The sequence below is a fragment of the Anser cygnoides genome, chromosome 2, assembly GCF_040182565.1.
Source record: "Anser cygnoides isolate HZ-2024a breed goose chromosome 2, Taihu_goose_T2T_genome, whole genome shotgun sequence".
NCBI classification, from domain to species: Eukaryota; Metazoa; Chordata; class Aves; order Anseriformes; family Anatidae; genus Anser; species Anser cygnoides.
In genome coordinates this window covers 155,835,169-155,907,257 of record NC_089874.1, presented here as the reverse complement: position 1 = coordinate 155,907,257, position 72,089 = coordinate 155,835,169, and the positions used below count along the sequence as shown (strand labels likewise).

At 41.7% G+C, this 72,089-nt stretch overlaps 1 long non-coding RNA gene across 1 annotated transcript; it reads left to right on the top strand.

The window, feature by feature from the left end:
- Positions 1-37,798: 37,798 nt before the first annotated feature.
- On the top strand, positions 37,799-50,077 carry LOC136789806 (uncharacterized). The gene is made up of 3 exons (XR_010828823.1): positions 37,799-37,990; positions 40,382-40,493; positions 49,091-50,077. It is a non-coding gene; the product is annotated as an uncharacterized lncRNA (long non-coding RNA).
- The last annotated feature ends 22,012 nt before the right edge of the window (positions 50,078-72,089 follow it).

Genomic DNA, 72,089 nt, shown 5'->3' with positions numbered 1-72,089 from the left:
TTTTGTTTAGCTTGAGCTGTCTAAAATCTTTGGTTTACCAGTTTGATGCTCACTAATCATTACAGCATAATCCTACAAGAGGAAAGAGCGTGTTTGCTGCCTTTTCCACCTGTGTGAAGTCTTGCAAAAAGGCTCCAAAGCCTTCTTGTTACAGCAGTTACAGCTTAACTTCCATAGTATTTACAGCAACGTGAATTTGTTCATCTCCATGTTTCAGGCTGCCTAGACTATAATTTTATTTCCTGGAAGGATTCTGTCACATAACTTGCAAATCTTCTCCCAGAGAAAGCGGAGAAAAGGATAAAATAGGAAAAGCTAGCCTTCCAATAGCCCAGCAACCCATCAGCAGTACAGCACCTGGACTACAGTCAATTATCAGCAATAACTGGAAAAAAATTGAATGTAGTCTGCTTTTTATTTAAGTTATAGATTAGTTTTTTGCATTTTACCTCAACTCACACAGTAATTCAATCATTCTTTTGATTTCAGCGAGCCCTGGTAAAAATTTCTTACATTTAATTTCCGGTGCTAACTTTAAAAATTAAATCAATAAAGCTTTGTTCAACAACAAACTTTTAAATGCAGGCATAGCTGTAAACCTGGGAACAGTCTAATTGACTTCAAAGGAACTAAAAGGTGCTTAAACACCTTGCTGAATTAATAAGTAATTGCATTATAACTTCAGGAATAAACTTAGTTTCATTTGCAAGTTCAGTATAATTTATTCAAACTTTCAATTACAGATGGAATGCTCAGATCTGTATGAATAAACTCAGTGGCATATCTGAAATTGCAAGTTAAAGCTTGTATGAGGAAAGGAAAACTAGCTCTAGATAACAGGAAGAAACTAGCCTAATATGATTTCAAAAGTTCATCCACAAAATTGATGCTGCTGCCTTTATTCTTGCAAGCTGAAAGATTATAAGAACTGACAGTATAAAATTACAAAGATAGGAGGAATGAATGAACTCCTGGAAAAGAATGAAGGGTCTATTCAGACAACAGTTTCTTTAGCTTTTTTCTGTTGAAAAGGTTTCTGTTACTTCTCATATACAGAAAATGCTGTGTTTTTTGTTGTTTTTGTGTTTTTTTTTTTCTTATGTACAGAAGAAACAACAAAAAAAGTTTTGATGGTACTTGAGTAGATTTCCAGAAGTATTGCAGTGTGCTACAAATAGAAAATACATTTGTTAACAGAGGGACACTAACAAGACATGTTTTCTTTACCAAATCCAGATAAAATGTAACCAAATGGCTGAACTTGTCAGGTGATATCCTCTCCTTCTTCACTGTTCCCAGGGACAATGGAAACTTTTCTTCCAGTGCAAAAGCTTTTTTTTTTTTTTTTTTTGGCTCAAATCTTTGTGAAAGATTTCATTATCTTGAAAATATATTGAAAAGGGAAATTTTAATAAAAAACTTTGAACTAAAAAGATACAATAGGCTCATGCTGTTCATTTAACATGAATGCTTAGGGAATTGCCCTGTAATAGTCGTTTGAATAACCATTTGCAGAACCATGTCCTTAGTTCACAAAATAATTCCATACCTTACATATCAGGGACCTCTAATGCTCCTTGTATGCTTGTTTTGATAAAGATATATTTAAAACCATGTAAGGTAATTCAGCTAATTTCACCTGGCTCATAAGAACAGGGCAGTAAAGCTTGGGCTAATTCAATTTTGATGAGTTTACATCCAAGATGAATATGGTTTATAAGAAAGAGTAAAGCTGAGTTTCTAACCACCATGTTGACTAAAATTCCCCACATTATTAATCACTGTTGCAAATACACCACATCCTTCCTGTGCTGTTGCAGTCACCTGCTGTCTGAATGCGGTTATCAAAGTTATGTGTTATTATGATGCATGGTGCGGTAAGCTGGGAGGAGATTTTCCACATAAATCAAAATAGCTGGAGGTTTGCAAGTTAGCCTAATTTACATCAGGGTCCCGACCTGCCAGAAATAAAATGATAAAAACATCTTTTCAGCTTTTTCAGTTATTTTAAATGTTGCCATAAGCAACTAGAGAAAATTGCTTTTCCATTACTGAAGACAAAGCATGGGGACTGCTGACTGTGGGTGGCAGAAGGCATTTGGAGAAGGGGCAAAAGTCACTTACAGCATCACCACTTTGTCCTGAACAAAACCTATCTTGGTAGCCCACGAAAATCAGATAAGAAAGGCCTATCAGACGTCTCCTGTCACTGTGGGATCTCTTTGCGAAGTCTCTCATCTTGTTTCTTAACTATCTCACCTGCTGCAGACTACCTTATATATGTTTCTTTCCTGCAGAATAGGATCCCAGTGGTTTTGCTCAGATGAGATAGGTTGCTGCCAGCTGAATGAAAAGCAGGTCTATTATCAGGTGCCATTGATGCAGTTGATAGTGTCTGTGATGTAGCAACTTCTCTTCCTTCTCTCTCAGAGGCAAGTACATTACAGTACGAGACTTAACAAACAAGTGATCTCGTTACAGTATTTATAGGGTTCTGATTAAGCTAGGTTTCTCATGAAGGAACTTGAATCACAACGCTACAAGGAAGGAAATCCCCTAAGCAGTGGAGAGGCGCTGAGGCACAGAGAGTAAATCATCCTACATGTCTGCAGCACTGCCTTCAGCTCCCTGAGCCACTCTGAAGCATCCATGTCCTGGGTGGCACAGGGCAGGTAGGGCTAGGAGGCAGGCTAGTGTTTTATTACACCCTGCCACTCATCCTGTGTTCTCGTTATGCTGGCTGGACCTGGCCACAGAGCTCCACGGCTCCTGTCTGTCCTTGTTTCTTTATTCATACAACCAGGGCATGAGTTTAAATAAACCTGTTTTTCACCCTGTATTGGGCTTACTTGGCAAGGCTTTGGCAGTGGGGAGCTGCAGGGGTTGCCTCTGTGAGCAGAGCCCAGCAGCTGCCCCATGTCAGATCAGAGCCAGCTCCAGCTGCTCCAAAGGGACCCACCAATGGCCAAGAGCAGATTTAAGAAAGGAGAGAAAAAAATAAATAAATACTGTGCCACAGCAGCTGGGAGAGAGACCAGTGAGAAAACTCAGAAAGAACCATCCCTGCAGCCCCCAAGGTGAGTGCAGCAGGAGGGCAGGAGGTGCTCCAGGCAGGCAGCAGCAGTTCCCCTGCGGCCTGTGGAGAGGCCCCTGGTGGAGCAGGCTGTCCCCCTGCAGCCCACGGGTCCCACACGGAGCAGATCTCCACGCTGCAGCCCGTGGAGGAGCCCCCGGTGGAGCAGGTGGATGTGGCCTGGAGGAGGCTGCGGCCCATGGAGAGCCCCCGCAGGAGCAGGCCCCGGGCCGGAGCTGCAGCCCGTGGAGAGGAGCCCACGCAGGAGCAGGGGGGCTGGGGGGAGCTGCCGCCCGTGGGGGACCCGTGCTGGAGCAGTTTGCTCCTGGGGGATGGACCCCGTGGGACGGAGCCGTGTGGGAGCAGTTCCTGAAGAGCTGCTGCCTGTGGGCAGCCCCCGCAGGCTCAGTTCGGGAAGGACGGCATCCCGTGGGAGGGACCCCATGGAGCAGGGGCAGGGAGGGACCGTGGAGGAGCGGTGGAGACGAAGCGTCAGGGACTGACCGCAGCCCCCAGTCCCTGTTCCCCTGAGCTCAGGGGGAGGAAGTGAAAGAGGGTGGATGGGGGGAAGGTGTTTTTAGTTTGCTGTTAGTTTCTCACTGCTCTAGTCTGCTAGTAATAGGCAATACATTATATTAATCTCCCAATATTGAGTCTGTTTTGCCCATGACAGCAACAAGTGAATGATTTCCCTGTCCTTATCTCAACGCTTGAGTCCTTTTTCATTCTATTTGCTTCCCCTCTTCCTGTGAGGATGGGGAGTGAGAGAGGTGTGGTGGTGTTTAGCTGGCCATCAGCATGACAGCACCACAGTCCTTTCCTGCTCCAGCGTGGGGACCCTCCCAAGGTGGAGCAATGGGGCTGCAAGGTATAACTAAACTGAGTTCCTGGGAGGGCTGCAGACAGAGACTGAAAAATGAATCAGTAGCAAGTACTTAACACTCATTGCAATCTGCATGAACCCAGATATTGCCTGAGGATCTGGGCTGCACTGGTGCACACAGAGGAGAAGTCTTGGGGAAATGAGGACTGGCAGACAGACTGGTCTTCTGACTCAGATACCAGCATCTATCTGGAGGGACATCCCATTGCCTTGACAATATGGCTCCCAGGTCTCCCATGTAATTCCTGTCAGAACTCAGAGAACCTGGGCAAATGACAAAAGAGATACATTAAGGATGCGACCCTACTCATGAGGCAAAGTACTTGCAGAAAGTGGCACGGGGATAAACCCAACTCCTTCTATTAGAGGATGTACTTGCAAGGCTTGTTAGGAGCTCTCGGTTTGAAAGCTAATCTGTTTCCCCTGAACATTATTAACCTCATACACTGTGGGCTATAGTTCTAACTGAACCCTTCCTGAGACCCTGCAAATGGTATGCCAAAAGTTTCCATTTCAGGCCTGTTGCATGGACAGCACTCATGCTTCTTCTATTGCAAAACAAACCGCTAAGACCTGATACTGAGGCCTGAAGGTACAAGTTAAAGGCTGTTTTCAGAGAGCTACTGGGGCCTTCAGCCTCTGTAAAAACTCTGTTGAGTACCAAATAGGGGTCAGAGGTCTTCAGTACATGGCAGAATAGGAGGAGAGGCTCAGCAGAGAGACCAAATGTCAAATCATGTTTTCAGCTCCAGAGCTCAGTGAGCCCACTGGCAAATTTGCAAGCCCACTGTCAAATCTTAATCTCTCCTTGGGGAAGTTGAAATTATTTTCCTCCCAATATTTTGATTTTTTGGTTTTTGTCCACAGGCGTCTTTCATTAAATATCTGAAAAAAAAAAAGTTTAGGACTATTCCTAGTTTCTGAAAATATCTTTCCATTAAACACCGAAAATATTTAGAAAGGAACAAAAATATTCTGCAAATATCCTTTGGAAACAAAGCTGTGCAATATGTTTTATGTATTTCTTTCAAAAAGAATTGAATGAAAGTGTGGATGGACTTTTAACTCCCTTCAGGACTGGGACACGTTGATGAAGCAGCATGTAAAATCTATTCAGTTGCATATCTATGGATAAATGGAAGACTTAAGTTTCTGAGGCTTCTTTTTCTTAACACTAAATTCCATTTCACAAGTCATACATACATGCATCTCTGAAGTATTACCCGAAAAATCCTCTTAACACTTACAACAGCTTTCATCTCTCTGCTTTCTGCAAGGACTAATCCATACCTAGAGAAACAAGGGACCTTTTGTTCAGCTCCAATCTTAGCACATTTTTTGTTAAATTTTTCCTCTGTAGGAGCAGAGCAGTCTAAGGGATAATATGGACCCAGAGAAGCAAATACAAAGGCAGGCTTAACCTGAATGCAAGAATCTGAATTTCTCTCAGCTCTAAGGAGGACTGGATAGGCACAAGGGTATTTTCTATCAGCAGTTGATACAGATCTTTATATGATAATTAGTTGTGTCTCTGATTACCTGTTTTGGCTGGCCCTAGAACCACAATGATGGAATGAATTCAATCCTGAGTAATAGTGCTGTCTAAGCTACATCTATTCCAGTAAATTGAATATTTTCAGGACCAATCTCTGGTACTGAGGTGATCTGGAATGGGTTGACTCCTAGGTGGACTCCTGGACTCCTTTCACCTTAAGAACACTGTGCACTTGCATCCATATTACTTCCTGGGAGCATTTCCTAGCCCTACGGAATGCCAATCTGCACCAGGATTTGTGTTGGTGCCACTTAACACAGGACTAAACCATCCAGAGACAACCCTAAAAAGCTCAAGAGAAGAAATGTCAAAATGCAGCATCAGAGGATACTCTTGAACCAGTGTCATTTATTACATAGACAGTGTGCACATCCCTGGGAAAGGCGCTGAGAAAAAAACTCCCATTTGTTCATGTATGACACAGATTTATTGTGCAAGGCTGGGCAGCATTGCTCATGGACTGTTTTTCCCCTTCTCACTGCTGTTTCTTTCAGTGCAACATGTCTTATCTCGCAGGAATCACGACTCTGACTAGTGTTAAGAATAAAGTGAGCCAGGAAAGATTGAGGAGAGTGTGGGGCTGTTGGTGTTCAGATTAAAATACGTAAATTATGTATTCCTACAAAAGGATTTTTGGTGCATGTTTCCTGTAAGCTTCAACACCCCTCCAGACAAATGGGGATTTTCAACGGCTCATTTAATGGCATGTATAATTCACTGGTGAGTTACACACTGCCCCATCTGTGCCAGCCCGCAGAGCATTAGGGTTGGGATAGGCTCCTGCTACAGAGCCTGACTCACAGCACAACCTCATTCATCTCCTTCCCTAGCTCTCTGGTTCAGACGCTTTCCCTGCCAGCCAGCACAGCAGCTTGCACACATGCAACTATTAAAACCAGAATAAACTGGGTATTTCCTTCTTATTATAACTTTACTGCATATGTTTGCGTTTGTTTTATTATGGCTGATTTCTGTTGTAGATCCAGGATCTTTTAGTGGTTAGTGTTGACAAATCAGCTAGCACCGTCCCCAAAAGAGTTGTCCATCTCTAGGTGTGGAAATGCTTTTCTATCAGCTTCAAAACTTTCAGATACTTCATCTGCCTTATTCATGGTTGTCCTCTTCTTCTCCTCTGAAATACAGCTGGAATACTCCCTGCTTGGGGATGTCTTTTTGTTCCTTTTTCATGTGCTAGCTCCTGCAGTGGTGCCCTGAGCCCAACCGAGCTTCTTGCTGAAATCACAAGATAAATAATACATATTTTACCATCTTAGGCTTTAGTCCTTTGGTCTTTGTGACAGATTATATATTCAACCCTGGTTTGAATATGTCAACATTTTAAAATTAATAAAACTTTGGGGAGGAAATGGCTTTGTGCATACTGTATGTGTCATAGTCTCATAGATCAAAGTAAATTATTTTTATTAAAGTTTAACCTTGTCTTAAATATGTCTGGAATAACGGCTGTCTCAGAAGCATGTATTATTTCCGTACAGCAATGGCAGGGACACTGATCATTCTTTCCTTTCAAGTCACTCCCTGTTGGCTTTGACCTCAAGTATCTCCTTTTACTGACACTTCTTGCTGCCAACTGGAGAAATGTTGGATTAAATCTGACCTCAGTGATTCATCCAAGGCCATACAATGAATAGGTTTCTTTGTGAAGAACTAAAGATGAGGTTGAGACACATCTCTGTCCCAGCCAGATGGGTGCAGCTCTCCTCCTACATTCTCTGTGGCTGACCAGCAGCAAACTTTGGTCCAATGCATGCTTACACACAAGTCACAAATCTCACACGCACACACGTGTACACTCCTTTACGGTTATTCCCATTTACTGGCTTGCTGTGGCTTCTTTCAGGCTCATGTTGATGTGGAACCAAAATGTGCAAACTGGAGCAGCAGAAAACATTCCTGTTGTTTAAATCCTGGTAAATGATGGATGAGTTCAAAGTGCAGTTGCAGTTGCAAAGGCAAGGGGCAAGGTAAGGATGGTAAAGTCCTTGAATGCAGTTTCAATGATTGTTCTTTCCTCCTTTGTTGCCTGATAAAAGATCAAAAAGGAAGGCCAGACCTTCCCTCTGCTCTTTTCCTACAGGGTTCTCTTCCAAAATAATACTTGTTTAAAGCTTTGTTTGGTTTTAGTGCTACATACATTGTATTTGTCCAAAACGTAAAAGAGATAAAAAAAAAGATCAGAAATACAGTTAGGTGTTAACACTGAGAGTATAGGAATAGGAAAGGCAGTGATTAAAAAAAAAACAACTAATAATAACTCAGTAAAAGGTTGATACCCATGTCAGACTGCAGACCGCTGCAAGATTCTGCCCAAGTTAATAGTGCAGAAGTTACATAGGCACAGAGACCGAAGCAATCCTGGCTTCAAGAGGAGATTTGAAACACTCCAAAAAGAGAGTAGCTCACCTAAAAGGTGCGGTTTGAAAAAAATAATAATTTATCACGCATTGGAGATAAAACAAAACCTTATGCTTTTGGCCAAGGCATCTAATAACCAGCAGGTCTGGAGGAAGTGGGAGGGTAAAATAGCGCTGCGGTGGGTGGCTTACTGTATCTGTGAATGTATTGATCTTGCACTTAGGATGTCTTTCAGCCATTATAGGAAAATGTGATTCATCACTGGGAAGCAGAGTGACACTTCAATCTGAGAAATTTTAAAAAGCAAGATTTGAAAACCTTCATTTAAAAAAAAAAATGACAGGGATGGGTGGTGGGGAGGTTCCTAAGAAAACTTTGTAAGAGATTTTGCTTTCTAATGTAAGTCTCTATTAAATTAAATGAGCATGAACTTTGCAGAGAAATGAGGTATTATATCCTGTGAGATTACATCTACCTGTCATTAAAGCCAATGAAAGAACTTCCATTAATCAAAAAAAGAGAAATATTTTCATCTAATCACTGAAGGAACCTAAGGACCCATCATCTTTTTCAAGTTTGGTTTAATTCATATGCTTTTCTTTTCATCAGTCTTTCCATTACCTGTATGCCTCACAAATACAAAGCAAAATGTTTCTGTAAAAGAGCTGGTAAAAATTAAAGGTTTCCAGCTTGCTGGAAATATTAGGTTGCAAAATTTAATTTCAATACAGTGCTTGCTATTGTGTTTTCCTCATATTCTCCATGGCTAACTCAGGCACTGCAGATCTACTTAGCAAAAATGCCCACTATATTCAGTTGTATCTTAACCAACAGCAAGCTGTGCTTCTCGCACAGGGAGTTGTATTACTGGTAGTGCTCAGAAAAGCTAAGATTTAACACTTTGTAAGTGAATGATTGTATATGTCAGATTTTAATCTCAGTCCTTTACCTCTAAATAAAGTTTTTGAAAAAGCAATTTGCTTTTTTTTTTTTAGTGTGTATGTGTCTGTTTACGTGTAGTGATAAATGCCACAGAAGAGCAAAAAATTAGACGTGTGATCACTAACCAAAAACTTAGAAACACTTTTTTTTTAATTTTTTTTTTTTTGCTCATTTATTCAATGCTTTATAAAGTCCCTAAAGAAATTTGCTCCAAATTAAAAATAGCATAATAATTTGTTATTGAGGACTGAGCCCGTGTGTGCACAATTGAGGAGGATGGATGAAAAGTGAAAAGGAGAATTAACCTGAACACTATCTAAATTTTAAGTGCCCGACTTTTCAATCTTAATGCTCATTTAGTGTGCATTTTTTGCATGTGAGAGTTCTTGAGCATTAAACCAATGGTATTAAATGTAGCTTAACACCTAGACTGCAATGCTCTTTTCCTCAAATGACAATAGAAAATGCGAGTCACAGGAAATCACATAAGAAGATCTGTATAAAACAAGTATTGTTAATATAACATTTAACTTTCTCAAATATTGGCATCTGACCTGTGTGTTTGTCATGAACAATGTCCTGGAATTGCTCTGGAGACCTCCAGAAAACAAAAGCTGTTACAAAATGAATTTAAACATTTTAGCAAAGGAAGAGGCCACTAATCTCAAATTATGCTAAAGCACAAAAAATTAATGTATTATTTGTATAGCAGTTTGAACAATGGAGCCTCTGTCTTGTTAATGAGATACTATCATAATAAAAATAATGAATGGTTAGTTTCCAACAGGCGAGCTTTGCATATGCACTGCCTTTCAAAGGTAAAGGTAGGGGAGCAGACACTTTACTACAAGATACTCATAAACCTCATAAACCACTGATGAAGGTGGTTGGACTCTCAGAATTGGACCTGATTTGGCAACTCCCTGGAGAAAAAATGTCTCACTCTTTCCTATCTAGCAAACACAATTTGATGACAGTGTCTGTCCTGGTTCCAGTTAGGACAGAGTTAAGTAGCTCATAGTAGCTGGTAGGGTGCTATGTTTTGGATTAGGATGAGAAGAGCGCTGATAACATGCTGATGTTTTAATTGTTGCAGAGCAGTGTTTACACCAGGCCAAGGACTTTTCGGCTTCTTGCTCTGTCCTGCCAGCGAGCAGGCTGGGGGTGCAGCAGGAGCTGGGAGGGGACAGACCCAGGACAGCTGACCCAAACTGGCCAAAGGGGTATTCCATACCATCTGACGTCATGCTAAACAATATATAGGGGTGGCTGGCCGGGGTGGGGGGGCCGGCTGCTCGGGAATAGGCTGGGCATCGGTCAGCGGGTGGTGAGCAATTGCATTGTGCATCACTTGTTTTCTTACACATTATTATTGTTAATACTATTATCATTATCACTATTATTATTATTATTGTTATTATTATATTCCTTATATTCCTGTCTTAATAAACTGTCTTTATCTCAACTGACCGGCTTCACTTTCCTGTTTCTCTCCCCCATCCCAGAGAGGGAGGGGGGAGGGTGAGCGAACGGCTGTGTGGTGTTTAGCTGCCAGCCGGGTTAAACCACAACAGTCCTAAATAAAAGCCAGCTCTGAATCACCACCTCCTTTGTATCTACTGTTTTTTCAATGGAAATGTTGTAAAGTTTGACTTTTTTTTCCCCTCCTCTTCTAAGGCTATTCCAGACCTGTTCTGCTCAGTTACTCTGAGCAGCTCTGAATCTGAATTACTCAGCTCAGCAGCTGGGAGCATGTTTGGCATTTGTATAGATTTATGTCATATTCCTTTCAAGTAAAACCACAGGAATGTAGGCATGAGGATGATGCCTAAAAAAAAAAAAAAAAAAAAAGGGGGAAAGAAAAAAAAGCTGACCAGGAGCTGTTATTAGACTGTAACTTGCCAAGCTGCTGTAGAAGAAACACAACACATTGACTCTTTGGGGATATCACCTTTCAGCCTTCCACCCTCTCCTGAAACACTTGTACTAATAGGCATTAGCTTGTGGAGATGAGTGAAACAGCTAACATCCACCTGTGACTTCCCCAGGCTTTCCAATATACTTCCAAGTTGAACTTCTTTGCACTGGAGAAACGGGGGCAGGAATGACATCTATACCTTTGAGAGGCTGCAAGGGGCAACTTCACCCAAGGAAAGTACTGAGCAAAGCCAAACAAATTTTTTAGAGTAACAGATGTTATTACTTAGAAAGCCACAGCTATGGCAATGAATTAGAATCACCTCAAAACAAGAAGATGCTTATGCTTTTGAGACTTTCCTCCCCTTCCAGCAGGAATTTCTGAGTGAAGGACCATGCAGGAAACCAGACTGGAGGACCTTAGTTTTCCGTTTTTTTCTCCAAAACTACAGATTGTCAGCAGTTGGTCTTATCTTAACATTTCCTGTGGAAATAGTTTGCAGTCATACTTACAGTGCGATGGAGTAACAACTATCCTTATAAAAGTATGCTCACAAACATCATTCCTAGAGGTCCACCTAACCTGCTATCTACTGAACTGTGGCCTGCAGGGCAAAAACAGATGCACAGGGAAAACTGAAAACAGAATCACAGAATCACTGAATTGTCTAGGTTGGAAGAGACCTCCAAGATCATCTAGTCCAACCTCTGTCCTAACACTAACAAGTCCTACACTAAACCATATCACTAAGGGCTACATCTAAACGTCTTTTAAAGACCTCCAGGGATGGCGACTCCACCACCTCCCTGGGCAGTCCATTCCAACGCCTAACAACCCTTTCAGTAAAGAAGTTCTTCCTAACATCCAACCTAAACCTCCCCTGGCACAACTTTAGCCCATTCCCCCTCGTCCTGTCACCAGGCAAGTGGGAGAATAGACCAACCCCCACCTCTCTACAGCCTCCTTTAAGGTACCTATAGAGAGCGATGAGGTCTCCCCTGAGCCTCCTCTTCTCCAGGCTAAACAACCCCAGCTCCCTCAGCCGCTCCTCATACGACTTGTTCTCCAGACCCCTCACCAGCTTCGTTGCCCTTCTCTGGACTCTCTCAAGCACCTCCATGTCCTTCTTGTAGCGAGGGGCCCAAAACTGAACACAGTACTCGAGGTGCGGCCTCACCAGAGCCGAGTACAGGGGGACAATCACCTCCTTAGACCTGCTGGCCACACTGTTTCTTATGCAAGCCAGGATGCTGTTGGCCTTCTTGGCCACCCGAGCACACTGCTGGCTCATATTCAGCCAACTATCAACCAGTACTCCCAGGTCCTTCTCTGCCAGGCAGCTTTCCAGCCACTCATCTCCCAGCCTGTAGCTCTGCTTGGGGTTGTTGCGCCCCAGGTGCAGGACCCGGCACTTGGCCTTGTTGAACTTCATGCAGTTGACCTCAGCCCGTCAGTCCAGCCTATCCAGATCCTCCTGCAGAGCCTTCCTTCCCTCGAGCAGATCGACACACGCACCTAACTTGGTGTCATCTGCAAACTTACTGAGGGTGCACTCGATCCCCTCATCCAGGTCATCGATAAAGATGTTAAAGAGGACCGACCCCAGCACTGAGCCCTGGGGGACTCCACTAGTGACCGGCCTCCAACTGGATTTGGCTCCATTCACCACAACTCTCTGAGCCCGGCCATCCAGCCAGTTTCTAACCCAACAAAGCGTACGCCAGTCCAAGCCACGAGCAGCCAGTTTCTTGAGGAGAATGTTGTGGGAAATGGTGTCAAAAGCCTTACTGAAGTCAAGGTAGATCACATCCACAGCCTTCCCCTCATCCACCAAGCGCGTCACTTTGTCATAGAAGGAGATCAGGTTCGTCAAACAGGACCTACCTTTCATAAACCCATGCTGACTGGGCCTGATCGCCTGGTTGCCCTGCAAGTGATGACATTCAAGATAATCTGCTCCATGAGCTTCCCTGGCACTGAGGTCAAACTAACAGGCCTATAGTTTCCTGGGTCTACCCTCCGGCCCTTCTTGTAGATGGGCGTCACATTTGCTAGCCGCCAGTCGACTGGGACCTCCCCTGATAGCCAGGACTGCCGATAAATAATGGAAACATTAACAGGGCAAGTATGTATAAGTCTCACCAAACACTTCCTCAGCCTTCGGATATTTCAAGGAGTCTAAGCCCAGTGTGGTTTGTTACTGAAGGATCTCTCTTCCATGTTCTTGCCATGTCTCCCCTTAAGCCCATCTACCCTATCTCACCCTATGTTCCAAGCTGTTTTCCTCACTGTGATGGTTTTTCACATTTTACTTTAGAGCAGTAGATGGAGGATGGGAGTTGTGTCCTCTTGTGACTGGGATCATGTGCTTCACTGAATACTGTTTATAGATCATACGGAGAATTTCTCCCTCCCTCCTTTTCTCCTGTTCTGTTTACAGTCAGCATACTTCAGTCTGTAGGAGAAAACTGAAAGAGACAGTTTCTTACCACGAAAGTGACTCCTGAGCAATCTGGGTTGTGGTTAAACTGCCTCCCACACACTAATGAGCAGCAAATCAAAGAAAACAAGCAAAACTTTTCCCTAAAACTGTAGACAGCAGACAAGCTATAATGCTGCCAGACACAGGACTGTAGAGCTGGACCAGACTGGAGGTACCCCTATTACTGTGTATGGAGAGTCCTGCATTCCTGGTATGAAATTAATAGTCAAATGTAGGATTATCCGCTGTCCTTCTCTGCATTTTCTGCAGTTTTCACACTAATCTTAGTTTGTCATAGTGATCCCATCTCTGACACGCGCACTGTGATATCCTCTTGAAAACCATTATTAACAGAAGCTGTTCATTTACTTTGTCAAGTTCTTCTGATGGTCTTGATTCCCTTCTGCTGCGACACACAATGGGTGCAAACCAAGCAGTGTGGCTACCTCACCTCCTTCATTGTGTGCCCTGATTGAGCATGAGAAAACCATAAAACAGGAGACCACCAGGAAGGAAGTTGTGAAGAAACCTTCTGTGCTTGATCTGAAATGCCCTTGGTAACTAGCAAGGGGAGCTGAAGAGGAAAGAAGTCTTTCTGCTGGCCTCCCTCCTCCTGAGCAAGGCTTCAGCCAGAAGACAGACAGCTAGCATGGCTATTAGGTAGCTGTCAGTCCTTGTGAGTGACTTGACAGGTTGGGGAGGCCTGTCTTCAAAACTGACGGCTTCTGAAGGCACGACATGTTGAAGGAGATAAAACACCGCAGGGAGCAGCTGAAAGGCATTTGCAGGCTCTCCAAACAACATGACAGCACCTAGTCCCTCCCAGCAGTAGAGCTGGCTGCAGTTTCTATCACAAAGTGACTTAATGGCTGAAGAAATCATGGCTTCCAGCTCACTTTGAGGCTGACACAAAGGCAGCATGGTGTGGGCATATCCAGAAATATCCATACACTGTCAGCCTACAAGAAGTCCAATCCAAACCCATAAGAAGGCCTGAACACCAATCTTTCATGGCTGCATTTGCACATGGTCCAGTATCAGGCGGCTCCAACAGCCCCATGGCAGGGCCCAGCTGAGCCCAGCACCAAGCTGGCGGAGTCTCAGGGAAAACAGATTTCGGAAAGGGCAGAGCGGGCACAGGCCGAGGAGGAGGCCCAGGGCGAGGGAGAAGCAGCAGAGGGCCCAGGCCCCAGGAGGAGGAGGGCAGGAGGGGCTCCAGGCCCACAGGCAGCAGGGATTCCCCGGCAGCCCTGCAGAGCCCCCGCTGGAGCAGATCTCCACCCTGCAGCCCGGGGAGGGCCCACGCCGCAGCAGGGGGACATTTCCTGAGGGAGCTGCGGCCGTGGGGAGCCCCCGCGGGAGCAGGGTGTTCCTGAAGGGCTGCAGCCCGGGGCAGGGCCCCCGCTGGAGCAGGGCCACGGGTGAGGAGGAAGGGGCGGCCGAGAGGGGCTGGGGGCGTTGAGCGCAGCCCCCATCCCATCCCATCCCATCCCATCCCATCCCATCCCATCCCATCCCATCCCATCCCATCCCATCCCATCCCATCCCATCCCATCCCATCCCATCCCATCCCATCCCATCCCCCCCTGTGTTGCTGGGGCAGAGGGGTCAGGATGAAGGGGAAACATTGAACATTCAGGGGTTGGACTTGATGATCCTTGTGAGTCCCTTCCAACTCGGATATTCTATGATTCTATGAGGAAAAGGGGATGTGTTTAAATTGTCCTTGTTTCTCACTATCCAAACCTATCTTAACTGACAATTATATATAAATTACTGTACCCCAAATCCAATCTGTTTTGCCCTTGATGGTAATTGTTAAGCAATCTTCCTGTCTTTATCTTGACCCATGAGTTTTTTCATCCTGTTTTCTCCCCTGTCCTTTTCAGGATGGGTGGGTGAAAAAATGGCTGAGGGGAAGTTTGGCCCTTAACCAAGGTTAACCCAGCATAAGCCCATAGGTTTTAGTGAACCATTTCAAAGTCCATGAAAGATAATAGCATCCCAAAAAGACCTCTCCAACTCAGGACCTTGCACAGGTTAGGAAAGTCAACACTTAAGTCACTGAAGTCAGCAAAGTTACATTTGATTGACCACAATATGCATTCTAAATCATCCCCCTAGATTTTATCTTCAACAGGAAGCACACAAGTACGAAATGAAAATAAAAGGACCAGATTGCTAACAAACTGCAACTGTGACAGGAACAGCTCAGAAAAGATTTACTGAGAAGTCTTTTAGTCTGAAAATAATTGGGTGATGGGTCAGATCAGCGATTTCTAAAAAAGAGGCAAATGAAAGGCTGTGAAAAAAAGTATTTGGGGGTATAATTGCTGGAAAGTAAACGTGGAGTTTCTAGTTTTCTAGGTCTTTCCTCTTAATTAGTTTCTGGTTTCTTTTCTCATCCACATTTTATGGTCAAAGATTTTTAGCATAGGAATGATGCAACACTAGTATATTTCCTGTTACCCTTTCTGACTCAAGCAGATAGCTAAAACAGTGTGGTCTTCTGTATTTTTTCAGTCACAAAAAAATAGCTGATGGAGACAAATACCTCTTTAATGGAATCCCTTTTATTTACAGAAAAATGGCACAGTAACTGTGATTGTGATCGTTTTCTCCCCAAATCCTCTCTAGCAATACCCCTACCCCACAAAGTTGTCTCTGGGTCACAGTACCAGGTCATAGGCCGACTCTTTATTCCTTCCAAATCTGATATTTTCTTTCTGGCTGTCCTCTTCACTTGTGACTTCTTTTGGCTTCTCAGAGCCTGAAAAACCATAATGAAAAATAGAGAATTGATCCTCATTGTTCATGCATGCTTTACAAGTGCCTTTGCTTGGGCCAATGCTTTATGCCTATGTTTGAAATAAAGTAGCTGTCATCATTGCTAACTAGCTCTGTAAAAAAAAAAAAGCCTTATGAAATCTCAAAATCCTTGAAAGAAGAGCAGTGGCTGTATGGAATCTGTAGCACTATTCTTTCTTGTCTTTTTTTTTTTTTTTTTAACATAGTCTTAAGGTGCACATATTATACATCAGAACATAATTAACTTACTGTTCCTCTTAGGACTTAAAATATAGCTGTTGTGAGTGGCTGGCCCTGCTCCAAGTGCTTCAGTGATATTATTCGTCTATCCAGGAGCATCTTGAAAGTTTGATTGCAATTAATAATTTCACAGAAATGGTTCTCACTTTGTTAATGATTGTCTTGTTCGGTGTTCACTCAGATCTCAGGGGCCTGCCTGAGGTCTGCAGCGCTCAGTACCTGACTGCTAACTGCTATGCTCAAGACAGGTAGGTTTTCTTTCTCATCAGAATTAGAAAATACTGATTTAATGATCAACAGTAACTTAACAAGAAGTGTAAAACACACTCAAATTCAGTAGTCTACCAATGGCACAAGTTCATGAACAGACTCTGGAGGTAACTGCCAGAGAATCCTGTGGATGCTACAGCTGATTGCTACACTTCTAGGCAAAGGTTTTCAGACACAAAGACATGCCTCCAGCTCAGGAAGCCCCTGCGCTGCAGAAGAATGGATAATACCCCTATATAATTGCCTTACTTTTTACTCTGCACTTAGCATCTACTACTGGTCTTTGCCATGAGAGAGTGCTCATACAAATAGACCTTTCTTTGGATGTAGTATGGTGACTTTTCATATTTAGATAAGTGAACTAACATCTCTGACCCTGTAGCTACAGCACTGAACTAAAGAGGGCCACTGCAAACCTCGAGCATTGCTGTGCAGTCATCTATTTGCTGAACAGTAAAAGGTTAGCCTGAAAGCAACAGACGATAAAGCAAAGACATCACACACAGCATGTGACTTGTGTGAAGACATCACTGGAAAGAAAAGAATTCCTGTGTTAGAGAGTGTCTGTAATGCAAACCTCTCCCAGGATTCCAGTGTGTAAACATCAGGTCTGTAGCTTAGGGGGGAAAAAAGGAAAAAAAAAAGCCACCCCAAACTATGACTATATTCACAAGGAAGTATTTGCCATCCCCCTTTTGGCAATGGCAAAAAATGTGGTTTATGGTCAGTTGCTGCTAATGCTGCTATCCTGGAAATAAAGAACTGAAACTTTTTATATCCATGGATTTAAGCCAAAGCCTCCTTCATTTCAGCTGCGTTGACATTGTTTTTGTTGGCACTCACAGCACATATGACTGAGCTGCTGTAAAGACTCCCTGCCAATACCTCCTGAGAGGTGTCCCTGGATGAATTTAGCCTTGTGCCTACTTTCAGGGGATCTCTGATTAACTCTATCATGTTCTTAAGCTCCAGCAAGATTCCCCTCCAATGTCTTTTGGACATCTTTGCAGACCAGCACTTTCTTACTGGCAATTTACCAACTAATCCTCCTACAAAATTTTAACTCTTCAGTACTTCCTCTTAATCTATGTGTTCATTCTCCCCCGGCAGGGAATAGGCAGGTGTGTTGGCCAGGGTTTCAGCTGTACTGTGATTTACCTGTAACCTTGTGCTAATTACAATCCCAAGTAAGGCATACGTGACATGCAGAACTTGCAGTAGACACACACCATTGTTTTGAGACTTTTCTGATCTCCCTACAGGCTTTACTGTCTACTATTTTTCAACAGCTCAAAATTTCAAGCAGAAAATCTCAGAACCTGTTATAGTGTCAGGAATGTGTTATATTTCCCTGTGAAACATCTTGGATGTGTAGCACATCACAACTCACAATGTCTCTCAAAAGGAGCACATAGTGTTCACAAACGTGTGCTGTGTTTTGCTTAGGGAACCTGCCAGAACTCTGCTTACACATCACACATAGAAAAATATTTTATTTCAGCCTTCTCTCCTAGAATTTCTCCCCAGGTAGGGAGAGAAAATGCTTCCGTATTATATATGTGTTTAGCTCTTTGGGATCCATACTAAAATGATGTTTTTCACTTGTTTGGAGAGGCTTTCAAATGACCAATGAATTTGCCAGCTGTGCTGATTTTGTTTTTTCAACTGTCATGAGTCCTGCGGCAATAAACGGTTTAAGTTCCTCTGCTAGCCTCTGCCTTAGGACAAGAACAGTGATAATTAATTTAATAGGTGGGACAGCTGTGCATTTTGGTTCAGCTCTGTGCACTGCCAACAGTTTTCTTATCCTGAGGATTCTTCTTCAATACCGTCAGTCCCTTGCCCTTCCAGAGGATGCAACATAGGACTGCACATATTTCCTGCCGTTGTGATTACTATACAAACTCCCTATGTGGGAAATCAGTTCACAACGGTATATCCTAAGTTTAGCCCTTTTACTTGCTAGAGCTTTTGTTTTTCATGTGTATGCTAGCATTACTGTTGCTTGACCTCACTTGCGGTTGTGTATTCAACTTAGAATTAATAACTTGATTTTTTGATGTGAAGTGCGTCAATCCTCACACTTCTTCTCTGTAGTGTCATGATTATGCCCAAGTTACATGAAAACTATCAAAATCATCAATCTGCTCCAATCATCTACTGGCAGAAATAAGATGAAGATGGTAAACTCTGGAAATAAGGGAATTTACAAAAGGTTCCTGATGATGAGAGCAGAGAAGGACAACCCCAGCAGACTTCTGGCTTCTTTCCCTGTCTTCTGGATCCCTATTGAACCAAGAAGAACTAACTAAACAGATTATGTTAATGGCAATTATGTGTCAGCTTTTGATGTCATACTGAATGGATAATGGGATCGCGTCAGAAGGACCTAGGGAGGGGTGAACCTGATCTTAGCAACAGTAGTACTAATGAGGTAAAAAACAAAACAAAACAAAAAACAACAGGATATGACACGAAAAAAAAAAAAAAAAAGACTATTATAACTATACTCCTGTGCAAGACCCTGCTGATATCCTATGCGCCATGAGTCATCCTTCAAAAAATAATATAAAGTGGCAGCTTTGAGGGGACAGGCAGGTGATGAGCGCTAAGAGGGAGCAACGGTAGTATCTGAGTGATGAGAAAAATTGACATATTTGGGAGAAATGGCTTCAAGGTGACAAGCAATGAGATGCAAAGTCAGATCTAAGTGGCAAGTAAAGATGAAACGTTGATTGTGGCAAGCACAAGTGAGAAAGTTGAATAGGCAAGTTTGGGGTGTTGAGCAGAGTTGAAACTGTTTGGGCTGGAGGTGCAGAAAGCAGCAGTTTTGCTGAAGGCATATTGCTACCCAACATCAGATCAGTGTCCTTTCATCTGGGGTAGCCAGAGGGTATCCAGGCAGTCTTGGGGTTGGTGCAGTTTGTATGCCAGAAGATGGACCTGCTGCAAAACTTGGGCTCATAAGAGACTCAACAGACAAGTCTGAGTGAAGAGTAACAGAGAGAAATAGCTATCTGTTTAAATATATAATATAAATTATATATATTTAAATATATAATATTAAAGAATAAATACTTTAACATCAACTTCTATTTAAATATGCACTTTCTCCTGACCTACTGACAGTCTGAGGGAAGGGCTGGGGTTAGGCCCTTGCCAAGACATCCTGGAAGTGGCATCTTATACATGCTGCCATTTCCAAGCTTATTCTGTTCTGTCTGTTCTGTCCCTTAAAGCAAAGTTACTGGTTTTTGTTTGTTTTGTTTTGTTTTGTTTCAGGTGAGTAGGCTCCCTGTTTCTCCCCTCAGGTCCTGGAGAGATGCTTGTGTCACTATTTACTTTTCCTCTTTTTTTCTTCTGAAGGAACCCGACAGTTTTGTGACCAAGAACACCTGACACCTGAGTCATGTTCAGATCATGTCCCATTTGACAGGATGATATTGCTCAAACTGGAGTTGTACTCACATTTTCTCCAGCTGTTTTCAGAGATTTCATGTCGCAGGAGACATTTGATTGCCCCATTCTTTCCACTCTAGATATTTTCCTACTTGTACCAACTATGTGTTCTCTCTTAAATCACTCAGAGCCAAACAGATCTGCTACTCCCAAGGTCTGCTTCATGCCTTGTCTAACTGATCAACTGTCTTAGTGTAATACAACTGATTTCAGCTAACTCATCCCAGAGCACCTATATCAGTTGCCCAGCATGTGGACAACTTAATGTATTTTAGGTTGGGCAATATTCCTAATGAAATACTTCTCAGGGTGCAATGCTATTGAAACACAGCATTTATCAGTGCTACCTAATTTCTTCTACAGTCAGGCCAAGAAGAAAGAAAAGTACTGGTTATGGACACAGTAGAGGCTTTCAGTCACACTTGCATCTGTCTTCCTACAGAATCTCCTGCCAGAGGTTTTTTTTTTTTTTTTTTTTTTTTTTTTTCTTGTGCCTTTTTGGGTGGCTTCAAAGGAAATGAAGTCAGTTAATATGTCTGAGTGTCTATTTGGTGTGCTTTCAACCATGATGAAATGTATAGATGCACACAAGAGAGTTGAAGGCTAGCATAGTTCATAAGGAAAATTCACTGTTGGGTTTCTGCGGTGACATATCAGGATTAGATACACCCATTCCGTTCCATCATCTTTCCTCTCTGTATTATTTTAGGAAACCAAGTAATATCATTGGTATGAAAAGACTTTGCGATTGCAACTGGAAAATGGGACAGAAATCGTTGAGAACTTGCTTATTATGGCATGAGAAACATTCTAAAAGGCACCACCTAGTAGTTAGCCCCTGCCTTTTTATATGAGGCTAATGCCTGTGTGAGACTGGGATGTTTCTCACAGAACTTTTTTCTCCCTTTAATTTAAAAAGAGCAATGGCTCTTAATGCCATCCATCTTAACGGGCTGAACACCTCCAGTACGAGGATGAGAAGAACTAAAGAACTACTGTACCTGAAAGCAGAGCCCAATGCTGGACATTTTTGAGTCATATCTAGTCCTCCTTAGCTAAAATAATTATGGAAACAAAGTCACATCTCAAAGAGAAAAAGACATGAAAACCACATGAAAATGCCTTTAAGATGTAGTTTTGCAGTCTAGCAGTGGGAAGGTGTACTTTTCACAGAGAGGATAGTGCCTGTCCCAAAGTGTCCTGAGGTGCTCACTTCTGTTATAAACAGAAGAATGGGGAGTCATAGCATCCATTGGTTCCCAAGTATCCAGACAACTGAACAGAGTAGTCAGACAACTCAAAGAGAAGAAAATAATTTCAGGAAGATTCTCTGCTAGAAGAATATTGGAGAGTTGGAGAGTGACAAACTATGCAACTTCTTAGATAAGCTATTGAAACTGGTTGGTTTGGGTTCAAAAGGCTAAGGACTTGTCCTGTTTTCATCTGGGACAGAGTTAATTTTCTTCCTATTATCTAGCATAGTGATGAGTTTTTGATTTAGGATGAGAATAATGCTGATAACACACTGATGTTTTACTTGCTGAAGAGCAGTGCCCAGCCAGAGACAAGGACTTTTCAGCTCCTTGTGCTGCCCTGCCAGTGATGGGGTCTGGATGCACAAGGAGCTGGGAGGGGACAGAACCAGGACAGCTGGCACAGATGGACCAAAGAGCTATTTCATACCATATGCCATCGTGCTCAGCAATAAAAGCTGAGGTAAAGAAGGAGGAATGGGGGACATTGGGAGTGATGTCTTTTGTCTTCCCAAGCAACTGCTACGTGTGATGAATGCTGCTTTCCTAGAAGCAGCTGAACACCTGCCTTCCAATGGGAAGTAGCAAAATAATTCCTTGTTTTGCTTTCTTTGCACATGCAGCTTTTGCTTTACCTGGTGAACTGTCCTTATCCCAACCCATGAGTTCTTGCACTTTTACCTTTCTGATTCTCTCCATGGGGAGTGTGAGTGAGTTGCTGTGTGGTGCTCAGCTGCCTACCAGGGCTAAACCACAACAGGACTAAACAATTGTTAACCAGACAGCATTTGCTGAAGGTGTTTTATAATCCATTTACAAAGACCAGATAGGTGATGTTTGAAACTACTGTGTACAAAGTGTGTCACCTTTTGTGAGCACCATCATCAGCAAACAACTGTGATTTATTGGCATTTCTGCAGCGATTGCCACAAGTTTATTCAAATGCCTCAAAGAACACTTGTCAAATTCTAGCCTTAGTACCTCATTTTAAAGCTGAGTAGAAGTATTGATGTTCCTGGCCAGCCCTGGGTGTAACTTTTATTATTCACCACTCCCATCTGATTCTTATCTCTCCTCCTCATGCAAACCCTCCCCATGCATACACCAACCTATGAAATGGGATCAGCCCTCAACAGGAAGGGCTTGTTGATGAGTTTTTGTGCAATGGAATCAGTCTCTCGACTTGAGGAGGCAGAGTAGGCTTCTTGTCCAAATGCCACAATGCCGGCTGGGAGTGTGGTCGTCACAACAGTGGGAATTTCTCTGGGATAAGAGTAGCTGTGAATCTCTGTTGTTTGAGGTATTCTGTGCATGAGCAATGGGAAAGCTAGACAGAAGTCAAACAAAGGTCACAAGATCCTTAACTTTCCTGTAATTCCAGTATGCAGTTATGAACTTAAAAAAAGTCCTATAAGTAGCTTACAGTGCCAGGTCACATGTTATACAGTCTTCTTCGCATTCACACACCCGATATGCACAATCCTTTCCTCAACCCTTGTACTTCTGAGAGACGGAAGTGTCTCCAGTGCCATGTGGGATAAAAACGTCTTATTTGGCTGGGTGGTCTCATTCAAAGAGTTGCGGTCAACAGCTCGGTGTCTAGGTGGAGACTGGTTATGAGTGGCATCCCTCAGAAACCTGTATTGTCATTTTTAACACCTTTATCGGTGGTTGTGGATGACACTAAGCTGAGTGGTATGGTTGATATAGTGGACAGAAGGGATGCAACCTAAAGGGATGCCACCCAAAGGGACCTTAATAAGCTTGACCGGTGGAAGTTCAACAAGGACAAGTACAAGGTAGTGCACCTGGGCCGGGGCAATCCCATGCATGAACACAAGCTGGGTGTTAAGTGGATTGAGAATGGCCCTATAGAGAAGGACTTGGGGGTGCTGGTGGACAAATAATTTAACATGAGCGAGCAATGTGGACTTGCAGCCCAGAAAGCCGACCATATCCTGGGCTGCATCAGTAGATATAGGCCAAGCCTCAGCATGTTGCAGTGATTTTTGTCTCTTTGGACTTGCCAGGGTGATGACACACCTTTTTCAAACATTTTATCCATTTTTCAGGTTTCTGCACTTGTTCAGGGGTGAAGTTCCAAAGCACTGGAGGTGCCCACTGCTCTAGGTGCCTGCCCATATCCTCCCACACTCCCTGCCAATCATAACTATCCTGCATTGGGACAGATCTTTAGGTGGCATTCTTAAATAATTGTTTAACCATAAATAAAAACAGAATCACATTCAGGAGATGCAGTAATAGGAACTTGCTGTGTTGAATATCCCAAGGATATTCAAATTTCTCAAGAGCTTTTGGAACTAGCCTGGAGGAAAAGGGGGATATGAAGGAGAAAGGGAGGGTGAAGAAGCGGGGGAAAGTGTCACCCATTGCATTTCCCATAAACTGGCCCCCTTGAGAAGAAAAGGTAAGGAGTTTAACTATTTATAGTTTCCAAGAGATGGTTCCTGAATTATGGAGATGTCAGCAATGCTGAGTACCAATACCAAGTTATTCTCATGACCAGTAATTTTATCATATCATAAGACCCATCTCTTGATCCAATCTCTGCTGCACTGTTTACTAGCAACAATGTCATCTGAGGGGGCATTGAGAACCTGGTGAGAAGACTGAACTAACACATGCAATTTGATTTTTCTCTCATTACTTCTGCTTACAAGAAGAAAAAACTTGAAGAACAAAATAAGTTACCATCTGCTTGAGATCAACCTCAGAAAGGTGTTATAAGTAGGTCATTTTTATTACCACACTTTTTAGGGAAGTCTCTGTTAATCTGGGGTGACGTCCTCCTTTGGTGTCTTATTTATGTTACTGAGAGCTTTACTTTGAAGCCAAAGCGAGGAAGAAAAAAACTTGTTCTGTGTCCGCAAATGTCCTAGACAAAGTGCTTAAACATGAAAGCATTGTGTCAGTGAACATGATGTGAAGACTTTGCTTGAATTAAGTCCATAAGTCCTATTACACCTGTGTAACATTTCTCAATCGGGAGTAAAGGAAGTAAAGGAGGGGCACAGAGGAGAAGAAGGTAGTAGGAGGGAAATATTAAACAGTACATGAGAAAATTTCCTTTATCCTGAAAGAAGAGGAAGTGTGCTTAAAAACTGAGTCACCTTTGAGAACAAAAGGTGGGGCTGCACCCAGGAAAGTACATGGGAAAGCAAAAATGTTAATGAATTCTTAAATGTTTTCGAGACCTAAATGGTACTGCCTGATACCACAATCATTTGTCCTGAGGCCCATGGTGGTTTAGTTCCTTCTATCATGGCTGGAAAAAAAAAACAGACTCCTAGAGCTCCATATTCTTGACGTTGCCAATATCTCTTACTAAGCACTTTTGTAAAAAACACATCTTGATCATATCCTGTCTTTTTCTGCTGACATGCTGTTGCTACTTTATTTCAAAGATTATTGACATGTGCTGTTGCAGGACATTTCAGTGGATGTATAGAGTTAGTACCTACTTTAATCCCCTCAAAGACAATGGCACCTTTCTCATTACTAGGACAGAAGATATAAATACCAGCTGAATTAGCTGCCTGACATCTTAGTGCTCCAAAATCTGCTTTGCTCATTGCCAAGATTATCTGAGGTACTTCAAGAAGTAGTTCAAAATAAAATTGATCCTATTAACCATACAGAAATATAGACCTAAATTAGTGTCTGAATTTCAGAATACTTAGCATCTCAAAAAGTGTCTGAGATGTCCTGAAATCAGAAGGTTAGTTCAACTCCACACCCCTACCCCCAGGAAATTAGATTCTGCTATCTGCCAAAAGATTATTCCATATGTTCACTCTACAACATTCTTGACTGTGTTTTTTATTATTCCTTATTAAGAAAAGAGTACTTGTCTGTAAACTGTATTGCTGTTAGGCTACAAAATCACTGAAACTGCAACTAGCAAAGTTCATCCAGCCATGATGTTCAGATACAGATCTAGCAAACAGCCTTGAAAGTTGTGTATGGAAGGTACTGGCAGCAATTCTCAATATTTTTTGCCATCACACCTGTAGGAAGAATTGTTATTTCCCTCTTACAGACTCAGTAGAGAGATCCTTAAAATTTTACACAAAACCACCATCATGGGAGGGACAGGATAAAGAACTAAACCTAACATTCATGAGGTCAAAGTTAACACAGTATGAGGAAAATGCAAGAACTTCCTCCCCACAGAACCTTCCCTTCCACTGTGTTCATGAGTATGTTTCCTTTTCTCAGGTATATGGAACAAAGATTTCAAGTTAAAATTTTGCAAGTTTCTATTCTGTTGTTCCAAATCCATAACTCAGTTCCTGGAAAGTCACAAGGGTCAGTAACTTTGGTATTTAAGCTTGTGGTTTTTTTTTGTTTGTTTGTTTGTTTGTTTGTTTTTGAATACAAGGTTGAAAGATCAGTGGCAAATTTTGTGAACACTTTCTTGTTTTATTAGTCCTCCTAAATGCAAGAATATCTTACTTAAATAGAATATATTTCTGCCTTGCACCCATTTACTGAGCTCTTTCTTCTCAGTTTTTCCTAAATGCATTCTTCCTGCTTTTCTGAGAAGAGGTGTTTTTTGTGTTGTTGTTGTTTTTTTAATTTTATTATTATTTATTTTCCCAACTCACTTCAAAATCTTTGATAAAGGTGTACATAATATATTCACCCAAAACAATTAATTAGTCTGCAGTGAAACATTTTGACTACAGAGATGAGAGTAAGTCTATAGCTGATCATTCTATGCCTAACAAACAAACAACAGCTTGCTGGAAGCATAATGCTGATTCTTTCATTAATGTACAAACTGAAGGTGAAGAGATATTAAAAAGCAACAGGAGGCAAAAATAGAAAGATTTTTATTATTATTATTTGTAGCCATATGCCCACCTTCCTGATCATAACTTCACAAATCATCACCTAGCTAAATATGGAAGGAAAGCAAAGCTCCCCTCTGGGAAGAAGGAAGAAAGATGGGCAGAGACCAAAGACCACCTCTGAAAAATGCCTCCGGACTTTCATTCTAAGTAGTCTTCTTCTGCTTGATGGCCTGTAGTTTGGCCTATGTTTGTTAGTGAGGTTCACCTTGAACATCCAGGGGTAATTCAAGCATGGTAAAAATGAAATCTTTCCTGCAGTGCGACAGCAGGGCTTTCTGCTGGCTTCAGAAGTGGCAGTACAGCCTGTGCTGCTGAGATCTTATTTCAAGGCCTCCTGTTGCTACATGACACAAAAGAGAATTTTGTGATTTCTTCCCTTGAGCAGTTCCTTGCTTTCTCTATGCTTATTCAGTAAGCTTGAAAAATGAAGCAAACCTTGGGTGGGTGGGCATGGAAAGTACATGCTACCAAAGATCACTTGATGATTGATACAATGCTATGTAAAGGCATATTAATAAATTGTCACTCGTGATTTTATTCTTTAATAGTAATGATGCAATTTCTCACAATTACATTTATTTGTACCTGTGCATCAAAATATGACATTATCCCCTGCTTCCCTCATACAAGCAGTTCTAACAATAACTTAGATCAAACAAACGAGCTGCACAAAATTTTGCTTTTCATCATCTTTTTGGATTTGTGTCATCCGTCTGTGCCAGGAGGTGGTGCCACAGAGCAGGAAACAGTTTAGGTACGGTCTGGCATGCACATGTTGCGAGACGAAGGGATGAGGACACGATTTTGCCTTCTTCCAAAGTCTAGTGAAGGTCATAGCTGAGGCCTGACACAATTCAAATATCCCAGGACAGAAAGCCAATACCTGTTTGCCCTTTGATTTGTGTTCCCTTCACACTAGTTTATTATTATTATTATTATTATTATTATTATTATTATTATTATTATTATTATTATTTTTTATTTATATATTTTTTTTTAATTCAGACATTCTGTTAGAGGATTCCCAGCCTCTATTCCCAGCTTCTCCCCATTCTGTCGGATGGGGATTCCCCCATCTTTCCATTATAAATTGACTCTTATAAAGGTGTGACAGATTTGTGACATGATCCATCTCCTCTACCCTTTCTCTTTTCTTTGCTGTTTCCTTACTTTTAGCTCTTATATAAGAATGTAAGAGACATTTCATGTACTCAGTGCTCAGTAATTATAAGAGGTGTTTGGAACACAGAATGGACATTTTCTTTTAATTTTATTTCTACAGGGATCCTGCATGTAACCATGCACAGAGAAAGTGACTCCTTGGTACGCCTCCAAATAATTCCTTCCTGAAAGATGTGTTCCTCCTTTCAAGTCACACAATAATTGCTAAACCACTATTTTGAATAATTTTAGGTGAGGTGTGTTTTACAGGATCATTTGCTGCTAAGGCAAGTGGATATTAGTGTGTTCCTGAACCTACAGATGTGGCTTTAACCACTACCCTTGTTTAATGTTTTGAAGTCATATGCTTTCAAATGAGTTGGTTTTCAAACCAGTTTCCCCACTTCTTGTTTTCAGTATCTTGACTATGAACTTGATTTAACCTTGTTGCTATCTTCGTTCTGTTGCGTGGCAACATGTTGGTTCTGTTTATTTCAAATACCTGTTTCCTCTGTCCCCCTTCTTTTGTGTCAGGCTTACTCAGGGATATTTATGCTCTTTCTAGGTCTTCTTACCATCTGCACTTTGCCTCTCATTTCAGGATCTGCTTTTTGTTCGCTACCACTCTTCTTGCGTTTCATTTACACTTCCACTGTTGTCTGTACCTCGTCTGTTTAGGCTATCCTACCTGCTGTGTTTTGCCATTGGGTTGTGAGGTCTTTCTTTGCTAGGCTCAGACCTTCTCAGGCCCTTCCACATACTTGTTTTCTGTGATTTGCCTTAAAACTCAGCCTTGCTCATATAAAAAGTGACTGGTTTGTCAGAGATATGCCTTTACTCCTCCAAGGGACAAGGTATCCCTTATCCTCCTCCATCTCAAGCTAACTCTGAAGTCTTGTAGAAAGATTGCTTACTCCCTTTCATCTGGTTACTGTATTGCACGCACTGCTCGTCCCTCCCTTGGTAGTGGGGCACAGCCCTTGTTCCTGAAGAAGAGGACAACTATGGAGTGTTTTTACTGTCTATTATGGTCTATCTTGGTCTCTTTTCATTGGATTGCCTGGAGACTCTCAAAGTTATAGCTAGGCCAGTGTAACATGTCCAGAAATCCTCCATGTGTGGAGATCAGCAGACAGAGAACAACCCATGCCTGTACCACAGAACTCTCCTAGACATGAAATTGGGTGGCCACATCCAAACTGCCTGCTGGAGGTAGTCTCTGGCCAGTGCTAATTTCCAAACAGGATGCTGTTTGGGACAGTACCAGTTTGCTTGGGCCAAAACCATACCAGACACCAGTTTGTCGATTTATGAATGTAGACAAATATGTTACAGTGTTCAAGAAGGTTTCCTCATACTGTTGAATTTAGTAACAGAGCCTGAGAAGTCCAGTAGGAATTCACAGCTTTAAAAATCTCTTGTCTTTTTTCCAGCCTTGAACTGTTTCCGGAGTCTCTTCAGGATGTCTTGCATGACAGTTTTATAGTCCAAGATTCTCTTCTGGGCGTTACTTCCTCCAATAATACAAATGTCGTCAGCTATAATCTTAGAGTTTGGGAGATCCAGGAGAGACAACTATTATTTTTATCATGTAGTATCACACAGCCTTATCATTTATGTGGTATATATCCAGTAGTACCTGCCGCACTGGGCATATGCCAGTGGAACACTGACATCTAACAGAACATACTGATAAGACTGGGTGTGTTCACAGTTTCTGATAAAGTTTATTACCGGTATTAGCATTCATATTTACATCAGCTTTAAGCCAATTCAGATCTGATTACCTCCTACTTTCTTATGTTGCAGTGCTACCTTGCCTCTGTGGTCCTGTCACCTAGTTTTCTATTGAAACCAGCAAGTCACATGGTTCCAGATATTTCAACAAGCTCAGACTGAGCAATTTCTCATTCAAATTTGCTCCATAAATGCCCATTGCTTTGAAAAAAATGTTTTAAGAGGCAGAGACCATTTCTGCCTCATTTTGACAGTGAGAATATTCTGGTGTCGTGCTCCCTGGTGTCCCACAATAGATAAGAATTTTGCATATCAACTAGTATAAAAGACAAGATAAAACATGTCTTGTTTCCTGGGTGTCTTTTCTTGTTTTTTGGTTGTTTGTTTGTTTTTTTTGACAGCCTGCATTTCCCCTTTGACTTTTAACTGTGACCATCACTTGTCTCCAGCAGAATTCTGTTTTTTATTATGACTGATCTGCAGTCTAACTGGGATCAGGCTGTTCTAGATTCTTATATGCCAGGAGAAGGTCTGGCATCCTTCTGCACTGTTTGTGGACTGAGACCATTAGAATATGCTATAATCATGCCACAGATCTTTCCCTGTCCTCTAGAAATCTCCCTATCTTTACAACCACTTTGCATGATCCTCTGGTTTTCCTTCTGGGAGTACTTGGGTTCTGGGATATAAAAGATATTTACATGATGCTGCCTTGTTTCACATGGAGATGCTTCACTCAACTCTGAAAAGATCAGAGTTTTCATAAACTATAAACTATATTAGTGCAGTACTCTACCCAGGATAATTGTTCCTCCTGAGAACCATACCGCACCCAATGTTCCCAAAGTTTCCATGGCCCTACATGGGTGCCTGGAATCTCCTGTCTGCCTTTCATGGTGCCATCATTTTCATACAAACTAGACCATCCTCAGTCAATTTGCTTGTCCTGTGTGCCCCACTGCTTTAATCTGGTGCTTGTATTCTTATTCTTGCAGTGTACAATGGCTGTCTTTGTTTTGATGCCTTCCTCACAGATGCCTATTGTACTTACTATTAACTAACGTTTTTTTACAGTTGCTCTGATCTGATCTGCTAGAATCAAAAGTTCCAGTAACAGACCCATATCTACTTTAATATCTTTGCTCTTGAGAACAAGCATTTATATTCCTTTTGCTAGTTTGTTTCCTTCCAAATAAAACAGTATCTCTGAATAGCTTTGCTCCATCTACATTCACGGTATTTATCAGATATCCTTATCTACTATGCCAGTAGCTTGGACATTATTCATATCTTATTTATTTCTTACCATTTTTCTTTGAAGCTTTAGCTGTCTTTTCTTTCCTTTATTCTCTGAGATCATTGTTGTATACTCTCTACCCTTATTACTATGCTTGTGAGAAGTTTTGGTCTTGAAATCATGAATCCCAGTAATCCAGGATTTCAAGGTACTTGTTTGCTATACTTTTAGGTGCTGCTTTTCTACATTAAGTGTAATTGCATTATGATGTGCAACTACCTCACAGATTTTGTAGTAAAAGGAAATGTCTTCCATAATCCACCACTGACTGTGCACGACGTGGTAGTGCCAGGTCTTTATGGCATCTGGCATGTTATTTCTTGGGGAAAGGACAAGGAATTAGGTACCTAGTGCCTGTCATCCCAGCATAAAGGAATTAACAAAGAAAGGTGTAAGCCATGAACACACAGTAGGAGACATATGGCTTGACTCATTCTCTACCAGAAGTTGTGACACACATATATAGCGCCTCACACATTGGCCCACTGATTTTGGATGGCTGTAAATGATTGCAGATATTGACTCTACCAAATTCCCCTTTCAAGTGCTCTGCATGGCCCAGTACTTCCCCTTGCATGTATGAAAGCTCCTTGAGTACCAACTGTTTCTGAAAATCAGAGTTTATTTTGGTGCCTGTCAGTGGATTTTATGAGCTTGGCTCTTAGCACCATTTCTTCTGCTCAGTGATGTATGGAGCAGTCCTATGGGGCAGCTGGGCTGTCAGGTTCCATTTCTGCCGTGGCAGTTTATAATTAAGTGCATTTTCATGCAGATCATTTTTCTTTGGGCACAATCTGTTTCAGGCATAATCGCTCCTCAGAAATCAAATGCTCCCAAACCCATGTAGCAATTAGAGTGACTGGTCATCTGGCACTTCATAGAGTTCATAAAGACACGGGGCAACTGCACATGAATTCTCCACGTATGCAAATTGGACATGCAGGGTTTTCATCTGTGATATTGTTAAACTCTGAAATGCAAAATGGTGTAAATGCAGTCATTGGCTGTCAGCAGTTTGAAAACCAAATTGTGTGTTTCAATGCACATAACACAAATGGAGAGAGGGAGAAGGCAGTTTTAAGTTGGGCTTCATGTTTCTTTGAAAAGTGTGGGGCAAGGGTAGAGGTGACTGGTCAGGCTCATGGCTGTGGCCCAGGTGGAAGAAATAAGAGGGTAGGAGTGCATGAATAAGGATTATGAAGGATTAATGCCAGGATTAGGAAGCAAGTGTGTGTGGAACTGGTAGCAAGAGGGAAAGTTCAGGGGTGGGAATGTGAAAAACACGTAAATGTGGTGGAAAACTGCAATTTTGTGCTGAGTTAAGTGAATGATGATGGAACAGAGGATGGATCTTGTATTTGACTGCATCGCAGAATAAATTTTGAAAAGTTCTTGCAAAGGCAAGAGTGCAGAAGAAAGACTTGCACCTCAAAAAAGGGAGCAGAAGTAATGCACTCTGAGATGAGCAGGGCTATACAGCATTTCTGTCCACTTCACCTCCCTGACTCCTTTCAGCTGTGTAAAGAGAACAGAGTTAGAAACTTTCCTTGCTCTTCTCTATTCTACTGCTGCAGAATCTAGAGAATTTAGAAAAGGTACATGATAACAAGGCTCATGATAACGCCTTCCAGTTGGTAGAGGGGACATATTTTGATAGGTCTTAGAGGCATAATATAAATAATAAATGCTTGAACAGTACCATGCATGTCATGGGAATTACCAAAGCTCATAACTGAGGATAGAGGCAAATTGCCAGAGGTAGTTTTACAAATGTTGAGCATCCCAGATCCTGGTAGGAGCATAACGAGATGGAAATATCTTGCAGATCAAAAGGCAGTAAGCGATACATGTGTTATCATGTTTCCAGAAAGTTTCAGGGTAGTGTCTGGACTTGGCATCTCACTGTGATGTGGACAGGAGGAAGGTTCTTTTGCAAGCTTCTTAGTTTTCAGTGGAAAGGAAGACAGGGAAGGTCCAATGTCCCAAATGAGAGTTAAGTAGAATGGAAGTACATTGACTGACTTCATTCTCTGCTTGCTCTGTGCACATTTAGTTGAGTGCAAGTGCCCTAATTACGGCCCCTCTTCCCAGTTGCCACAGCTGCAATGAGGCAAGTGCTGGTTATGCAAGGATTCCCCAGAGGTCAGAAAAGTAGGTTTGGTGTAGCTGAAACCCAGAAAAAACAGTTACTGGACAACAACAAACATCTAAAAGTTAGGCAGGTTGTTTACATTCATGATCTGGGTTTCCTTCACTGTCAGTATAGAGAAAGGGAACTCCAGGGGGCAGTTTTCCCAAATAGCTTCTCTTGCTAATTACTGATGAAAATTAGATGATTGGTTCACATAAATTGCTTGCTTTACAGGTGGCTGAAGATAGGTGAGATAAAGCCCCAAGTCTTGTCAAGATCCCAAATGTTTTCCTTCAGAGAGCAAAATTGCACGAGGGCATTTAGACAAGAATCAGGCTCTGAACTTTAATAGTAGAAATAAAATGAGTTTGACTCTGGAGTGGTTCTCTGTGCTCTTTAGAATAAAAATGTCCAGTACTTCACTTGCTTGTCTGCACAAACAGTCCCAGCAGTGCATGGTCTTCTCTTTATTTCCACCGATTGCATGTACACGTTCATATTAAGGCTCTGTGACTGATAGGGCACACATGAACAACACTACTACTCTTTTAAACAGGACAGAGTTTGTTCCTGGGCTTTTTGCAAATGTGTCTGACTAGAGCGAGTTACACAAATGGACAGATTTACAGTCACCAGCTGACCACTTGTCTTTCCTTTCGGCCTGGTGATGAACTGCTTGAACGTGAATGCATGGAGAGACTCATACGATATATCATACCAATATATCTTACACCCTGGCTCACTTTGTGCTCATCGAACACTCTCCTCTCTCTCCTGGAAATAACTATACATGCATTTTGAAGGAAAAGCAATGACCCTTCTCCCCAGACTAGACCATGAAAAATTATCTGGTAATTTTGCAATGCTGTGCAAGAATCAGAAGAAGGATTCTTCCTGTTTGTGGGATGACTAGATGTTTGGAAAAAGTGTCTCATTTATTATTATAGTTTGTGAAAGTAGGAAGGATTCTGCATCTATCGGATTTCATATCCAGTAACCCCTAGATTACAAAGTAAATTTACTCTTAGAGTCATGATTCATTTACTGAAATTTAGAGTAGACTTTCTGGAATTTCTTTTTTGGTAGAAGCCTGGTCCTTATCCTCATTTATATTTCCAAATTATATTTCAAAATTATCTTAGTTAAAGTGGATTTAACTAGGTCTTGCCTATCGAAAAACAGTAAAAAGAAGTTCCTAATCCAGTGCAAGGAGCATCTCTACTAGGACGTGTGACTGTAGGAGGGATGTGTTGCTAGACTAGCACACATCTACTAGACCAGTGTGTAATATTCACTCTGACATTCCAGGTGCCTACAGGTGCCCAACCACCTCAAGTCTTTCACATTCTGCCTCAGCTGGGTGCAGGTTCAGTGGATGATGAGGATGTTAACACCATCTGGTTGTGCAGGCACTTCAGAGACAAAGTTACAGCTGCACTGACCTCCTTTTGGATAAAAGAGGTATCCACTCCTGTCTGATGTGCTCACATCACTACGGTCAGGTCTTCCATTTGGATGTGGATAAAGCCCCATGTGGTACGCAGATACACAGAGACAGCAGTTAAAACCAAACAGACTGCCATTGGAAATCTGTTATTTCCTTTTAAGCTAAATTGTAATAAAATGTTAGTTAATTCAGGGCTACAATAACAGAATTTCCAAAAGATAAAGGGCAAAACTCTAAAGTAAATTATTCACAAGCAACCCCCTCAGCTGCAACTCTCTTGAGCAGAGATAATTTTCAAGCAGTATATTTTCTAGATTATGAAAAAAATGAATTCATTTCAGAGACACATTATATGTGAAAGAAGTAGGATTTTTCAAATGAAGCATCTTCCATCAGTCAGTGTTCTGGATGACAATCTAAACTGAAATAATACCTACAAGAGGATTTCTATTGGTTTAAATTCACACTACCAGCTAAAGTATCACAGTTTCTGTGTCTGAGTCTTTGTTTTCCAGTATGTGGTAGTTTTTGTTTGTTTGTTTGTTTCAGCACAATTAATATAAATGAACCAAAAACTGCTACAAAAATTTGAAGGTCCCTATGTGGAGATTTTTTGCTCCATCTGAAAAATCCTAAAAGTCTTCAGGTGGCATTGACTAAATGGATTCAAGCCACTATTATGAATTCTGCAGCATATGTGGCAATATAGGGATTTGCAGCAAGGTAAATGTGGTTCGAATTCGAGACTTATTTTTGATGCAGTTTGGTACCAGGGAAGAAGAAAGCAGATTAGAATCTGGGGAAAAGGTGTGGGGAGAAAGCTCTTGAGTTTTGTCAAGATCCTTCAGCAATCTGTTCCCTTCGTCCATCACTGTTACCTGATCCCCTTGGAACGTAGTAGTTCTCACACAGCTTCTATCTGGTGAATAAATGGCATTTTCAAAGAGGAGGAAAAAAAGAGAAAAAAAAAGACTTTCTGATCTGGTATGAGAAGGGAAATTCCACTTTCTCTATCTTGCAGCAGATCTGTTTAGGAGTTATGATGGTTATGCTGGCAGCTTTCTTCCTTTAAATATTTATTTTGACTAGCATAACTATACCCATGTATGGATACAGTTCTTCTGGAATGGACATCTTGATCTTGTTCAGCATAATCCTTTATAGTACTGTCAAATAACTAATAACTTGTGTAAACTATATCTCAAGTGGAAATTTTGCTTCTCTGACCAGAGCAAAAAAAGGGCTAGCAATAATTTTATGATGTAGGCAGATGCATTTAGATATTTTTTCCTGCCACATAAATAAAAAAAAAAAAATCTCATAACACATTTTATCCTCCATATTCTGAAGTTTTTAGTTATATCTTGATCTGATTTTAGCTGAGACTATCTATATGTTCAAAACTCAAGAGCAGCCTCTCCCCAGAAGTACCTGAGCAACTCTATACCCTGCAGTATGTCTACAGCAGAACATCCCTGATATGTGTTCTCCTCTCAGTTTAAGCCCTTTTTTTCTCCCAGTGCTTTCTCCACTGCACAGGGGCCTTTGACTTCAGACCCTGCTCTCCATCATGTCCCCCCAGCTCTCATTTCTCCAGCTCCAAAGCCCAAGAAAGTCCTCTTCCCAGGCAAGGGCAAAGCCATCTGTAACTGTCCTCTAGTCCCAAAGGGAAGCTCTCAGGCTTTTCTGAGCCAACACAAAGTATGATTACCCCCAGCCCTGGCTGCAGGCCTGACTTTCTGCACATCCTAATGTGTCACTGGTAGCTGGGCATGCAGGACAAAACGGGAGACTGTAATGAATAGTCATTTTCTACCCCCAAAAAAAACAAGATACACCAAGGAAAAGTACTTGAGACTGATTCATTGAACGAACTGGCCTGCCAGCAAGAGATAAAATGGGAATGGAGGCAAGCAAACAGCCCCAGTGCCTGCACACAGCCTTACGGCTCTGTATCTGCCTCTGACAGGGACCTGCAGGCTCCTTTATAGAGTGGCAATGTTTTTGCAGTTTGTCATGACAGTTAAGTGTTCTCAAACAGAGAGCACGAATTGCACAGGCACACACGCTTCGCCCTCACTGATCTCACTGCAACAGCACAGCTGAGTAAGTAGATAGGATACTCCATTCTGTCGCCACGGAACATGAATAAATGTCATTGGTTTCAATGGGAGCTATTTGTATCCTGCAGCAGGAGAATAGCACCCCGGTATCGCTGCCGCTCTCTGTTTGGCTCTCGGTAGCTGGATCTCTGCAGTAATAGCAGGGCTGATCCTGCTGCCAATTTTCCCTCTGTTTTCGTTATGCTGTGCTCTGCTTTTATTGAGTCGATCTCTGGCTATTAGGAAGAAGCTTTCCCTCTGGCCTGTTATTCCATTATTGTTCATTATGAGTTTTTTTGCACTTCGGTGCCAGCCTCTGTCAGAGATGAGGCTCCGGACCCGAGGGACCTCAGGGGTTCAGGATGCACAGGGAACTTGGGGCTGCAGAACAGGGAAAGACACAAATGCAAACAGCAAGGGCAACACAACATGCCCGCTCAGCTGCAAGAAATACCAGCCCTGCCTTTCCTTACCTGACAGCAGCTGACAGAGGGGAACCACATGTTCCTCCGGGATCCCACAGCCTCAGAGTTTTCCAGACATTTCCACTTCAGAGCGCTGCATCCCCAGCTCTGGTTTCCAGCACGCAAGTCTGTGCTAATCAGTTTTAGCAGGTCCATCATTTGATTGGCTTCAAAGCTGGGCACCCAGTTGCTGTATCTCTTACAAGATAAGGCAGGCCAGCTGGACAAGTGTTGTTTTGCCTGCCTTTAGTTCGTGCTTGTCCTTTGCGGGCAGGTCAGAGATGAAAGTCTATCTGTTCTGTGTAACATTTGTCTGATTTCTTTCAGTCACTGTAGGATTAGTTTCTCACATCTTTGTCCAGAAAATGTTTGTTGTTTTTTTTTTTTTTTTTTCATCACCCTGTGACAAAACCTCTCCTTGCCTGGTATCACATGTCCATGCTGAAGGAGTGTTGCCTTTGCTTTTTTGTGTGTCTAAAGTTAACCAACACTGATCTGCCATGGAATTTACTCTCTCCAAAGGGTAACAAGAAACCAAGGTCCCATACAAAAAGTACAATCTCCAGAACAATCTCCACAGCCAAAAACTTGGGTGCAATAGGCTCTTTCCATGGCAGCACCTTGCAGATGGCTGAGTTTCAGCACTTACCTGGGCTGACGGGTTTATTGTTCTGCACTGGAGGAACAGAACCCTTACACGTGAAAGGGTCTCGTGTATGAACTTAAGCAATGCTCTGAGCTACCAGAAATGGAAAACTTCAGCACAGGTCTTTTCACCTAATGTGAACCCTAAGGTGTTGGTTTTGTAAGCAGCAATGATTTTGTCATGGTAAGTAATTTATTCCATCATTAATTTCTTCCCTTCCTTTTTGTGAACTGATTACAAATATCTTTTATTTACACCACATTCAGATTTGGTGTACAAGCCATTTTGCACATAACTTTTTCCAAATGTTTACAATCTGAGATTTCCGACCAATGTTGCAGGGATTGCTCTGAGTGGGGGGATGCTCTCTTTGATGCCTCTTGATTAAATGACTGTAACTAACTCGGCCAGCTGGAACTGTGGAGTCCAAGAAGTGGTACTTCACCGTCTTTAACCAAAACATTCTGTCCTCACTGCCTTGCCTTCTCCAGCAACTGAACTTTAAGTAGCCTTGGCATGGATTCAGGCATCAGCTTTGTTTCTTATCATGTTCTGAAGCCCTCTAAGTGATGGATGCTATTCCTGTTCTTGCATCCCTTTCTTTTGGGGGGTAGGGTGTGTGTGGGGGGGATGTTCAAAGGTAAACTGTCAAGTTAAACTAAAAGATTTTGCAAATAGTGGGCAGGAAAAGAAAAAGGGAAAAAAAAAAATTTACTCCATCATATTATTTACAAAACAGGAGATCTGCCTAGCATGGAGTAAAGGTATTAACACAAGTGCACATGCCTGTGCTGAAAGGGAAAGGTGAGACCAGTAGGTGACTGAAGATTAAGCATCAGAGTGGAAACAAATTCAAATGGAACTCACAGGTATGAGGAATGGATAAACCCTTTGGGATTTGGTGACTCACATGGGTGGAGCTTCATTTTTCTGGGTAGGGGTGCAGAGCAATTAGAGCACTTTTTCCTCCCAGCATGGTGCTAGTATTTCCAGTCCCAAGTGGTCCCACAAGAGAGAGAGCAGGGAAAAAAAGAGACACCACCTTTTGAGACAAACCATATGTTTTTATATTTAATTTTGTTCTCTCTACCCTCTCCTTTCCCCTTCTATCATGCTGTCAGCATCAACATTCATGTCTATATCCCCTTTTTTTGGGAACATGCTTTGTACCAGGCTATTTTACTTAAAGGTTTCTCTAGCTTAACAGCCTGGCTCATTACCCATGTTTAAGACTGGAGTCATACGGTTTGCCCAGTGGCATCTCCCTTCCCCTCAGTTCCCCCGCCCTGCTTAAAGGTTTCTCACTGCCGATCCAGCGGACGTTTCCAACCCAGAGCACAGCACAGACCTTGTGTGAATTACATACTTCAAACACCGCCGTTCAAGAGAGCTACAGCATATGCTGACTAGCTGGAGTTCGGGGTTAGTTGACAGGAAACGTCTTGACGAAGGACCTCTCCTTTTGACAGCCTGCTGTTTTGTGTCTGCTCTCGGGGATGAACAGCAGCCCCAGCCCAGACAGGGCCCCTCTGTCCAACCGTTGAACCAGGCTCCTTGCTTGTTTCCAGTTGCTTTGACTAGACAAGAAACAGTGGAGCTAATGGACAGAAGGGGATATTAATTTGCATTTGAATACAGCCCAACACAGTTACTCAATGTTACTGCTGGGTAATGGGAAAATTAAGCTAAAAGGGAGTTAGCATATGGAAAAGAAATGTAGCTGATGCTGAGAAAACAGACCGCAGTTGCAGTGAATTAGTGTCCACAGCTGTTACACAGGATGCCTTGCTGCTCTCGGGGCAGGTAGCATTGCAAAAGTAAATATTCCCTTTTACACACGTTATTATACCGTGCAGAGTGCCTGGAGAAATAAAATCAGCTGAGAGGAATTTAAAAAAAAAATGGGGGAAAAATTTATGGTGCTGCAATTGTAATAGTCTGGTGGTGAAAAAGCCACAGAAGCAAAGGAATGCAACAGGAGAGATCCTGCCATTCTTAGAAAAACAATAAAAAGACATATAAATGTTTCCTTCCACTTGTGGTGGGCCACCACCATTTTCCAGGAGCAAGTCTGGTTAATCGCAGCAATTCTGCCTGAGTCAGAGGGAGCCTGGAGTTAAATCTTTACGTGTGTTTGTGTGTGCTCCCCAGGCCCTGAGAGCAATACGTGGTCACTGTCACAGAGATACCGCTTTCTTTTAGTCCACCTCTTATCAGGTCTGAGTTTCCTTTCCTGCCCACAGTGACACCGTGAGATATCTGTTATCCCAGAGAAATCGGTGGGAGGTTTGGAAGGGTTCACACAAGCAGATCTTGTACATCTCCAGGTTTTTCTTTTCATTCAGTCCTCATTTGGTGTGTAGCATTCATTGCTAGATCCTGCTGCAGCACGGACTCACTGCAGAGTAACATGGAAAGGGGCAATGCCTTTTCCCTCTTATCTTTAAATTCCCTTTTAATTCATTTTTTTAATTATTATTTATTTTTTAAGGGACATAATTTCCCTTTTGAAAAAGCTTTAAACATATGCAAGTCCATGAACAGACACCCTCACCCCTTTTCTTACAAGACAAACTAGAGTGTTGCTTTTCCAAGCTGGCTAAAATTTGCATCGATAAGCCAACCTTTTCTAAATGTGCTAAGACCCCCCAGTGCTCAATATAGTCAACAAAAACTTTCAGTACCCTTTGAATTTTGCCACACATATTCCAGAAAAATAAACACTTATGGAGATGATAGATTTTTATTTCGTTTCAAAGGAACATCTAGAATTTAGTTACATATCTGCCGGCAGTACTGGTGCATGGTTAAATATGTTGCAAGCTTTGAACTGCTCAAGCATGACTTCAGAACGATATTATTGTCTGTGCCTCTTATTGGATACATCAGATGAAACCCACTTCAGTCCTTTGCTTGGTTGCTGGTCTCATTAGAAAAATATAAACTTTTTTATCTCTTTCACATCTAGTAGTTTTGCTTAGGTTATTTTTGTTATTGTTATTATTTTATTTTTTTCTTTGTTTGTGGGTTTGTTTTATGTGTATGTGTTTTTTTTGTTGTTGTTGATTGTTTGGTTTTGTTTTGTTTTGTTTTGTTTTTTTTAACTGATCTTTTACTTCTGAAGCCTGCTCCATGCTGTTCTTCAACCAGTGTTATTATTACCAAATTCTTTCTGAGTGTTCACTACCTTCCTCATAAATCATTACATTCCCATTTAGCAAATTTAATAACAGGATCTGGTTTCAATCCTCCTTGCACAGAGAAGCCACTTCAGCTTTTCATTTGGACAAGGAACTTGATGGAATGTGCCTGGTGCGTGCCAGGGCTGCAGGGACATGGGCCTGCCTCACCTCTGCTGCTGGAGACAGAATGGTAAGGGATGGAGAAAGTTTAAAAAATAAATAAAAAATAACAATAAAAAATGGGGAAAAAAGATAAAATAATAAAAAAAGCTTTTTCCATCAGGCTTAAGAGAGAGAAGAAACATTCAGGTTCCAAACTGAAAATTATGTAAATCCTGAAAATGTATAAAAGGTTGGATTTTTAGTAATTATGGTGCATGTATTGAGACGTTTATATACCAAACCAGCATACTCACTGTGTTTTACATTATCTGGATGTTTAACCTCACCTGCAAACCCTCCGAAAGGAAAACATACCATCACCGTATGGATGCAGAGCAGCAAAAGGCTGTAGGAGCAGTTTACACCTTGGTCACAAAGTGTAGGTATGAGAACAAGTGCCTTCAAGGTGAGGAGTAGGAAAAATCCAGGACCAAAGCTACTCCTTACTGAACACCTCTCCCATTCCAGGTACCCAGCCATCGCTCACTGCAGGTGATCACTATTCATGCATTACGGGTATGTGCGGGTTTATAGGTATTTACTGAGCCATAGCTGAAATACATCCACTCATTTGTTTACCCCACAATCGTATTTTCAGGTAGATGTTCCTCTATAGTTAGTTTACACCTGAATGCAGGCATTTATATAGGCTTTGCACTTGTGCTAACGTGTCTCGATTTCACCCATTCGATGCCTGGCCTTGGCTTTAGCTGATCCTGGCACAGAAGCCCCATGGGAGCTGGTGAGGTCCCCAGTGCTGCCCCAGCTGAACACCTCACCCCCTTGGATGTATTTTTCCCACTTTGAGCTAGGCAGTTTAATGTCCCAACATCTTCCTGAAGTAAAACTCAGGGGATAAGGGAGATAATCCCTCATATAAGTGTGCAAAATGTGCACCATTAGAACACAAGGACAGGATAGTGTTTTCTTATTAAAACTCTCATCATAATGAAAACAGATTATTTACTTTGTAACCGTTAATGGTTTCCCAGAAAGCAGTTTCGGGATATAATTTTCATTTTTCTTTGAACCAGACACATCCCTGACCACAGTCGTTCTTATAGCTCACAGATGTTGCTGCTTTCAGGCCACCACAGCAGGAGGGAACACCAGTGAGAGTGAGAGAGATGAAAATTGACATTTTTGCTGGTCAGAGGCTGGTGGAATTGCAGGTCTGGTGACTATTGGCAAGACCAGATCTCACCTGAGTATGCAGGTGTTTGGCTTGCTGAGGACATGCTGACAACTCCATTCTGTGCCGCCGAAGATGACATAGAAAAGTAGAAAGTGGGAAGTCCCTGACCAGGTGGCTTTCACCGTTGTGTATCAACATCATACAGCTGCCATTTAAACTCCAGTCATATCCAGGGTTTAAGGGACGTGTTGGCATTAGAGAGTGAAATGACTTTATGTTTAATGAATTTATTGTGAAGTGGATTCAAAAGTGGAAGAACGGTCAGACCCAAAGGGTGGTGCAAAGTCCAGATGGAAGCCAGTAGCTACTGGTGTACCCCAGGGGTCAATACTGGGTCCAGTCCTGTTTAATATCTTCATTAATGAACTGGATGATGGGGCAGGGAGTATCCTCAGCAAGTTTGTTGATGACACAGAACTGTGAGGAGGGTTCAGCTGCCTTCCAAAGGGAACTCAACATGTTGGATGACAGGAACCTCAAGAAATTAAACAAGGGAAAGTGCAAAGTCTTGCACCTGGGGAGAAATAACCCCAGGACAAGCTGGGGACCAGCCAGCTGGAAAGCAGCTCTGCAGAAAAGCAATGAAGTATGAAAGCTCAGCTTTTCTCTAGACAACAGGGAAACCTTATCACATGCAAGGTCTTCTCTTTTCCTGATATGAAAGCAGCTCTGTAATCACAGCCTGGGTGACACTGCTGTGTCAGGAAAACCAGAACCTCAGAAGCTTTTTTCTAACTGTCCTAAGAAGGAACAAGATGGTGAAAAAAGTGACAGTGGTTCAGGAACAAAACTCATCTTTCAAGACCCTCTTAATTCCAGGGAAGCTTCATCTATATCTCTCCATGAGCATAGGCTGAAACTTAACATGAAGCAACACAAGAGAAAACAGCCGTGCAAATTAATGTCAAGCTTCAATGCACTCATATGCACATATTTCACATGCAGTCCCAAGTGCAGCCCGTACTGGGGCATGGGTATACCTAGCCAGAAGAGCTGTTTTTCATCAGGAGCAAATTCCTGCTAGCTGGTAACAGCTGTCTTTTACCACCAGAAGGGATGGGGAAGGCACCGCTATTATTCCTAGATCTGGGCTGGTTGTCAGCTGCCTGCTTCTCTCTTCCCAGTGCTGCTCACACTGCACTGGTCAGACCCCATCAAGAGGTTTGATTCAAGCCAGCATGGTTCCTGACAGCCAGATGAACTCGTTAGGGGGCAGAGCACAGAGCTGCAGCCTTGTAGTATCTCAAAGACTGACTGTGAAAGTAGGCAACCACCGTCTAGCATTTTGTGCAAGCTTGCTCTGCCTATTTCAGACATGTGAGCAGCTGTGTTCAATCATATCTGACTGTGATGTGAGCCCTCGAGTACACAAATGCCAGTGATGATCTGTGAAATTTTATCATGCAGTAATTGGCAGCGGAAAGCTGGCACTTTCTTGAGCTCAATTCCTTGAACTGACACATGGTCGTATAAGAACAGTCCCTACAGTAACGCACTCACATCAAAGAGCTGGGCATTGAAAACAGGCTGTGCCTGAAGCAAAGGAGAGAGGTTCAGTCTGGCCAGGTCATTCCTACTCCCAAGATTATAAAAGTTACTATATTTTGCCCAGGGTAAGGTGAACCTTTCCTTATCATTTGTCACTAGCCATGCTGGAGCCTACATCCTTGCTGTCCTCCTGGGTATCAAAGTCCCAACCATTTTGTGAGTATAGCAGTGAAAGGGGAGGTTATCAGAACCCGATTCTGACCTTTTCTGTAAATGTAGAGGGAATCAAGTAAGCTTTCAGAGTAAGCTGGCAATATAATAAAAACTTCAGTGGAGTTATGTTATTTAAAGGTAAGGGAAATTTATGATACAAATGAAGAATTAGTGGAGAATTTTATTTCATGAAGGTGGCCCCAAGTCATTGGGGTGTCCCTTCCAACTTCTCTTGGCATTGCCGCTGTGCCCAGTCTTACACCAGCTCAGCAAAGCCTAGGCCACAACTTCCGACCTTGCTGCTCTGGCAGGTGATTCAGTATTTAGATTTTCTGTAATCCAGATGTCCCCAAGATGTGGCCTGTAGTCAATGCACAGCTTTGTGAAGCCCTTGCAAGGTGCTTGCAGCCATTTGATTCTCAGTTCAGCAGCATGCTTCCAGCCTTCCCTGAAGTCTCAAGCCAGCCCCAGCTCTTATGGCACAGAAGTGACTAGGTGCCTGAGCCCTTATAAGACTTAGAGATAAGTTTTTCTCTTCCACATGGTAAAAGTTGTTGCATTTGTTCCTCTTCTCTGTGCTCTTTCCATGCAATCTCTTCCATGGAGACAGGACGGTTGGGGAGGTTTCAGGGGGATGCTCTTCCTCACTTCTTGTCACTCACAGTGTGAAAAGCTCTACAAATCCTGCCATGAGCACATCTCTCACACCTCAGTTCATCCTTTTCTGAGTACCTGCAGGTGACAGAGACAAGTACTTACACAGGACACTTTCCCACCAGAGTTTGAACCACCCTTTTGGCTCAAAGGTCTGTAAGGTGTGCAACTGTGAGATTTTTTTTCCTTACAAATTCAAGCCCAAATTAAAAGTAGAGGTCCTGTAAGACCATGCAGTGCCCAAACTTTTGATGTGTGAAATGTGTCCTTGTGTGAACTCTGTGGCTATTCAAACCTGCAAAGGTTTTGTTCATTGTATTTATCTGAGAGAGCTGTGAGAGCCTATCCCTGTATCCTGCCTGCACAGCTCATAGCCCTTCTGAGAGCTCATTAGGCAATTGAATTTCACATAGGACCTGACCAAAAGCCCACTGGAGCCAGCAAATGATTTCCAATTGATCCAAGCCCTTGAACTGCAGTGGCACAGGCGAAGCAAATTGTGCAAACTTTCTGCTTTCAACCCATCAGGATGCAGTATTTGAATTTTTCTACTTTTCCTCTTTTCTTTTTTTTTTTTTTCTTTTTTTGACTTTGAAATATTTAGACAGATTTTCCCTCTCTAAACCTGTTTGCATTTCTGAATGCAGTTACTAGTCAGGGAGAAGAAGAGTGGTAGGAAGGAAGCAAGGCAAAATGGTGAATGGGACTGTAAATAGAGCTTTTTTAACACACCAACAGCCAGGAGAGAGAGAGTGAACCACAAACAATTGGCAAAATAATTACAGTATTAAAAACAATAGCAAGAAATCATAATATATTATGGCTTTACAATTAAATAGTAAATTTTACCTGATGAGCTCCTTGTGCTTTATGAACTTCAATTAAGTAAATCTTCTTCATTCACGTAATACATGGGAGGCAATCTTCAGAGTCTCCAGTGAGTGCAGAAGCTGGGAGTGCAAACCACACTGCCCTTCCTGAGGAAATAAACACTTTGCTTTGGAAAAGCGTGCTTGCTACACTTGCTCTGGCAAAATTCTTCCCCATTCAAACAAAAGAGTAGCTGAGGCAATGAGATTAATTTACCTGAGCTTAGTCAGGGCAGTTTAAGGTGAGAGAACCTGAATTTCTTAAGCAGCAGCTGGCAAAGACTGTGAACAAATTGCAGCTGGAAAAGGAGGAGAAGCAAAGGTTACACGGATGCTGCATTAACTACATCATCCAGCTTTTCTGCCTCCTGTTTGTCTGTTTTTCCTTTTGCCTGATTTGTTGAACCAGGAAAAACAAATGAGTTTTCAGCCTGGAAGCAGAGTTAGTTTTTTAAAAAAAGGAATTTTAAAATGTCTCCTCTGCACAACTTAAAACAACATCACCGTCAATAGACTGGGAAATAAATGCTCCTCTATGTGTATGCCAGCTGTCGGGCTTACACTAAACAAAGTTCTTAATTAGTGGTAATGAGCTGGCAAACTCCAGAAAGTTCATAACCAAATATTTTTTTTTATAATTATAATCACTTAAAAACAATAGCGTATTACAAATGATGACTAACAAGGACAATGCAAATGTCAACTAGAAAATATAGCTCTAATCATCATAACTTCCCTTAAAGCACAAATCATTGCAAGTTCAATTTCTGTTGGGGGAAAAACTAAAAGCTAGGGACAGACAGACAAAAAAGTGCTGTGAAAATAAAGAGCAGAGCCATTCTGCTTCCCATACAGGATTCTGAAAAGATGGCCCAGAAATTAATGAGAAAATGCCATGAATTGTCGCACAAAGTGATGGTCCCTATGATGCTGCACTTGGTAACCAGAAATCACCTGCACTTTCAACTCAGGACTGGGGGAGGCAGGTGAGTGGCCTGTGCATTGGTGTCACCACCTTGCAGTGAGATCCAGTTGCCTTAACATGGGTAGCTAGTGCCATTTTAGACAACTCAGAATATTAGTCCTAATTTTCAGCTATTTCAGGCTTATTCAATTACTCAACACATCCACACAAAACTGGCCAAGAGGACATAGGGCCCATGGAAAAGCTATGGTCTTGTAGAATTGCAGCTGGAAGGCAGGTGGGAGAAAAAGGGAGTAAAACTACATTAGATGCTTGTATTTAGACATCTGGAAAAAAAGAAAAAAAAAAAGAAAAAAAAAAGCAGGAAAAGTTTCAGGTCCTATCAGCCTTGTGCTGGCCCTGCAACCCCACACCCTGACTGCCTCAGTATGGACCTTTCCCACAAGACATTATCTGGAAGTTGCCTCGTGGAGGTATTTAAGGCAAGAACAAATAGGTTGTATGTTCAGGCAGGGCCACAAGTTATCTGCCTGCTCATTGTCTTCTTAAGAAGGAGAAGAAAGGACTGTGCTGGCATTTCTCTGTGGAGGGTGCACCCTTCAGACCGGGAGGCAAGTGAGCATATCCAAGGGAGATTGCAGCACAGAGCAGCAGGGCTCTCAAGGAGCAGCATCTCTGGGTTCACTAAACCTGAAGAGTTTGCATGTGGGAGGTGATACTGAAGGCAGGAGAGGGTCTCAGGTTTCCAAAGGGGTAAGTGCAGCGATAGAAAATTATCTGTGGTCTCTCTTCAACTTCTGTTACATTATTGGCAATACTGAAGATTTGAAATTTTTAGATTATTTTTGTGGTGTTCATTTGGGGATTATTATTTTTTGCCCCAACCTTGAAGGGCACAGTAGAAAACTATCCCTGTAGAGCACAAAGTGAGCATTATAAAAACACTTCGCTAAATGGAAAATATCAACCTGCAAAGCCATGGAAAAAGATGTCTCCCATCCATCATGGTGACACTGCTGAAGGCCAAAAGAGAGATGTTTGATTTAGCTCCCTGTGACAGCAGTCTTTCAACCCGTGATTCTCTGCCACATTGCATGGAAATCTAAAAGGTAACTGGCAGCACAGGCATCACTTATAGACACTCAAGCACAAATAAAAATGGTGAGGGGGGGGAAAAAAAGCATAATCGTAGTTTACAAAGGGGTGGGGAGGGATGTGAATTATTCTCCCCTTAGTATTTACGGAGAATAGAACTGCCATTTGTGCTGCACCAACAAAATGGGAAAGCAGGGTCTACGCTCAGCACCAGAAGCTTGCCTTCTCTATCATATCTGGGTAGTTTCAAGGTGGATTTAACCAGGGACTAGGGATGGTGCATCTCTCCCAGTGCATGTGTTTGTGCATGTGGAGGGTTGTGTGTCAGGGCAGGAGCAAACACCACCCTCTCTCGTGATTTCAAGCAGTTTCCTCCCTTGCATCCATATCTAAGCAGCACCTTAAAATCAGCATTCAGCATCCTCAAAAAAATTAAAGTCTTCCAAAAAACAGTACAAGATAAAAAGAAAGTTACTTTTTTGGTACCTCTTTTACTTTCTGATCCTTTTTGCCATGACTTGACTGAGTACCTCCAAGTCATTGACCACAGCATAATGTAGTTTAAAATATATTAGCTTAGGTACTAATAGCAGTCTGGCTGCAGAAAAATTTTGGCACAGACAGAAAATCCCATTTGAAAAGCCTGGAAAATTAGGTCAGGCTTTGAGTTCTGTGCTGGCAAACCCATATTGCTGCTATACCAACCTGGCCAGCTGGAGGACAGGACAGCTTTAACTTCAACTGACGTGAAGTTGCCACCAGGCTGATAGGGTGGGTGTACAACTTCAGGCTGAGAAATTAATATATAACCTTCTCAAGAATACATTTAACTGATAGCCCACAGGAAACAGCAGCTGTATTATGGTGTTTATTCGCAATAAGACCTCTGGGAGTGTTAGGCACTTTGTATACACAGGGACTGTGATGGTTGGAGGTACCGTTCTGCCCACCTATCTCTATGGGTTGGTTGCAGATTAATTAGTGCAATTAAATTCTGCTCACTGGTAGCTCAAAAAATTTTCAGTGAGATTGGAGGATAGATTATCTACTCATCCAGGGCAATTTTGCAGCTTCTCTTCGTGAGCCTGGATATATATTCGTGCTTACATGCCATATTTACATTGGAGAGCTATTTCAGAGGTACCCAGTCTCACCACACCCTGGACCAGGACACTGCTGTCTCTGGAACGGGACACTTTATAACCACTTCAGGAGAGCCTACCTAAACAAATTAGCCTTTCTGAGAAGCAGCTAGTTATTGGCCCAAGAAGGAGCTTAGAGATTACACAACTCTTCACATCACCTTTAGACTCTGCATGGTGTTGCATGGCACTGGGTCGGTGTCCCAGCCCTCTTGGGCTCTTCCCATTGGGCTTTTTTGTGCAGCTTCATGCAAACCAAATGATATAACTCTTGTGGGGACTAATAACATGCAGGGAACTACAAAGTCAGGGAGGGACATTTTGGTCCAGCCAGGGCTTTGCACAGTGGCTGCTCAAGCCCAGACCAAGCTGGAGGAGCTCACAGTCAAGCATCAGCATCACCACCCCCTGATGCTGACATACGGTCAGTATTCTTTTGTACATTAATTTAGGTTGGTAGCTGGCAGAGATGTATCTGAATTACCATTTTGACTAGTCACAGAAAACATCCAGATACAAGTACTGTTGCTACATACCCGTGCTTTCTAAAACCTAAAGGACGGCGTGCAAAATAGCCTTAATGAAGAGAGACAACGATAAGATGTTGTCTTGTTTGCACACTGGCCAGCCAGGCTGGCTGTGTGGATAGTACCTTCCATATGGAAATACAATGACAACTGGTTTGAATGATGCCTTTTGAGGCTTTTTGCTAGCTGGAACAACTCCACAGCCTGATCAGTACCCAAAGCAAGGAAGGGACTGAATCATATTTGGGCTCCATGCATTTGTTCCAGGCTGAGAGTGAAGGAATTAAACAGCTACTGATATTCTGGCTGTAAAGATTTGGCAAAGCCCATGGTAAATAAAATCCCTGCAACCAATGGCTCCAGTACTGTCTCATCTGCATTAAGAAATCAAGCTGGTTCTTGTCACTAGAGTGTCCCTTCAGCTCTTTTGCCTTTGTTGTTTTTGCCTACATATAAATGAGGGTGGGAGTAGAACCTCTGACCTTTTTTTTTTTTTTTTCCTGCTTCTTTTATTAAGCTTCTGCTGCCACAAACCATCATACACTGATGAAAGACAAAATGAACAACTCTGAAATGCAGTTTAACTTGGTCAGAAGCCAAAAAGACAAGGAGAAGTAGAGCCAAAGAACTTGAATATGCCTGGAAGAAATGGCCTTTTTTTTTTCTCTCTCTTTTTTTTTTTTTTCCAGAATTCCACTCAGTAATCCTATCATTATTAAAACAAAATGCAATGTCATAACATGGACCTTGTTGGTTTTCATATATGATTTCATAAAAATGACAGAAAATGCAGCTTATGATGTCTTTTAAACAAATAAACTATTTAACTGCCTCAATAACATTTGGAAATTTGAGATAAAGCCAAAGCCCCATGTCTTATATTAACAAATTACTAGCTCCTAAAGCAGGCCTGCATAGCCCATTGTGCAATTAGTGACAAATACAGTGCCTGTGACATATTTAGAGCATGGAAAATAGAACTGGTCTGTGTGATGTATGATGACTGGATAATGATTGTAAGTGATGGTCTGTTTGTACATCTGAACAAAGCAAAGAAAGCAATTAGCCCTTTCCATAAGCCCTCCATCACTGATAGGTTGTCATGCTTCTTTTAGCCTGCCTGGGACAGAGGAGTGGAGAGGAAAAAGAAAGACAGAGAAAAGTGGGGAGGAAGATTATTCCTGACACCCAGGCTGGGTGACCCGGGTGCCATATTCTGTCACATGCTTTTTCTATTTCAGAGTCTCTTTACCATCCCAGTTCATCATTTGATATCCTGCCTCTCTATTAGTCCCTTAACCAGCTCCTTGGAGATCAGCATGTCTGATCCACGTGTCTTGCTCCAGACAACCTCCTTCCTGCACCTCTTTCTCCTTAGTGGCCTTATTCATGTGCCAAACGAGATAGTTTTATGGAAGAAAGCAGCGTAAAAACTAGAGAGCTGTTTGCCCCTTCTTGCATCTTCTTCCCCAAAAAGGAGAGAGGAAAAAAAAAAAAAAAAGAAAACAAAAGACCAAAAAAAAAAAAAGTGAACTATTTCAGAAGAAATAGAGAAAAGATCAAAGAACAGATCCACTGCGCACATGTAAGTAGACATTGTGTGTGGTTCTGCCCCCAAACCATTCCTTCCTTAGGTAAGTTACAGTGGACCTGGAATATGTTCAAGGGGAAGGAAAATGGTGATTTGAGGAAATGGATGGTTTCTGTATGAGGAACAATTGAGGAGATTAACACTCACCATGCTGCAAGTAGAGATGAAACAGTTTAAGGAAGAAGTATGAGAGAGGTCCATAAAATCATGAGGCCCAGAGTTTTTGTGACGAGAGAAAAAATTGTTCCCTGTCCCTAGTGGACAGCTAAGGGGTTTCATATAAACCAGCTGGCAGGTCCAGATGAAACTCAGTCAAAGCAAGAGGATTCAGACATGCCAGTTAATCCATGGAGCTCACTGCTGCTGCCGTCTCCCTTTCTATCTTTTTCAATATTTGCTTTCAGTCTTGTACTAATTGGCATTAGTATATGAGGCAGTATCCTAGAAACATACCTGCACACACTCTTTACAACAGCTGTAATCCACGAGTTGTTTGTGCCATTCTGTATACATCGTAATTGCAGAAGATATTGGCCTGACTCACAGGAGCTGACACGAGTTTCACACCATATTCCCCCTTCTGCTCAGCTCAGGAGGGAAGCTGTGATCATCATGGAATCATTCAGGTTGAAAAAGACCTCTAAGATCATCTAGTCCAACCTTTAACCTAGTACTAAAGTCCACGACCAAACCACACTACTTAGTTCTACATTTAACACGTTTCTCAAAGACCTCCAGGGATGGTGACTCAACCACTTCCCTGGGCAGCCCGTTTCAATGCTGCAAAACCCTTTCTGTAGAGAAATTTCTCCTAATCTCCAACCTAAACCTCCCCTGGTGCAACTTGAGGCCATTTCCCCTCGTCTTATCACTTGTTTAGGTTGACTGGGAGCTTACTTCTGAACCGAGCTTGCCTGCAGTGCTGGACTGGGATTCAGGTATTTCAAGTATGTTATCTGTAGCCTTGCTCTCTTGTCTCTGAGTATATCAGTATCTTTCTCAGGGTCACTGGGTTGCCATCACAGCCTATAAATTCTGCAAAACTATTTTCTTCCCCTGACATACAAAGAGCCAACACTGTAGAAACTCTGGGGACAGTTTCTCCTCTGGAAGTGAAGAGGAATGGGCACAGGCAGCGAGACTGGCATAAGAACATCTGAGAGGGATTTGCAGATTTTCACTCTTGTTACTCAAAACAGCATGAAAAACAACCTCCTTTAATCTTTAGTAAAGAAAAAGCTGGCTGAGGACTTCACAGAGAAATGCAAAATGCTGAAGGATATCATGGAAATAAATGATACATTTAACCTGGGGTCAAACAGAAGAGAGAAAGAATGAGCTTCAGATAAGAGAGCAGCAGGTAGGAGGGAATGTAAAATATGAGGGGAAAACACAGGGCTAGGATAGAAACAAACAGTAAAAATGCCTTCTTTGTTCTGTGGCTTCCAGTTCTGATTGGCTGGTTGGGCATTTTTATAAAGGAGGTTGTACATGCTTTAGGTTTGAGGGGGGTTGTTTGCTTGGTTGGTTTTGTGTGTGTTTTATTTTTGTTGTTGGTTTGTTTGTTCCAAGGAATAAAGCAACTACTGTGAAGTGGTAGATGAACAGTTTTTTTGAAGTATATCTGATGCTTATTTGAAGGAGAGGGGGAATTCCTTGGATTTTCATACAGCAAATAACAAATTAAATAAAATAAAACTTCTGTAGATTACAGCAACTCAGCTCCATCAGACACCTTAATGTCTGTGCATATGATCATTAAAACCTTAAAATATAATGCATGTTAATTTATGTTAGTCAAAATATTTTCATTGTGTCACATTTGATTCTTATATCCACCTACCTGCTACCCAGTGATTTTTCCTTCTCTTTTGGCAGGAAATGGGAAATGATATCTATTAACTTTTACTGACATGAAGGGGAAAAAAAAAAAGTTTCATGATAAGAAATAAGGCAGGCCTTTGTTTTCCCTTCCTTGTACAGTGAAAGAATTAATTATTATAAAATACACCAGAAAGAACTACTTATTCTTTGCCACTTCAAATCTCAGCATCTTGTCGGGTCGCTGTAGGGTCAAGATGTGGAGATGGCATGCACATAAGCCCAGGTGATGTGGTCTGGTTGGGCTAGGACTGGCTCTGGAAGTTGTCAGGTTCAGGAATGAGTTTGTTTTGAGATGAGGATTCTGCTCGCACCAAGGACTCGGCAGGAATGTGGGGGTTCACCTCTCACACACAAAGTGCTGCCGACAGGAGTGTTTCCTGCATCTTGCTTCTACTGCCTTCCACTGAGCTTACAGTAACATCTTTATCCTCTGGTTTGAGAAGGAAAACAACAAAATCCACTCGTTGCCCTTGCCAGCCATGTTTGCCCCAATTTTGTCCATGGTGCCCCCCACCTCGCCCAATGAATTTACTAGCTTAGTGCAGAAGCTACTGTGCAAAATTTCCTTATATTAGTTTTGCAACAGTTCAGCGAAGTGGCTCTAATAGCCTCTTCTGGCCTTTGTGTTTGTACTTCTTTGAATATTTGCCCCTGCAGTCGTACGCAAACAGGTCCAACAGAAAGAGGGTTGGAAACCAGGAGTCCCTTCATCCTGTTCCATTCACAGACCATCAGGTCAGCCCTTTCTCAATGTCTATTATTTACCATATATAGCCCAATTTTCAGAATAGAAAGGCAAAGTCATACCGGAGTCTTTTACCAGTTTATCAATCCTTTTAGCTTTTTCCAGTCCTTTATGCTCAAGCCTGTCAGGTGATTCCACTGAACCAAAGCCCAGTGAAGCTAAGACCCTTGTCTCAGAAATCTAAGTATTTCTCTTGCTCCTTTTTCGCTTTTTCAGCAGCAATTAGAGGAAAAAAATGTCCCCTTATTACAGCCCCATCACCTGCTGAATCATCAGTCGATATCCTGCCTGTGTGGGGGAGGTTTTTTAAAAATACTAGACTCATTAATCCCTGACCTAGTGATTTATATTGTGATCCTTGGTGGGAAGAAAATGCACTGAGGTCGCAAAGTGGGGGACTGAAATCAAGAGTGCATTGTAATAGAGTGAGCAAATGGTACCCTAGATGATAGAAAACTGCAGGCAGGAGGAAGGGAAATATCAGGTCTGTGTGAAATATGCCAATTTAAATTCTCACAATTTTGACAGATCAAAACCCATGAGGTTTTATATGAGGTGGTTTTGTGTTTTCAGAGGTCTCGCTTAAGTCACAGGCAAAGCCCAGCATTGCATACACAGCCTGGTGGACTTGCCAGATGCTTATATGAGCTAGTGAGACTAACCAAGCACTTTCATTTCTAAGATGCTCTTCTTACTTGCACGTGGATATTTCCTGCAGATGACTGGCTTCCAAAGATTCTCTCATCCAAAGGCTTCAGGTGACAAGCAATAGTCTCACTCACCCATCTGAAGGCACCAGCTAGGTTAGGTTTTTTTTTCAAGCAAGGTCTTTCCAACTACTACATGCTCAGCAATGTAAATCTTGGCAGTCCTCCTCCAGGCTCTGCCCATGGGTGGGTACCACTGAACATCAAACAGACCACCTCTTCAGGAAAAAAAAAGATGAATAATCCAGTTTTTAACCTCAGGGTTTCTTGAAAATCAGCTTCTTTTCTTTAAAATCCTTCTTCGGGATGTTCAGAGCGTGTGGGCCTGGTGTGCTCTTTGCAGACTGGGATCTGTTCCACGTTCTTGTGGTGTATGGTTAAGCACCCAAAATGCCTCCCTATGCATTTTGTGTTTGCCAAAAGGGCCCTCACAGAAGCAGTTTCCCCTTTCTTAGCATCAGGTTGGCTCGAGTCACAGTCAACACTGGAAAAGGGAGTTATGGTGAGGAGAGAAACGTCCTCTGAGTGCCTACCAATGCCAAGCTCTGCTGCACTTTGCACAAACCAGAGCTGGTGTGACTTCAAAGACTGAAAACTGTCCTGAGGTCTAATGCATTTATCAGGTGTTTCCCTGGATAAGTCCCTTCTCTCTCAACTCTTTAAGAGTTTTCTTGGCACCAGATAATAGTAGAGCAAACCCCATCTTGCCTATGCATGTTCGGTTCAGATCAGCTGAATTAATTTCTCTTAATTAAGACAGTTCCTACTCTGCCAATTGCCTCTGGATTTTTACATCCTGCAAACCCCAGCTGCAACATGCAGTGCGGCTCTAAGCACACGAAGAAATATCAGCTGAAACTTGCGGCTAAAAATAGGCAGGAAACCTTTGTGGGAATAGGTTTCATATTTTTTTGCAGACCAATTTCTCCAATCTTACTGCTGGTAAATCTTCAGGGAAATATTTGTCTTCATTTTCAGCTTCTTTAAAAGGAAAGTTTTAGTTGTTTCCGCTTCTTTTCACCCTTAGGTAATCTTATGGTAAGTGAAACAGTAAAGTTCAAGCTCAGTCTGAGACCAATCCAGAGAAGCACTTAACAGTGTGAAACGTCCTACTGACTCCCAGAGGGACTGCTTGAATATGTCAGCGTGCGCTCACGCTTAAGTGCTTTGCTGCAGGGGAGCTTCTGATCCCTCCCTCTGAAAACCTCAGGACCTCAGGAATGTAGCCCAGGTGGGTGCCAATTTGACTCCGGGAGAGGCAGGAGAAAGCAGAGAGCTGCTTCCTCTCAGGGTGGTTGATGCAGATGCCCACAAACCAAAGGAGAGGTTTTGGGAGGAGCCCCCTGTGAACGCAGCGGTGGCACCAGGAGATGTGACTGCCCCGTCTCTGTTCCCCACAGCAAAGTCCAGGAGATCACTGCAAATCCGGTGGCACCACGGGATTAAGACGACAGCCCACGCTGCGAGGTACAGCTGATGAGGTACAGACATGTGGGCTCTTTCCCCGACCTTCCTACGCAGACAGGACACCAGATCCAGGCACGGCACAAATCTGCAGCTGTTCGCAGGGGTGTCAGAGTCCTGGAGCAGAGGCAGTTGTCAGCACCGTGAGTTGCAAAGCGGCGACAAGAGGCTGCTGCACAAATCTGCCTGGGATCTCTGGCTTGGAGGCCATGGTGCATCTTTGTTATATAACAGAGGCTTTTTTTTTTATGCAACTGCTCCTCCAGCACTGCCCTGCTATATCCGATTATTATGGAGGATGAAAAACATTGTTATTTTTAACAGCTGGATCAAGGCTTAATGGGCTTAAAAGAATATTTGGAAGCAGCTGCTTCCGTGAGGCTTCCCAGACAGTGGTGACCACTGCAAAAGCTGTTCGCCTCTGTTTTGGAGACTCTGCTTTTCTACACCACTGATATTGCCTTGCACTCTCAAATGAAAGGCTGGGTCCTTTTTCCCTAAATGTTGTAAACTACTTGTTGCCATTCATCCAGACAATGCAACAACAGCTTTCCAAGAGGTATCTTTCTATCATATAAGGAAAAAAATAATAGCCGTGCTTCTGGAAGGGACTATCTCAGTGTGTAGCCTGCTTTTTGCATAGGATATCTATCACTAAGTGCCTGTTGTCAAAAGCAGTTCATACACTGTGCACTGTCAGCATTATTTATCAAACGTCCCATTCATTCTCAATTGCCAAGGGCTGGTGGTATTGTTACAGTAAAGAAAGAGAGTGTGATCCTTCCAACAGTGATATTCCTGGTGTTAGTTTCTGTGGTTAGACACTGCTGAGCATACCGTATGCAATTGCAATTTATAGTGATTTAGCATCTCCCCAGCTTAGGCAGAAATAGCTTGGGCTACTTCTCTGTTCTCGTGAGACCTCTGGGCACCCGGACCTATTAGAGGGGATCCAGAGGAGGGTCACAAAGATGGGCTGGAGCGCCTCTCCTGTGGAAATAAGCTGAGAGAGATGGAGATGTTCAGCCTGGAGAAGAGAAGGCTCCTTGGAGACCTTACAGCAGCCTTCCAGTACCTAAAGGGGGCTACAGGAAAGCTGTGGAGGGACTCTTTGTCAGGGGGTGCAGTGATAGGACAAGGGGGAACGGCTTTAAACTAAAAGAGGGTAGATTAGATATAAGGAAGAAATTCTTTACTCAGAGGGTGGTGAGGCACTGGAACAGGTTGCCCAGAGAAGCTCTGGGTGCCCCATCCCTGGAGGTGCTCAAGGCCAGGTTGGATGGGGCTTTGGGCAACCTGGTCTGGTTGGAACTAGGTGATCTTTAAAGTCCCTTCCAACCCAAACCATTCTGTGATTCTATGACCTGGGGGAGAGAAGAGAGGAGGGGGGAGGGAAGAAAAAAAGAAAAAAAAAAAAAGGAAAAGGAAGGAAAATAAAGGTCATGATTTGCCCTCATCTTTCCCAAATAAAAGCAGAATTTTCAACACAAGTTACTCAGCCTCTTGTGTTCCATCCAAAAAAGAAACCATAAAAGGGATTCTCATTCAAGATCTCATCCGTGAGTCCAAAACTCAGATTAAAACCCTGATCTTCCTAAAATTTTAGGAGCTGGGATAGTGGCTTGTTCCACACATCAGACAGTGCAGATCCTGGGTGAGTTGTTCCATCCCTTGGAGGTGTCTGAAGGAAGTGGGCTGTCTCCATTCTCTGGCTCTAGATCAGCATCAACTAGGCAGGGAGTACTTTATTTTAATAAATCAGTATTTTCACGCATTTTAAGTCTCAAGCTATTCAGATTTATTAAACTGATTATTTATAGCCTTGCATGGCTGAATTCCACTTATTTTCTGTACTTTCTCAGGCCAGAAGTGGCTGTCTGACAAATACTGGGTAGTTAGAGCAGTCTGTGGGGCTTTACAGTCCTAAGCATCTGGAAACAATTCCAGTTATATTTCTGTTAAGGGTGGGATTCTCCTCATATACCTTGAACCATCTGAGAGCTGGCTGAGTGGTGTGAGCAAAGTCTAACTTTCCTTATTGTCAGTGCCTAGGAGAAACGTACCTGCTAAGAGCAGAGGATGACTTCTCCTACCTTAGACATCCATTTTCGGATGGGGCAGCTAATCCAACACACGACTTGTAGTGACCACATCCAGTTAGTACAGGCTAGGTACAAATTTAGTTCTAGGTAGCTGAAGACAATTAAAATTAACCTCATATGGAAATTCAAAACAAACTCTCAGTTGTTTAAAGCAAGAAAAATGCATTAAAATCAAATTTTGTCGTGAGTTGCATGTTACATTAGATTGAAATCTCACCAAGAGAGCCAAAATGTTATCAAGTGGCAAAGCCTGAGTTTTTAACAGTTGGTGTAACTTGACATTACAGTTTAATCACACACATCTGTGCTAGTCCATGTCTACAGCACTGTAAAAGGAAGGCTAAGAATGGTGCAAATGGAAAATGCATGGGAATGGCAGAGTGTGGAGGCATCAGCAGGAGCATACAGCAAGGACAGGGTTCTCAGAATGGACTGTGTATGGACTGTGTTAAAGATGTGAAGATTAGCAGGTCATCATGACCCCAGAGCATCTACCTGCAGCTTCTCAAGACACCCAAGCCTGGAGATGAAGAAGAGTAGTGACCTGAAGACGTGCAGAGTGGGTTAGGATGGAGAAAACGATCACTGCCAGCTCTGAAAAACTACAAAAATGCCTACTGGAAATCATGGTCACCCACCCAAGCAAAACCCAGGAGTCCTGAGGAGGTCTTGACAGCTGGTGTCACTTGCCGTCTATGTTATCACAGTGGACCTACCATCCAGACACAAACCTTGTGGTGCCTGGCTGCTGCTACCTGTGAGCATGAGAGGGAGTATGAGTGAGCGAAAACTTTTTTCTTTCAGTTTATATTTTGCAAAAAAAGCACCTTTCCCCCTGAAAGGTCATGGATGTTGCCATGACTGTATCTGGCTTGGATATTCCCTTCACTTGTTGATGCTCTATTGCAACTGTGGTAATATACTCATAGGCTGGGTGCAAACTGCTAGTTTAGAGCAAGAGACTTTTTTTCTAAAGGGACACAGAATGCACATCCTGTTCCTGTGAACTATAATAAGCTAATTGAAGAGAACTGCTGTTTAGAGAAATATTTATTTCTTTTGGTTAAGTGGGGAACAAAAAATAAATAAAGTGTTAGAGGACTATTTGTGCTATCTCAGAAATAAAGATTCGATGCCTGGAAATGACTGGTGCAACCTGCCACAAAGGAGATATATTCAGTCATTTCAGCAGAGTAAGATAATGATGAAGCTGATGTTAATTTAATCTTGTAATCACAGATTGTTTCAGGAACAGAATCATCTAAAATATCTGGTCTGTGTCAACTTGATGTTTACAAATAAACATTGAAGTGGAATTTAAACTCCATCTAAAATGAAATTAGAAGAGTCACCTCTGTGGTGCAGTGACTACACTGCATTGATCTCCAGCAAGCAGTTTCTCCTTTGGTAGTTTTGCACAAAAAGCTAATTTCAATATAACACTGAGCAACACCAGCACATTTTAGATTCTTTCTTTCATCACACAATGTTATTTTTCTCAAACTGCAAAAAATCCTGAGTTACATGCTTAAAATCATAAACTTATCTTTAAAATCTTGAAATTTTGGCCAGGAATTGCCAAAATGTGGTTTTAATGCAAATGTTACACCCTGTCATACTGTTGTTTGCCTTTGTGGATTACAGAGTTGATACTAAGGAAGGTGCCAGTATTCCAAATTGTTTATTTATTTTTATTTATTTATTTTTATTCAGCTGACACCCTCAGATCTTCCCTCCAATCTGCATATATATTCACTCAGGAAAAAATAAATAAATAAATCACTAAGCTAAATCCTGATGCACAATGTTTTCATGGTTTCAAAAGAGTGACACTAGCTAATACCAGCTCATCACCAGTCATCCGTGGGTAGGTTCTGTTTGATGCGAAACATCCATGTCTCTAATCTCTCTCACACTCAAAACAAAAAAAAAGTCTCAGAAAAATACTGGTTTCTGGACCTTTGATCAAGCCCCAGACAGCCAAAACCAGAGTGGGTGACAGCCTGTGAGGCACCTCACTGCCACCTTTCACGACTTCAGTGGCCATGCAAAAATCACAATTTCTCAAGGATTTATTACAATGGGAATGCGCTCACTGTGCATTGAGATCAATTGATCTCACCTTGCACATGAGAACTTGTTTTGTAACTGCTCCTCCTCCTTCTATTTATAGTGTGACAGCAGAGAAACCAAAATCCAGATGCTGTCGGCTTCATCTTCTATTGCCCCCATTTTAAACGACAAACTCCAGTTAAACATATTTCATATGTCTATGAGCTTTCTTGCAGGGCTTAGAGTCATAACCGTTGGACAACATTTTGGATGAGCTTGCTCTGTGCTGTCCCCTGGGTGCAAAGCAGGCAGAAACCCAAATGGACGGAGATCTTCTCAATAGAGAACAGTCTTCAAGCTGAACAGGGCATGATTTCTCTTCACTTAAAACAGTCACTTCTGTCTCAGCTAGTTATTCTGAGCTGCCCAGTGGATATCTAGCTATTACTTTCTGAACAATCTAGGGTAAAATATGTCTTATCCTCAATTTGGTTGCCAATACAGGCTGGAGGAATTATGTTGTGGTTTAATGCTGGTTGGCAGCCAAGCCCCACACAGCCGTTTGTTCACTCCTCCTCAGTGGGATGAGGGAGAGAATCAGAAAGGTAAAAGTGAGAAAGCTTGTGGGTTGTGATAAAGGCAGCTTGCTAAGTAAAGCAAAAGCTGTGCATGCAAGCAAAGCAAAACAAGGCATTCATTCACTACTTCCCATCAGCAGGCAGGTATTCAGCCACTTCCAGGAAAACAGGGCTTTACTGGGAATACAAATGCCACCTCTCTGATCGTTTCCCCTCTTCCTCCTTCACCCCACATTTGGCTGCTGATCACAACACCATATGGTATGGAATATCATTTTAGTCCCTTAGGGTCAGCTGTCCTGGCTGCGTCCCCTCCCAGCTCGTTTTGCACCCCCAGCCTCTCTGGCAAGGCAGCACAAGAAGCAGAAATGGCTCTGTGCAAGCACTCCTTTAACAACAACTAAAATATTTGTGTGTTATCACCACTATTTTCATCAAAAATGCAAAACATAGCATCATGTGAGCCTGCACAAGAAAATTAACTCTATCCCAGCCGAAAGCAGTACAAATGTATACCCCAGAAGTACTTGTTTCTTTCTCCATGCTGACTATGAAGGGAGCGTGACTCCAAAGCTGACCTTCTCAGGCGGACATATCTACTCTGCAGATGTCTTAAGGCAGGTGAGATACGTGCCAGCTGTGGCATTACAGATTAGTGAACCCTCATTCATGATTTGTGTTGTCTTCAGCAGTGGATATTGCCAGAAAGAGACCAGGTCTGAATTCCCTCAGGCGCTGTACAAATAAAGTCCTTGCTTCAAAGCCTAGATCTGACTTATCTAAGGCAGACAAAGAAAAGGTAAACAAAGGTAAACAAAGACAAAAGATAAACAAAGCAGTTGGCCCAAGGTCACACTGTGGATTGTGGGCTGATTTGTCAATGAACTGGCTGTGGAAAAGGACCTGGAGATGTATAAGCTTATTTAGTTTGTACATCAGCTTAGTAACAACGTACTTGACTTTTATTATTTATTTATTTATTTGTTCATTTTTCTTTTCTTAAGCATTATGGAAAGCCAAGCGTTTCAGATTGGTACTAAAAAATAAAAATAATAAAAAAAAAAATGTAGACTGATCTTACCTCTTCTGGCTGCTTACTCTGATGTAGCATCCTGGAAAATCTGCCAAGAAACAAAGCAAGAAAAACATCCACACCTAGTGTGTAATTTAGATAAGAAAGCTCCCATATACCTATTTTTCATCTCATATTGCAGCCAACTCTGAAATACAGTACATGAGGGAGTCACAGAGTAACCTACAAGACAACATGGCTGTACTTTGATGACGTGAACATAATTTATTTTTATTGTCCTAGACAGTGAAGTCCAAGGACATGACTTGTCATAAAATATAAGAATACAAGAGAAGAAACCAAAATGCACAACTCTTTCGATCTGGTGTATGAAGTGTATGCAGAATGCAATTTTTCAAGGGTATTACAGTGTAAAGAAGATCAAGGTCAATATCAGCATATGTTAATATCTTCTGCTAGAAAAGGAACAATTAGACATCCCAGATAGTAAAGACATTAAAATTTAAAACAAATAAACAAACAAAAACCTGCAAGAGCAAATGTTTGTCTGTGAATGTTATTTTGTTATTTCGCTAAAGACAGAAATACTGATGAGATGGGAAAGTAGTTTGCCCTTTCCTGTAGAGCTGTATCCTATATTCCAAAAAGCCTGGCAATATTTAAAAGATTATTTTTCTTCTCAATTTCCTTAAAAACATTAAAAAATACACCTCTTCAAATAGGACTGGTGTTGAAATCATGTCCTTATCCCCAGTTACTTTAAGCCAAGTAACATTTCATTCACTGACTTGGATATTGATGTGAGCCCTTGACAATCAATACAGTCAAAACATTGGAGGGGAAAAATAAATAAATAAATAAATAAGAGATAAAGCTGTTTCCTGAGGAATGTTTAAAATGCTTACTGGATTACAGTTAGAAAGGCACAGCCCTTTCCTTTCAGCTTTCAGTGACCTAGCAAGAGACAGTTCCTCCTACAGGTTACTGTTCACAGGAACTTTCCATCATTTTTTTTGTTTACTTTATGGTACTTTATTTTTAAAGAATTCCTTCCGAATTCAAAGTCTATATATGCACATCAGTTTCCCAAAGGAGGTCAGGAAACTGTGATAGAGAATACTGTCACTGGCAGTTGAAGCCCCTCAGTGTAGCATGCTATTGAACGCGATGATCTTAACTCTGTGTAAGGACTGTAAACTTGCTGGGAATGCTCACACTTGCTATCATAAGCAATCAACTAAAAGACGATGCTTAGGAAAACTGGAAAACAAGTGGGACAATAGCAACATAGGCTTCCTCAGACCTGGCAGCAAGCTGTTGATGTCTGTTAGTCACAGCATCCTTCAATAACATGGTGAGATTATCTCTCTCCTAAAGGGACTTAGCCACATTGGTGCTATTGGTGTCAAGGAATTACATACTCACATGCCTGGAGGATCTGGACCATTCTGAACATTTAGCAATTTCTAAATGAGATCTTGGATTCATGACATTTTAATCTCATTAGCATTCACACAAGTAAAACCTTGTTCACAGCATTATGGGGGAAATTTTTAGAGACTGCCATCACATGTTTTCATTGCAGGCCTGGTTAAAGTAAAGAGGTGCAAGTGACACTTTTTTATTTAGGCTGAATTCAAAGAGTAAATACAGTCAATGTTTGCATAGACAAACAAGAGTATCAGAGCAGCAGCCCACAGCACCAGTGAGCCACTCCAAACTATGAGTCACGAGGTGAGGATGCCAGAGGCCCCACGAGGGGCTGACCTCAACACCTCTTCTTGGTTTAGCACATCATAAAACGGGTACAGGTAGTGTAAGACAGAATGGAGATGCTCTGCTGGAGCAGGAAAGAGGGAGCTGAGAGACTGAGCTGATCCTGGGCATCAAGCTCACCAGAAAGGTAGGCTTCGATTTCCAAGATGAGAAAACATTTTCTCTGTGGGCTCCTGCTGTGCTCAGGATAACATCAGGCTGGTGATATATTTACAATATCTATTTAGGCTTTCTGTATAACCAGTAAATAGTGGAAGCTTCCTCCGGGGCAAATTTCAGAGCAGGAATTTAACAGAACTGTGCTGGTGACTTCCTTCACTCTTTAATCTGGATAAAACCTCAGGCTACTATTTTCAGGCTCCCACTGCTTCCCGCGTAACGTGGCTGTGTTTCCTGCATCATGAAAGCTGAAGTGGTGATATCGTTCTGTCTCGGAGCAATGTCTATTTTATTAATGTTTTCGAGGTGCAGGTACTATGGTAACAAGCACCACAGACAGTGCCTAAACAGGATTTTATTTGACCAGAGAAGCTGTCTTTGAACAGCTTGACACATTTGTTCATCAACAGCAGCGTGATCCTCTGTCAGCCCACAGGAAAACTCAGCTGAGTTGCAGCTGGATCAGACAATGCTGTGGTGTCAGGATTTCAGAGGTAAGCTAAGGCAGAGCCATCTAAAATGTAAGTGAGAATGAGAAAACACCTAGAGGTTTCGGGAGGCACCAGTATTTATCAGGAGTATGAGGTTATCTCTTCTGAGCAAAGAACTGGGAAAAGCAAAATTGTGCCTAACACATAAGCAGAAATTATCACTCACTCCAAACCAAGAGGATTAATGCTCTTCTAATCTTGGCACTCTTCAAGGTATTTTGAAATATTGGCAACTTTTGGTGATTGCATTTTCCCAAGAAACAAAGAAGCCCTACCTATTTTCAGACAACACTGAATATGCCAGGAAGAACTCATAAAATCAAATTAAACTTTGGAATAAGCTGTCTGAAGCTAGAAGGACTGCCTGGAGTTGAATGTAACTGCTGAAATCTCCAGTTCATTCACACAGACATAAAATGTTTTACTGTTTTCTTTTTTAGCAGGTTCCACTGACTTAAACTCATATGTTTTCTAGCAGCAAATGAAAGATCTCAAAATAGTGACAGAATATTATTTGATTCAACTCCATCAACAAGAGCAAAAGAGAGACAATGAATAAAAGACAGTTAAGAAAGGCATAGCAGCTGAAAAGAAATAAAACATTGAAAATTGAAAGAATAAATAGGCAAAGAAAAAAAAAAGACAGGAAATGGAGAGAAGAGAATTATGATGTTTTCAGGATTAAAAGGCCATGACCTATCATTTCACAAAAGGAAAAGGTACTCTAAGTTACTGCTTTCCTGTTTTTAGGAGAAGACACTGTGAAATTATGAATGTAAAGAGATCCGTAAGTTGATTTTTAAATTAAAAACCTGATATAAAATATGAAGGGAAAGGTTCCTATTTCAAATATTTACACTAAAGAAATCTATTTCACACAAAAGCAAATGTTCACAGATGGAGAGTTAGAAGTGTAGAGTTTTTTTTGCTAGCAAAAAAAAACAGGAGAACCAGAAAATTAAATGGAAACGGAAAAGGAAGCAGAGCAACATGTTTAACTTTACCATCATCACCATATAAATGATGATGACTTACGGACAACACAGTAATGTGGTTGTCATTGTGTGGGGGGCAGTGGACACCAAGTTCACTGGGTGAGGACACATGCTGCAGTGCACTCAGATGGTTCTCCACCTGGGCAGCCCCTTACGTTTAATATCTGCAGTTGTTGGGATTATGATAATTAGATTGGATGCATGGGTATATATATATATATATATATATTAATTATTTTTTGGATAATTCAAATGAATGAAATACAGAAAGCAAGAAAATCTTTTAACAACAGAAATTTTTCATTTTAAATATTTAAAGAGGAGCCTGGGAAAATTTCTGATAAGTTCTTAATATGTAGACAGAAGACACTGACAGTAAAAGTAATTTCAAACAAATTCAATTAAAGTTTGAAAAAAAAAAAGTATTTTAAGTCATGTAACCATTTTATTGACATCCTCAGAATGATAAAAATGTATCAGTCAGTCCTGTCAGCAATATACAAAATGGGTAGGTACAAAGGTGATAACATAGGAAAGTATTTCAATTATTAGATTGTTATGCCTAGAATTTCAAGTTCTCTAATGGGTCTTCCCTCTTCTACTGGCTAGATTTAAAGACAGAAAGAACATGTATTGATATGAAATGTTATTCTGATGGATAGAATGGTCTGACACCACTTTAAGATACACAGGACACATCACCTGAGGCTTCTGGCTGTTTTGAAGTTTGTTGATTATCATAGAATGGTACCTGCAAAACTCTCCTATTCACCTGGAATGAAAAAATAGTTGTTTAACAAAGGAAACCAAAATAGACATGGAGCTACCCTGCATTCCTTCTCTAGACAAAGGAAAGAAAAAAGTGTTTCCTGAGGACAGTTCTGCAGTGTGAAGATCTCAGTTGCCCTCTGGAGATACCTGTCCCTGTCACCAGAGATTGGAACGATAGGACCAAAAAAGATTGGATAAATCTGAGCTTTTAGCAATAGAAGGCAAACTCCTTCTCTATGATTACTCTGAAGTCTGCGTGGTCCCTGAATGTTGGATCATATAAAATGGGAAGCCTGACATCTAGACTGAGTTGGCAGTCAAACTTTGTGTGGATAACTTTTTACCAGACATGCAACAGTATGAATTCTCAAGATAAATAATGACATAAATGATAAATAATGACAGGGTGGAGGAGCCCTGGGAGGCTATAATTTGACCTGAGGGCAACTTCTAATTGTGATGAACCTATTCCTCTTTTGTCTTGAAACAATGACTTTGTTTTTCTTCTCCAAGGCCTTCACACTCTAATGTTCTGTAATTAAACAATAGCCCTTACTGTTGAAGGTTTTACTATGTCATAATTTGGCCATGGTATAAACTGGAATGCATAATCCACTACAGTCAATTATTTCTTTGTACAGCCTCAAAACAAAGGATAGATTGTGGTCAGGATAAAAAGACTTAGACAGATCTGGATACATTCTGAGATCTGAATTACTCAGCTCTCATGTAAGCTAACAGGAGATACATACTTTGTGTTTTGGAAATCTGGGGCAGTGGGTAGAATGAAAAGTTGGCCTATTCTCTGTTCCCCTTGCTCGTTCCTGTCTCTGTTTCTCCTTGTTTTGTTTGTCACTCCTCATGTTTTACCGTAAGAAAATAGGGTGAATCAGCTCCCCTTCTTAGACCCTCAAAAAGGAACTTGTTTCACATGACCAAAACAAAACAAAATAAAACACAAACAAACAAACAAAAAAACTCCAGCTGGACATATTCCAGGAAATTCCAATTGGAATTCCAATTAGTATTTTCAGATTTAGAGAATGGTTCAGAATAAATATGTGCTTTTCATTGCACATGGTGAGAAAGATCAATCTAGTAGACAGGATTGTAGGAAGATGGACAAAATCTCTTTTTCAGACCGCTGTAACATGTTAGCTTTGACAGTCACAGTTAGATTTATGTTCAGAGCAGTCCTGTGAGTTGCAGGAACAGTCATTCCTGCTTTATAGTTCAAGAAATGAGTTACAACACAGACTTATTAAAGTATGGGGAACTGTATTGAAAGACTAATTATCAATGGTTTAGTGTCAAACTGAAATAAAGTATTGAATGGGGTTCTGCAAGAGTCCATCTAGCCCTGTTAAATACTTTCTTTAATGACTTGGATGAAGAAATATAGAATGACCTTATTGAATTAACTGATTATATAAAACTGGAAAATATTTGCAAACATTTTGTAGACTAGGATGGGGATTCAAAAAGATCTCAGAAAATGGATAGCATATGCTGTAAAAGAATGGAACATATGTTGTAAAGACAAGAGAAAAATTCCGTGTTTAGATAGGCATAATCATTCCACAAGATGCAAGGTGAGACATCAGGCCCACATGAACACTCCCACTTGAGATTATGAACTGTACTTTTAGAGCACAACAGCCCTCAGCGTAAAAGGAAATTGCTCCCAGAGGAGCTAAAATATCACTGTGAGTCCCATCAGTTTTTACTCTACAATCAAAGGTGATTTCTTCAAAACTACCTGTCAATACCTGTCATTTACTTAATCACGCTCCTGTTAAAAAAGAGTGTATGGCACCTATGTTTCTACCTTGAGGAAAAGGAAGAGATGGCCTGCACTATAATACATGTTGCCCTTAGAAGCTGCGGATGCCCCATTCCTTAAGGCGTTAAAGGACAGGTTGGATGAGGCCCTGGGCAACCTGCCCATGGCAGGGCAGTTGGAACCGGATGAACTTTAAGATCCCTTCCAACCCAAGTCATTCTATGATTCTATACAGGAACGTATGTGTTACCACACCTCTTAGTGCCCATGTGGAAGGAGAGACAGTAGGGAATCAGTATATACAAATGCAAAACAAGCCTCTCTCAGTGTTGCTGGATTCTTCTGAATTTCACCAGTTCCTTTACGAAAAGTTTCTAGCTACTGTGTTTTTCTACAATAGCCTCAGAAATGCAAGGTGAGAAAACAGTCTGTGATATGGTCTTCTAGAATAGCAGATCTGCTCAGCCTCATTGACCCCTATGAAGAACTGCCTCAGGTGGCTGTTGACTGTCATAGATATGACCAGTTTTAACATTGTGCTAGTTTCAATTAAAAAAAAAAAATAATGCATATCCTTTCTGGTTTTGTTTTGTTTGTTTGTTTTTGTGATGTCATCCTGTTTTCGAATACCCCCTGCATTAGATCCCACTTGACACTCACTCAATCAAAAGGTTCATGGAGTCATGGAGTACCTACTGGACACGTTCAGTCCTCAGACAGGGAAAGCCTGGCTTGGTGAATCCATAATCATAGAATCATAGAATGAGTCATAGAATGCTTTGGGTTGGAAGAGACCCTGAAGATCATCTAATTCTAAAATGTCTAAATCTAAATCTAAATCTAAATTTAAATCTATATCTATATATATATATAATTTAAATCTAAAATGTCCCATTGGCAGGGACACCTTCCACTACAACAGGTTGCTCAAAGCCCCATCCAACCTTAAACACTTGTCTCTCACTAACTATAAACAATTAAATTTGTCCACTATGCTCAAGAAAAAGCTTTGGATGTGAGTGCAAGAGGGTGAGATACTAACTGTTAGAAGCAGGAAACTTGGCTACAGAATGGAATCCAATCCTCCATTTAAATTAGACCTTGTTCTATCAAAGCTGTTTCTCATTTTGTCTTTCTGCCTTTCATCCCTCATTTTTTCCTCCTGCTTTTAACAAACAATTATGGCAGTACAGTAAAAACAATATATATGATTTTCTTTTATGTTTTCAAAGGCAAAAAAAAAAAAAGAATCTGCACATTTTCAAGTGACACTCTGCTGTGACTAAAAGATTTGTCATCTGATAGAAGTGCTAATTAGAAGCAATTATCATTAAGATTTACCTGCCAATGTATTCTGCCATCCAAAAAAAATTACACTTGTTTACTTTGGGAATCTCACAGCTTTATGGATTTACAGACGCTGAAAATGAGTGTAAAATGTGGCAGCTCACTGCTCAGAATTACACTAGAAGCAGCACTCACTTGTCTTTGTCACTGGTATCTTTATACAGGACTGTGGAAATTATAAAAGTCTTCCAGCCATTCTACTGAAAAAAAAAAAAAAAAAAAAAGCAGTACTGAGAAAAGTATAATATCTGAATATCTGAGAGATGACAGAAGACTCCAGTGAAGATTGCAGAGCATGGCCAAGTAGCATTACTATTAATCAGGAGCTGTATCCCAGAAGCAAGGAAAACAGCCACACAAAGTTTAGTAGATTCAATTGAAGGGAAGAAAGTAGGTGGTCACAAAGCATGGATTACATTCAGTGATGATTGCACATGGATGTTTCTTTATTTTGAAAGAAAGACTACAGCATTACTGCCAACTCCAAGTTTTAAGGTTTTTGCCCAGATGGATTCAATCCCATGTCACTGGGGAATTGAGGTTAACCAAACACACAGAGATAAAGTGTTCGTTGCAAGGAGTTAGTAAGGCTTTGTTGCTAAATCCAGAGCTAAGCATACAAGGCTAAAAGCACAGAAGCTTTATGTTTCTACACAGCATGCCGTGATGCCTTTTAATTTTTAGGTTTCTTCCACCTCATGGCATTCATATGACTCCATTAGACACCTGGGCTGATGTAGTTCACAAACAGTTCAACATCTTAGACTGGGATCTACAAAAGCTAGCTGGAAGGCTACTTATGTTAGCCAGCAGGACATGATCATATGTGTCGCAGATCTCCAAATCATGGTGTTTAACTTGCAGCTTCGGGGAGAGAGTCTCAGAGATTAAAACTTCTAAGAAATCTCTGCTGGCACAAGGCACATTTTTCCTAAAACACAGGAGAAAGTGGAGTTGTTGTTCGTTTACTTAATAGCCTATTGACTGCAAAACTTACCCATGATTTTGAAAATCTAGGTTCAAGACCAACAGAATAGTTGGACATGCTCACTGGTCTACAGAATTTAGAGGGACAAGGCAGTGAACTGATAGCGTTCTGCTCTTCAGAAGAGAATCTGGACCTGGTCTCTCCTTCACACCACTATTATGTTAATGCATCTCCTGATCATTAAACTGTGGATGGCTTGGTGACATTTGACATACACTAGACATGATATTCAACTGATTTTGTGTAGATGTTTAAAATAGCACCAGGGACCTAACTCTCCCAAGCTCCTGTTATAGTTAATAGAAGACAAAGAAATTGATCTTAGGTGCTATGTACCTCAATTTAAGTTGTATGAATAAAGTAGGTTTGCTAAATCATGCTCTGAAAGTGCCTATTTCTCTCTATTGACTAAGAATGGCCCTAATGAGCTCTGATGGGTGTATTTTTATGTGTACCCACAATATCTCTAATGCATCACAGTTTTAATTACAGTTTCAAAAGAAAAATGTATTTCTAGAGAACTGGCCTGAGATTCATGGAGATCACAACTTTCACGAATCCCTTTTTTGTTCTCCCACACAAAGAAACTGATTATGTGAATTTGTCTGTTTCTGAAGAAAATGTGTTTACAGTTTTGCAGCTCGGTGACAATTAATCTCACCAACCTCCTTTATTGCTTATTCACAATAACATGGTAAGAGCCTTTTCCTATGCAAAGACCTCAGTGTACTCTACACCATTAAAATACATAAGTCTTCTATGGAAGAAGAAAACAGTAATCATGTTAAAATGGTAAGACATGTGAAATGGAAAACAATTATAAGATTTAGACAGGATCAAAAAGTCAGTGACAAATGAGTGGGCAGAGTTAGGCAGAGAACTAGTTGACCTTTATGCTCTCAACCCTTTCTCCTGTTGGTCAAGTAGTGGAAAAAAAAGAAAAAAAAAGGAAAAAAAAAAAAAAAGAGGGTTTGTCTATAATAGCTAGGTTCTTTTAAATGCTTTACAAATCAGGAACGTATAAGCATTTCCTCAGCCAACATTTACCTATTTTCTTTTGTTGACACATGTTATGGAAAATCTTGCTATGTGTTTTAGAGGTAGAGCAACTTGTCCACTAGTGTTTACACCACCATGGGGTGTTTGGCAGCTCTCAGCACTTTGGAAGCACTTTCGCAGTGTGTATCCGGGAACACTTTTGACCACAGGTTTTCCCTTTTGTGTACACTCCTGCCATTTGGTGCATAGAGGAACTTCAAAAGACACAAGAGAGCTCAGCCAAAGATGCTGCTGTTCACTTTAATTTATCCTTTGCATTGAATCCCAGGAAGGAAACTTGAAAAGAAAATATGGAGGTGGCAGGTTATTAAACCATATCATCTCTTAAACTGTTTTTCCTCTCTTTTGCAATTTGCAAATCCTGTCATAAAGCAGGTATTAAAAACAATCAATCTGATTTCCTGAAGGGTGCTACATTAATTATTCAGATGCAGCTCCTTGCAGAACAGACGGGGTCTGACAGCCTCGAGTGCAAGACGAAAAAAGAACTAAACATGTCCAGGTAATCTCCAGAAACTAAAGCTGACAGTGTTTCCAAAGGCAACGACAGCAAATAGTGATGTCCCCAATGAAAAAGGTGGGACATTACCCCCCACATTCCTTCTCTGCCATAGGCAAAGGTTATTTGATGAGCTTTCTCGCTTGGTATCTTACTGTCCTTTGGGATGTGACAGATATAATACATGCTGGATTCCTTTATGTTTCTGCATTACAGACCAGTCCTATTAAAAATATCTGATACGTGTCATTGATTCTAATAGGCAGAGGAGTCCAGGCCTCATTGTGTCCCATAAGTACTCTTTACCTTTTCAACCTCTTTTTATGATGTTTCATTCTAAAGCACCTCAAATACTCTATGAATTAAACAAACTCATCTTGTTATGAATCTCCAGGGTGCCTTTGGCACTATGGCTTCTAACTTCAGCCCCTGGACACAATCAATGAATGAATCAATAGTAATCGATACACAGAGCATTTCAGCAGGACTGATGACTGGCTGGGAGGTGCTGATGGGCAGAAATTAAGTCAAGGGCCGTTAAACCCAGCTGGTCATTTGTCTCCAAGCAGTGTTCTGTGCTAAGGTCATTACTGCTATTCTAAGGAAAAGTAAAAGGAAAGTGACATTGGCACTTTGGGTATTTTTAACCTGACTGGTGCAGTCAGTTGTTGTGTGTAACTCTTTCTAGCAAACGTTATCCACCCTCCATTAGGCATTTCTGTTGCATAAAGTGTCCCAGCACCATTTTCTCCATCTGGTGAATCAACAGACATTTTTCATGCGGGCTGCAGAGAGGTGTCCTGGGATTCATGGAGCCTGACAGACCACGGTTTCCTGCAGCGAGGATTTACTCACAGCCTCTCCCTACAGACATCCAGCTGTGTCTAGGATGACAACAGAGACATCTGCCTTTCTGCCAAGGCGTTAGGAATTGTGGCAGTCACATATCGTGTCTACTGGGTCCTCAGGAAATATTACCATCTCAAAGCAGAGAGGCATCACAAAATCAAAAAGACTTCTAAAGATTTTTTTGCTTCTTCTTGGACAGTCCCTAGCACGCATGCCTAACTACACAGCTACATACAGATGGGATGAGAAAAGAATTATAAACTTTCTCAAAGTATCCTAAGAATCAGTGGCCTACAGTGAAAGGCAGCCATATTGCATCTGTGGAGTATTTTTAAGAGCCAACTTCAAGACGGAGCCAGGATGATATTTGTTGACCATCTATGTTAGTTAGCTGTTAGAAAATGATCAGAGACAGCTTGGGGGAAACCCAGCTGCTGTAGCCCAGAACTCCTTGTTCTTCAAAGCGCATAGTATTCCACTGTACCTGAAGTATCTTGAGGCTCTGAGCTTGTCCCTTTTCCCTCTGCGCGTGCAGAACATGTTATCTGTGATATTACTTGGCCAACAATGATTGGATGAGCCAAATCAGGTTCCTTCACATCAGGGTCCAGCTGTTTTCTTTTGCAAGAAAAATATAGTATGG